The sequence below is a fragment of the Ammospiza caudacuta genome, chromosome 27 (assembly GCF_027887145.1).
Source record: "Ammospiza caudacuta isolate bAmmCau1 chromosome 27, bAmmCau1.pri, whole genome shotgun sequence".
NCBI classification, from domain to species: domain Eukaryota; kingdom Metazoa; phylum Chordata; class Aves; order Passeriformes; family Passerellidae; genus Ammospiza; species Ammospiza caudacuta.
Genome location: NC_080619.1, coordinates 2,569,382 through 2,631,110, shown reverse-complemented (window position 1 = coordinate 2,631,110; position 61,729 = coordinate 2,569,382). Strand labels below are relative to the sequence as shown.

Here is a 61,729-nt window from a genome sequence, read left to right as displayed (position 1 = left end):
GTACTTCCTTGTGCTCCAAGGTGGCTCCGGCGCGTCCCAAAGTGCCGCTGCTGCACCCTCAAAGCATTGTCTTGCCCCCCAAAGTATCCCCTTGTGCCCCCAAATTCCCCCCTACATTCCACACCGTCCCTTCCCTGTCCCCAGTTGTGGCCCCTTGTGTCCCAGTTGCATTCCAAGTTGTCCCCATTGTGTCCCAAACCACTGTCCCTGCACTCCTGAGCCAGTTTTTCTTTGTGTCCTGAAAATCCTTGTGCCCCAAAATGACCCCACTGCACACCAAAATGTCTCTGTCTTGTCCCAAAGTGTCCCCACTGCCATCCAGCTTGGCCCCATTACATCCCCACCACACCCCAAAGAGCCCTTTGTTATGTCCCCAAGTGTTCCCTCTGCACCCCAGCCACCCCTGGGTCCCCAACTGCTGCCATGTGCTGTCCTTGCTGTGTGTCAAAGCACAGGACATGTGTCCCATGTCCCCACACCTCCTCCTCGTGTCCCTGCCATGCCCTTTATTGTCCCCATGATGTCCCAAAGAACTTTCAGTCATGTCCCTTGCCATCCTTGTTGTGTCCCATCCAGTCCTGGTTGTGTCCCAGCTTGTCACCATCATGACCCAAAGTGCCCCCACCCCAGGAGGTGGCTCTGTGTGAAGGGGACTCATGTCCCATGACTGCGTGGCTCTCATCATGTTTCGCTGTCTGTGGTGACACTGGTGGTGACACAGTGCTTGGTGACACCAGCCAGGAATGTTGTCCCAGGTCCCCTCATCCTCATGGGGTATGAAGGCCATATGGTGTCCCTGAGGGTCACCAGCAACCAAGGAGCACCGAGCCCTTGTGCCACCCATGTCCCTGGGATGTCCCCTTGTTCTGCCAGCAACACCTGACCCCTGGGATGTCCCCTTGTCCTGCCAGCAACACCTGACCCCTGTGTCTGCATGGGCTCTTTTATTTGGGATGGGGCAGGGGCTGCAGCCACGGCCCTGCCCGGCCCCTCCCTGCCCGCCCGCTGGTGCCGCCGGTGCCCAGCAGGCCCTGCCCGCCAGACCCTCCCTGCTCCACCCAGCTCCAGGGGGGCACTGCAGGGCTCCACTGACCATGGGGACCCCCTGAGCCCCCCTCACATCCAGCCCCAGTGGGATGGGGTGGCCAAGGATGATCCCCCAGGAGCCCCTCCCTTGAGCCAGGTCACCGCGCTGCCCTCCATGGAGCCACCAGCGAGGTGACACATGGCCAAGTCCTTCCTGGAGACGCTGCTCCATCAAGTCCTCACTGCCAGGCTCGTGCCCGCACGTGTCCCCAGGGTTTATCCATCAGGGAAGATGTATCCATAGTGGTTGAGGATGTGCTCCACCACCTGGTTCTGGAAGACCATGTGCATGGCCATGTTGCTCTCCTCGCTGGCCGGCCGCAGCAGCGTGGGGCCGAAGACGATGGCGACGCTCTGCACTGACATGCGGTTCTCCTCCTTGTGCTCCACCACCCTGTGGGACAGGGGACGTGTCACCAGCATGGCCCTGACCCTGGGGCTGTCCCCAGAGTCGTGTTCTGCCTTCCTGCACCGGGTTGGGTTTGGGGGAACAAGGGGGTATCACCTGCAGAGGTGGCGGAAAAGGACCTTCATGGTGTCATGGTGGGCGGGTGGCAGGGACAGCACCAGGTCCCGGATGCATTGGCCCCTCAGGGACAGGTCCTGGATCTCTGCCAGGGAGGGAGGGCACGGTGGGGCGCTGGCTCCAGCAGTCACAGCATCCCTGCCCCCACCCCCATTCCCATCCTCATCCCATCCTAATCCCCATCATCTCCCCTGTCCCAGTTCCTGTCTCCATTCCCATCCCTTTTCTATCTCATTCCTGTCCCCAACCCCATCATTTTACCCTTCTCCATCCCATCTCTATTCAATCCCAGTTCCCATCCATGTCTCCATCTCATCCCATTTCAACTCCATCCTTGTCCCCATCCTATACCTATCTCCACCCCCTCCCCATCTCATCATCTCAGCCCATCCCATCCCATCCCATCCCATCCCATCCCACCCCATCTCACCCCATCCCATCCCATCCCATCCCATCCCATCCCATCCCATCCCATCCCATCCCATCCCATCCCATCCCATCCCATCCCATCCCATCCCATCCCATCCCATCCCCTGTCCCTGTCCCTCACTGATGGCAGCGATGAACTTGTCGAAGTGGCTGAAGGGGACGAGTGGCTCTGGCAGCTCCCGCAGGAAGAGCTTCAGTGCCCCGGTGACAACGTGGATGTCCTCCCAGCGCCCGTCATCCAGGTCCAGCTGCTCATCTGGGGGTGGAGCAGCATCTCAGCTGTGCCCAGAGCCCCAGGGATGGGTGGGTGGTCCCTGGATGCCCCCTCCCCTGTCCCTCTGCCCCATTGTCCCCCACTGTCACCGCGGGTGACCGTACCGTGCTCCACCTTGTAGCGCAGCTTCTGGATGGTGGCCAGGTTGCCACTGACCCGGTACAGCCCATCAATGTCCAGACCTGGGCAGATGGAGATGGGGGAAAACTTCCAGTTAAACAATCCACACTGGGATGGGACATGAGGGACTCCTGAGGGAACTCTGGGTCCCCATGTGTCCCTGCTGTCTCCTGGAGGATGCCCACAGCCAGATGGCACATGGTGACAGTGACCAGTACAGCTGTGTTGCTGCCCACAGCAGCCGCACCAGGCTTCCAAGGAAAACCCAAACATCCCACGTAGGCTGTCCCTGGATCTGTCCCCATGCCGGTGTCCCAGGCTGTCCCTGTCCCCTGTACCTCTCCTCTCCACGGTCCAGATGCACTGCAGGACAAAGCGTGGCACCGTCCCTCGCTCCCGCTCACACAGCGCCAGCAGCGAGCAGCCAAAAACCTGGTCTGGGAACACAGCAGGGACATGAGCATGGCCAGGGGACACCAGGAGGGTGGCTAGTGGGGGACAGGGTTGGGGACAGAGGGACTTGTTCCCACCAGGGTGGCTGGAGGTGATGGGACATCATCAAGATGTTGGGTCAGGCTTGGGCTTGGTCACTCAACCCAGTGTCCCAGCTCCATCCCTGCCTGTCCCCTCCCACCCTCCATCCTGCAGACATCCCGAGGGACTCAGCCCCATTCCAGCACCCACCCGTGACAGGTCCTATCCCTACACCCCATCCCACTCTGGATTTGCCCTCATCCCAGCCCCGTGCCAGCACCCCCCGATCCCGCCCCGCACACCCACCCTTGATGTAGCCCCTCTCCCGCAGGGACTGCATCGTCGGCCGCCTCTGCAGGAACTTGCGGAGTTTGTTCCGGACCCGGTTGGTGTCACTCTCGGCACTGCCCGTCGCCTGTCCTGCCGCTGCCGGGGACATGGGACATGGGACACATCAGCTCCGTCCCCAGGGTCCCCGCAGGGTGGGTGGCACTGCCAGGCCCCCCGTGCCCATCCCGGGTGCTCACCTGCCCTCCGCTCCTCGCCGCCCCCCAGCTTCTCCCGGGAGCCGAACTCAGCCCGAATTTCGGCCTCGTCCTCTGCGGAGATGTCGGAGCCCTACGGAAGCGGCGCCGTGAGACGCCGGGCCCGGCCCCAGCCCCAGGGCGGCCATGGGGGATCGGGGGCCCCGCTCACCCTGCGGCCGATGCTGTCGGCGATGGCCTTGTGCCAGGCGGTGATGATCTGCTCCGAGTCGTGCTGGATGAGGAATTCCGAGCCCTCCCGCGTCCTCAGCTGCCGGAGCGATAGGCAGAGGTCAGGGAAAGGGCACGGGGCTGCCGCAACCGGGCGGATTTAGGAACCAGGATGTGGCTGAGCCCGGCGCCAGCTGCGATGGCACCAAACGGTGCCGTGTGCGGGGAGCTGGAGCGGCTGGAGCGGCTCCTCCCCGTGCAAAGCCCCTCCGGGAGCCAGGATGTCCCTTGGAGGCCTCTCTGTCCCCATCAGAACAGGACAGCGATGGGCAGAACGGGACATCCTGGCAGTGCCCCTCTGGGAGCCAGAATGTCCCTTGGTGGCCTCTCTGTCCCCATCAGAACGGGACAGTGACCAGCAGTGCCACTCCCTGCACGTCCCCAGTGTCTGCACTGCCATCCCCTGAACTGGGCAGGGGTGGCATTGCCCTGTGGGCCACCTGTGGACCCTGGGGTGTGAGCAGTGTCCCTCCTGCTGTCACCTGCTCACCTCCAGGACATTCTTCTTGCTGGACTTGTCCCTGCTGGCCCAGGCGAGGGTGGCCCCGCGCAGCTTCACTGTGTGCTCGGGGGTGGTCAGGGTGCTGGGGTGCCTCTGTGGGGATAAGGGGATGAGGGTGGCACCTGCCCACAGGGGACAGGGACACCGGGATGCTGCTGGGGGGTGTGGGCTGCCCTCCTCCAGAACAGGCAAGGTTGCCAGATGTCCTTTGTGGGACCCCTCTGTCCCCGCCTGTGCTCTCTGCAGGACTAGGACATGGGTGGGGCGAGGGTCATGGCCACCAGCTTGGGGACAGCCAGTCCTAGGGCTGCCATCACCTCGAGGGACATTCCCAGCCCTCTCCAGGGACCCTGGGGGGGCTCCAGCTTTGGGGTCCCTCTCAGTGACACTGCAGGAATGGAGAGGGTGGCTGCTCCCAAGGAGGAGGATTTTGCAGGGGGTGAGCATCAGGCTCACTGCTTCTCCCCACGCCCTGGGTTTTGGGGTGCTTTGGCCACCAAGAGCCTCTGCACCCCCAGCCAGAGCCCCGAACCCCCGAGGTGGGGCCAGCACTGTCTCCCCAGCTGTGGGTGCCCTGACTTCCCCCCCCTTCGCTGTCACCACAGGGTGTTGCAAGAGCCACGGCAACTTCTGCACTTCTGCATCCGGAGCTGGGCACTGCGGGGGGAGGAGCTGGACCCGGGGGCCGGCTCTGCTTCCTCCTGCTGGCTCCCACCAGCTCCAGGTGCTCCGACACTGCCACCCCTGCAGGGTGTGCTGGGGGGTGAGCTGGGGTCGCTGTGCTGGGGTCCCTGTGCAGGGCACCTGCCCTGTCCTGTGGGTCCTGGTCCCATCCTTCAAGTGCTGACATCCCCCACAGTGCTGGGGTCTTATTTTTTGGATGCTGGTCCTGTCCCCTGCATGTTGGCCTCAACCTATGGGTGCTGATCCCATCCCGCAGCTTCGACCCCATCCTGTGGATCCTTGCCCTGTCCTAAGGGTGCTGGTCCTATCCTGCTGATGCTGACCCCATTCTGTGGGTGCTGATCCTATCCTGCTGATGCTGACCCCATTCTGTGGGTGCTGGTCCTATCCTGCTGATGCTGACCCCATTCTGTGGGTGCTGGCCATGGTCCCCCTGCTCCAAGAGCCTCTGCACTCCCTAGACAGAGCCCTGAACCCCCACCCCAGAGGTGAGGCCAGCGCTGTGTTCCCTGTGGGTGCTGCCCCTATCCTGCACACATTGGCCACATCCTGCGAGTTCTTGTCGTGTCCCATGGGTGCTGACCCTGTCCCATGGGTGCTGGCTCTGTCCCATGGGTGCTGGCCCTGTCCCATGGACACTGCTCCCATCCCATGGGAGCTGCCCTGCCCCAAGGCACTGGGGCTCTTACCAAGGCACTGGCAGCTGAGTGCTTGGAGTCCTTGAAGAAGGTGAGGATTCCCCCTTCCAGCACTGTCCAGGAGGAGCTCCAGTTCTTCCTGGGGAGGGGAGCAGGGGTCACGCAGGGATAGCACAGCCCCTTTTCCCTGCTGGACTCGTGTCTCCAGAGGCAGGGGACACCGGGATGTCCTTACCGGAGCCGCTTCCCTCTGTCCACTGTCTTGGTCCTGTTGAGCACCCCGGCTTTTTCGAGGCTTTTAAACTGGAAAGTGAAGATGGGGGTGTCAAATTTGGCCCTTGCTCTGCCTGGTGCTGGGGTGAGGGCAGGCTGGGTGTTCCTTCCTGGGTGCTCACCTTCTCCTCCCTGCTGCCTGGGGCTGGTGACACGGGGCTGTGCCAGGCGGAGAGCCCGCTGTCCTGGCTGGAGCCACTGCTGGCCCGCTCGTGGTGGGATGGCACCTGGGCAGGGAGGGGTCAGGTGAAGCCTGAGGTGCCCCTGGAAGGAGGGGCTGGGCTGTGCACCCACAGCACCCCAGAGCTCCCACAGCCCCTGCTCTGTGGGCTTGTGAGGATGTTTATCCCTGGCAGTCACCCCTGCCTGCATCTGTCCCTCATCTCACCCCCATCCCCAGTGCTGTCCCTGTCCTTGTCCATAACCCATCCCTGTCCCCATCCCAGTTCCTATCCCTGTGTTCATCCCTCTTCCATTTCCTGTCCCTTTCCCTGTCCCCATCCCCATCCCTGTCCCAGTCCCTGTTCCCATCCCTGTCCCGTACCGTGTCAGGGGCGAAGTGCTCGGGGTAGAACACGAGTCCCTCGGGGTGGCCGTGCCCGTACCAGCCTGGGGACGAGCCCAGCTCCTCGGGGCGCCTCGGGGACAGGCACAGAGAGGCCCTCTGGTCATAGGAGCCCACAGGTGAATAGTCCTCCTCAGGATAACACTCCAGCTCATCTGGAGACAGGTCTGGATAATCCGTTTCTGGAGTGGGTGGCTGGAGAGAAGAGGAAGTTCAAGATCTTGTGCCCAACCAAGAGATCTGCATCTCTGCGTGTCGCCCAGGTGGGCGCTGCCCCATCTCCATCATCTCCATTCCTATATCTGTCTCCATTCCCATCTCTATCTCAACCCCTGTCTCCATCTCCATTCCTATTCCTGTTTCTATCTCCAACTCAATCCCGGTACCATTCTGTTCTCCATCTTCATCTTCATCTTCATTCCCATCTCTGTCTCCCATCTCCAACTTCCTCCCCATCTCCATCCCATCCCATCCCAGTCTCCATCTCCATTCCCTCTCTTTCTACATCCCTGTATCTGTTCCCATCTCCATCTTTGTTTCCATATTCATCTCCATTTCATCTCCCATCCTTTCTCAGTCTTCAGCTCTGCCTCCATTTTCATCCCATCGCTGTTTCCATCTGCAGTCTCATCCTTTCCTATACCCCTGTATCCATACCCATGCCCATCTTCACCTGTCTCCATTCCCATCTGTCTCAGTTTCCATCTCCATCTCAATTTCCATCTCCATTGCATCTCCCACACCTTTCTCAATCCCAGTCTCCGTCGTGTCTCCTTTTTCATCTCATCCCTGCCAGGATGCTAGGATTTCCATCTCCATTCCTATTCATGTCTCCAATCCCATCCCTGTCTTCAATCCCATCCTTTTTCCATCTCCAATCCCATCCCTGTCTCCATTCCCATCCCTGTGTCCATTCCCATCTCATTTCCATCTCCATTCCCATCCCATTTCCATCTCCTATCCCATCCCTGTCTCCTAACCCATCCCTTTTTCATGTCTCCAATCCTATCCCTGTCTCCAAACCCATCCCTTTTCCATCTCCAATCCCATCCTGGTCTCCATTCCCATCCCTGTCTCCAATCCCATTTCCATCTCCATTCCCATCCCTATCTCCAATCCTATCCCTGTCTCCAATCCCATTCCATTTCCATTTCCAATCCCATCCCTGTCTCCATTCCTGTCCCATTTCCATCTCCATTCCTATCCCTGACTCCAATCCCATCCTGGTCTCCAATCCCATCCCTGTCTCCAATCCCATCCTTCTCCAGTCCCATCCCTGTCTCCAATCCCATTCCATCTCCATCTCCATCTCCATCTCCATCTCCATCTCCATCTCCATCTCCATCTCCATCTCCATCTCCATCTCCATCTCATCTCCATCTCCATCTCCATTCTCATCCCTGTCTTATTCCCATCCCTGTCTCCAATCCCATCCCATCCCCGTCTCCAATCCCATCCCATTTCCATCTCCACTCCCATCCCTGTCCCCACTCCCACCCCTGTCTCCGCCCCACCCCAAGCCCTCCCCGCGCCTCGCCGGGTGCTCACCCTCTGCTCCATGGGACCGTACCGCGTCCCCCCAGGGAGCCTCTCCCGGGGGCTGCCCGTGTCTCCTGCACTGGGGGGGTCCCACGACGTCTCACCTGTCACCGAATTATAGAAAAAAGTCTGTCCGCTTCCTTGGTCCACGTGCTGTTCCCACGCGGGAAGCTCCGGGCTGTGTGCGAGCGAGGAGGCGGGAGAGGCGCCGGCACTCACTCCGTCGGCCGCCTGCCCGAAGGGACAATCCCACGTGGTCTCGCCCGTCACGGGGTTGTAATAAAACAAATGTCCACTGTCCGTGTCCGTGTGGGTTTCCCAGTCCGACACAGAGCCGCCGGGCTCCTCTGGGGCCGAGCTGGCGGCGGCCTCTGCCCGCAGCTCCTGGATGTTGAGGTAGATGGGATCCGGTGTCTCCTCTGATTCCTTGCGTGCCTGGGGGAACACGGATGTGTCACTGTTGAGCTGGGATGGCACTCCTGGGATGGCATTCCTGGGATGGCATTCCTGTGGTGTCCCCACTGTGGTGTCCGGGTGGCCGATGGGTGAGGCACTGAGGGGTTGGATCCTGTCCTGGCTGCTGGGTCACCAAAAGTGACCTGGGCCCCCAAAAAGTGTGGGGCAGGAGGTGCCAGTGATGGGAGGCCAGGAGGTGGAGAGGGGCACCCAGAGTGGGGCAGGGAGCACCCACTGGCACATTGAGGTCCAGCACTTGTGTCACCTGCTGCTGGCAGCACCCTCACAACCAGCACCATGTCACTGGTACCTGCACGACCCACTGTGTGCAGCACTGCAGCAGCACTGCAGCACTGGCACCGGTGTCACTGCATCATCAGTACCTGCATCATCAGCACCCACATCATCAGCACCCACATCACTGGCACCCATGTCACCCACATCATCAACAACTGTGTCCCTGGTACCTACTCATGCAGCACCTGTGTCACTTGTACCTGCATCATCCACACTTGCATCACTGGTACCTGCATCACCCCCTGGATTCAGCACCCCCATCACTGGTACCTGCTCTCCACAGCACCCCCATCACTGGTACCTGCATCACCTGCTCTCCGCAGCAGCCGCAGCACTGACACCCACACCATGAACACCCACAATCTCTGCACTGACACCTGCGGTCCCAACACCTCCAACCTGCTCATCCTCTGCAGCCCCAGCATCTGTGCCCACCCCTCTGGTGGGCACCCCAACACTCACACCCATCTCACCCACGCTTGCACCCCAGCACTCATCACCTGCACCCTGGGACATTTCCAGCACCCACAGCCCCGGCCTCCCGCCCAGAGCCGGATGCTGAACCAGACAGTCCCATCACCACATCCCAAAATAGCACCCCCAGCACCAGCCGGGCTGATCCCTCCTGTGGGGACCCCGGGGTAGGGGGATGTGTCCCCTGGGACCAGGAGGGTGCTGCCAGCAGGGAACCCCCTCCTGTCACCCTTTGATCTCCCCAGCTTTACAGCCTGAGTCTGTCACCAATGCCTGTGGGGACAAAGGTCCCGACTGCAGCCCTGCCCATCACCCCGAGGGAGGTGACAGTCGGTGCACTGTCCTTGGGGACACCCTGGATCAGAGCGGGACAGCAGCTCCATGACACCTCTCATCATCCCCCTATCATCCCACAACCCCCCCACCCTGGTGAGCAGGGCCAGAAACTACTGGGGGTCTGCCCTCGTCCTGGGGACAAGGGACATGGGGGTGGCAATGGGGCATCCCTGGCACCGAGCCCCCCCAGCACCTCTCTGTCCCCTGTGGGTGCATCCCTGGGGGTTTCTCACCCCGGGGGGGTACTGTGTGCCCCCTCCCCACTTTGGGATGAGCATTGTGGCACCCTCCAGCACCCGCAAACCCCCAGGGAAAGCCGAGGGGGAGCCTGGCAAGGGGTGACCCCAAAACACCCCCCTGTCCCCTGGTTGGGAGCACCCTTGGGTGCTGCCTACCTTCCCCAGGTGCAGCATCTGCCGTGCCCTGCTCCAGGCCTGCCGGGACCCCCCCGGCACCTGGTCACCCATGGTGGTGACACCGGGGTGGGGACCCCGTGGGGACAGCGCGAGGCCCCGGTCCCGCCGCTGGCGCCCTGAGCAGGGCCCTGCACCCACCGCGCTTCCTGCCGGGGCTCGAGGAGCGGAAGAGACGCCCAGGGCGGAACCGGCTCCTCTCGGGGCTGTTGTCACCCGGCACCCACAACCTGCCACTCGTCACCCGCTCCAGCAAAGCCCAGGCCACCCAGGAGCTGCTCCAGGGTGATGCTGAGCAGGAATTGCACTGGGGGGATTTTGGGTGCCCTATCTGGTGTCACACTGCTCAAATGGAAGCTGATCTGGAGCTGCTGTGTCCCCACAACACTGGGACCATCCCATCCCATCCCCTCCCATCCCATCCCATCCCATCCCATCCCATCCCATCCCATCCCATCCCATCCCATCCCATCCCATCCCATCCCATCCCATCCCATCCCATCCGCTGCAGATGGTGGCAGGACCGATGGCACCATGGTCCTGCCATGCCCGATGGTTTTGGCACTGGTTGGATTTGGGCAGGAAGGGGAATGTTCCTGTGTTGGCACTGGGGTTGGGGACTATGCTGGGTCACCCCCAGAGGGGCACAGTGGCTTTGTGCAAAGGGCACAGCTGGGGGCACAAGGTATAATATGGGGTGAAAATGAGGTGAAAATGGGGTGGACAATGGGGTGTAAACCACAGCCCCCCACCATCAATACCCCATTTCCTCCAGCAACTCCCCCAGGTGCACAATCCCTCCAGCCCCCCTGGAAGTGGGGGACACCCAGGCTGGGGGTGCTGCAGGTGCCCGGGGTCACTCCGAAGTGAGGGGCTGGAGACAAGTGAGGAGTGGACAAGGTCGGGGGTGGCCCCACCCCTGTGCCGGCGCTGCCTCACCCTGTGCACCCCAGCCCGCCTTGGTGGCCGGCGGGGACCCCCACCCTTGGGTGCCCCCTCGGGAGGTGCAGCCCAGGGGGCGCTGGGCAGAGCCTTTTGCTACTTACAGGTGTGGGGTGAGCGTGGCTTTGGGGTGTCGGGGCGCCGGCCTGTGCCGGGGAGCACCCAGCACACACCTCGGTCAATGGGTGCTGCGCCCAGGTGAGGCTCCCGCCCCGGCAGGGAGGAGCTGCCGCGCTTCCCTGTTAACCCTTTCTGCCTCCTCTCACCCCGGAACGCTCAGGGAGCCTGAGGGATCACTGCAAAACACCCCAGAGACCACGGGGTTCTACGGAGTAGGGGGCTGAGAGAGGCCAGGGGTGCCCATGAGGGTGGGGAAACTGAGGCACGGGCCTGGGCCTGAGGGTGGACGGTGTGCGGGGGTGTCCCTGTGTGAGGGGTCTCTCACACCTTCAAAATGATTAATTTTGTCAAGCCCCAATGGTGGGGTCACCTGCAGATTTGTCCCATGGGGTCAGTTCGGTGGGGAGACTTTGGGGATCCCAGCAGTGGCTGTGGGGCCGGAGTGTCACCCCACTCTGTGCCGGGGGTCACAGGCCATGCTGGGGGGACACGGCCACTGAATCAGCCGAGAGGGCAACGCTCAACACCCCCACCCGCTAACCCCCCCCTCAACGCAGCCTCTGGGGACAGCAGCGGGGATGTCACCGTACCTGAGCCGCGGGGCCGGCGCCCGGCCACCTCCTGGCCGCGTCCCTGTCCTTGCCGGGGGCGCAGAGGGTCTCGGAGCGGCTCTTCCCGAGCGGCCGAGCGTGTCCTGGGGGGTCCCCGCATGTCCCCTTGGCAGCAGTGGCACCGCGAGGTGTCGGTGTCACCCGCGCCAGGTCATCCAGGGAGTGCGAGGGTCTCACGGGCTCGGCCGGGTGTGGGGTCAGCCCCGGGAGGACCCGAAAAGAGCTGAGTGATGGTGGTGAGTCCCTTTGGGGCACCGAGTCTCTCCTGGGCACCGAGACATTCCTGGGCACCGAATCCTGGAGCACCGAGTCCTTCCTGGGCACCGATTCCCTCTGGAGCACTGAATCCCTCTGGAGCACCGAGTCCTTCCTGGGCACCGAGACATTCTTGGACACCGAATCCTTCTGGAGCATCGAGTCCCTCCTGGGCACCGAGTCCTTCCTGGGCACCGAATCCTGGAGCACCGAGTTCCTCCTGGGCACCGGGCATCCTCCTGCCGGCTCCCCCGGCTCGGCGGCGCCGATGAACCGATACTCGTAGGCTGGCGGGGGCTGAGGGACGAGCACGGCCGGCTCTGTCGCAGCGTGTCCCGATGGCGGGGGGTCAAGCGGGGCTGGGGCAGCGATGGGCGGCAGCTCCTTCACGTACTGGGCCGGGATGTAGAAGGGCCGGGCGTCCCCGCTCCTGCGGACGTGCCACCAGTGCGGGTTGGTGCGTTTGAGCAGCACATAGCGCTCGTTGGGTTTGATGGAGACCAAGGTGCCGTCCTTGGCGCGGTACTCGAAGCCGTACTCCACCAGCACCAGCGCCTCCTCCGCCGGCCCCGCCGCCTCCATGGCCTCCCCGCGCCTCCGCCTGCGGGACACGGGGCAGGGGAAGGTGACGGCAGCGCCCAACCCCTCCTGGGCCGAGCACCCCCTAACTCAGTTCCCTCGGGGTCCCCGCTGAGCCGCCGCCCTACGCGGCGGGCTCGCAACCCGCCCGAACCTGCTGGAACACCCTGGGGTCACCGCCACCATCGCTGCCACCGTGCCCCAGACCCCAAAGGCACCGAGCCCCAAAGCACCGAATCCCCGGTCCCCGCTCTCACCTGCGGCCGGCGCTGGGGCGGGGGCGCGCCCGCGGTGCCGCTCGTGCCCGCGCCGGGCCGGTCCCGACTCGCCCGGTTTCCGCCGCCGCCTCGACGAGAGACGGGGCCGGGCTGCGCGGCGGGTGCGTGCCCGGCCCCCGCTGCTGCTCGGGGTGCTGGGCGCGCCCTGTCCCCTCGGCGGGCGGGACGGGACGGTGGCGGAGGGGACCCGAGGAAACGGCTCCTCGGGAGGTTCCTGCCGCAGGAAGGGCCCAGCCCCGCTGCTGCCGGATCCGGCACGGCCTCCCTGGGCAGTGGGATGGGGACCCCATTAGGGGGGCCCCGTGGGAGCTGCCCTGCCCTGGATTTTGTCCCCGTGCACCCCAGAGAGTTCTGCTGTAGGTGGGCACATCCCAAGTCCTCCAAGCACAGGAGTGGTGGGGAAACCGACAATGGGAGAAGCTGACACTAGTGGGGAGCAGCTGGAAAGGAAAATGGGGAAGGGACCCCCAACCACTTGTCCAAGTGAAACCCTGGAGGATGGGCAAGAAGGATGGGGGTTGGGAAGGGAGGATGGAGGATTGGCAGCATCCCCATTCCCAATCCTCTTCCCATGGACACCGTGTCAGGTTCAAACTGTGATGAGGTCCCACTGCGGAGAAGCAAACTCAGAAATGGTTTCACTTGTTGTTAAATAGACTTTAATTATCTTTTTGTGGAGAGGGGTTAAAGGAAAATAAAATTTCTCCCGAGGATGAGCAGCAGCAGGCCAGGAGGAGCGGCCCGGCTCTCCCCAGCTCTCCCCAGAGGCCACGGCCCTGGCTGGGCTGTCTGAGCAGGAGGTGCTCAGGGCACCCACGGTCCCCCTGGGGCAGGCAGGTCCCTAAAGGCACAAGTGTCACTTTGTCCCCTCCCTGCGTGGGTCCACCACCCAGAGCAGCCCAGTTGTGCAAAACCCCCATGTAAAAAAATACCAGTTTTCAGTATCCTAAAAAACTAGAGCTTTGATCAATGTCAGTTCTCCACACCCTTGACTGGAATTCTGGGCTGACACCCTGAAGAGCCGCTGGGTTCCACTGGGAGGGGACATTGGCACCAGGAGGGTGACAGGACAGCACCCGGTTAGTCTGAAGGGGGATGGATTTTTCCAGCCCTTCTTTAGCCCTGGGTGGGCAGAAGGTCCCTCCGCAGGGCAGGAGCACCCACCCCACACTGTCCCTGTCCCCAGGGCAGGGCCAGGCGCAGGATGGGGTCTCAGGCAGGGGGGCTCTGCTCTGTCCCTGCCGCCGTCCCTGCTCCCAGGGCAGTGTCGAGGTAAGCGCCGGGCTCCGGGCCGGGCTCTGTGCTGGCCTCCAGCTGCCGCTGGTAGCGCTGCCGCCGCTCGCAGCGCGGGCACGCCGGGGCCCGGGCGTGGCAGTCCCGGTGGAAGACGGTTTTGCATTCACTGCACCTGGGAAAAGAAGGAAAAAACGAAACCCGCTGTGTTGGGAACGGCAGAACAAAGAGCAAACTTCCCCCACTGAACCAGGGAACACTTCCCTGTCCTGGTGTGTTTTGAGCACTCACTGAGCAGAGCCCCAGCCACAGCTCAGGAGGAGCCTCGAGTGCAGGAGCAGCAGCTGCTCAAGTGTAACATCCACCCCAGCAGCTCCTCATCCACCCCAGCAGCTCCTCATCCATCCAGCAGCTCCTCATCCATCCAGCAACTCTTCATCCACCCCACAGCAGCTCATCAGCTCCAGCAACCCCTCATCCTCCCCAGCAGCTCCTCATCCACGCCAGCAGCTCCCCATCCTTCCCAGCAGCTCTTGATCCACCCAGCAGCTCCCCATCCTCCCCAGAGCCCCTCATCCTCCCCAGAGCCCCTCATCCACCCAGCAGCTCCCCATCCTCCCCAGAGCTCCCCATCCTCCCCACCAGCTCCTCATCCCCCCCACAGCTCCTCATCCACCCCAGCAGCTGCGAGCAGGGCCGGAAGGAGCGTGGTGGGTGCTGCCAATGTGTCAGAGAGACGGGAGTGAGGTTTGAGCTGAGGTTTGTGCCCTGCTCTCCCAGCACCGAGCACAGTTTGAGGGTGTGACAACACCCCCTGCACAACAAACCCTGTGATAAACCCCAGACATTCACCCTCGTTTCACTGATCCCCTGACACCAATCTTGTGACACCACCCCTGACACTGATCCCTCATCACCAACCCTTGTGACAGCATTGTTGTTGGGGACCCTCTGCTTGCCATGGCTGGGGTGGGAGAGCCCACCCTGAGAGCAGGACCAGCATGTAGGGACAGCAGAGCTGCAGGGAGGGGGCAGACAGCCAGGAGGGAGCTGTCCTTGAGCAGGTGGCTCTGTGGAGGTGTCAGAGCTCCCTGATCTGGCTCAGCAGCAGCAGGAATGTGACACCCTGCAAAGGACCCCAGCTCAGGCAGGGGTTTCACTGCTCAGTCACCAGCAGAAACGTCCCTGCTATGAGAGCTGAGGTCAATTTTTGGGGTGTGATCCCCAGCTCATCAGTGACAGTAAAATGTGGCTCAGCCACATGCCAGCGGGGCAGCCGGATTTACCTTCACTGTGCAAATACCTGGTGTACAATCCATGTGTGAGCAGCACGAAACACCTTAACTCCCCAAAAGATGTGTGGGAGAGAGGCAGAGAAACACCCAGCAGTGCCAGGAAAGGGACCACAGCATCTCAGCTGGGGTGAAATCCTGCTCTGGAGAGGAGCTACAAACCCTAAGGAGGAAAAGGCTGGTGCACGGGCAGGCAGGATTTGGGATGGAAAATACCCATTCCCCAGGTGGAACAAAATTCCATGTGGCCTCTCTGGATCAGCAGTGGTGGGAGCTGCTCCCCAGGCACGGGGGATTTGGGAAGCCAGGTTTTACCCAGAGTGGTTCTGAGCAAGAACCAGCATCTCCTGCCTCCAGCTCCCCCCGAGCTGCCGGAGCAGGAGAGGCTCCTGCGCTGGCAGGGTCATTGTTTGAGGCGCTGCAGGCACATCCTGCAGCAGGGCCGGTGTGACCCGGCGGGCAGGGGCGGGCACAGGGGCAGGAAGCCGCGTTCAGCTCCCGAGGATGTCGGCTCAGCCGCTTTCCTGCTGCACAGCCTCCTCCGTCAGGGTGAGAAAGAAAGACGTCAACAAACTTCAGAGCTCGGCTCCGCAGGACACGAGAGCTCCGGGTGGCCTTGAGCCAGCTCAGCCCTGCGTCCCAGCGCTTCCCAGAGCACGGCTGCTCTTTTTCCAGGGAAAATCGGTCCCCTGGGGATGTTGTTGTCCTCGATAATGAGCTCAGTGCTGTCCCTGTGGCGGGGAGGGGAGCAAGCAGCGTTGCTCCTCCTCCACGGAAATAAATACTCACAGCCCTGAACACACGGAGCACCCACGGATCCCGGCATCCGTGGTGGTTTTCTGCAGGTTCTGGGTGTTGCTGCTCACTTTTAGGGAGTGCCAGGCAAAGTGAGACCACGCAGCCTGTGAAATCTCTCTGCCAGGATTGTGCTCAATGCCAAATAGGCCAAGACAGCACAAGAGGAAATTGGCCTCAAGCTGCCTCAGGGGAGGTTTAGGTTGGATATTATGGAAAATTTCTTCACTGCAATAGTTGTCCAACTCTGGCAGAGGCTGCCCAGGCAAACAGTGGAGTCACCAGCCCTGCAGGGATTTCAAAGCCCTGTGGATGTGACACCTGAGGACATGGGTCAGTGGTGGCCTTGGCAGTGCTGGGTGAACTGTACTCGATGATCTTACAGAGCTTTTCCAGCCTGAATGATTCCACAATTCTACGGCATAACCATGGAGATGTGGATCTCTCCAGCTCCAGTGGAGCAGCCTCCTGGCCTGGAAGGGTTTGACTTCTTCAGCAAACCCTGATGGTGGTGGGGATAAGAATTCCCCTCTAGCACCATCCCCATCCTGATTCCAACTCCTGTCCAGCTGCTGCACCCTGACCCACAGCTGACCCCTCTGCAGGACAGGTTCCTCTGCCTGTGGGGAATGGGAGCTCTGTGGGCAGGGGAAAACCAACCCCAGTGAGAGCCAGTATCACCCCTCTCCTGCTGGGAACATCCTCAGCCTGTCCCAGCACATCCCACAGTGCTGCTCCCCATCTACCTCTGCTGTGGCTGCCCCACCCCTGGAAGTGTCCAAGGCAGCTTGGACAGGACTTGGAAGGAGTCCCTGTCCATGGCAGGGGGTGGCACTGGGTGGCTTGAAGGTCCCTCCAACCCAAACCATCTTGGCATTCTATGAAATCTGTGTCCATGTGTCCTTCATTCCTTCCATGGCTGCAGAGGGATGTAGGACAGTCCCACTGCTGCTTCCCCTCCCTCCTGCAGCCCCTGCAAGGGCTCAGACTGACCCTGAGTGTGAGAGGCACTGGCCAGGTGAGCAAGAGAGGGACATGCAGAACCTTCCTCCTCCTCCTCCTCCCTCCAGCCCCTTGGCTGCCCTAGCACCCAGCACCCAGCAAGGCCTTTGCAGGCTGACAGCAGGTGCTGATGGCTGCATCTTCAATCTGCAAAGTCACCTCTCTTGGTGACATCTTGGCTCTGTGAGGACAGCCTGCTCCTGCCCCAGACAGCCCAGATTTGGTTTGGAGCACCCTGGAGCTGATGGGTTCCATGAGGACATGGGCATGAAGATGTGGGCATGTGAGGATGAGTCCCACAAAGATGTGGACACCACGAGGACGTGGCTCCCACAAGAATGTGGCACATGAAGACAGGGCTTTCATGAGGACATGGACACCAAGGAGATGTGGCTCCCACAAGAATGTGGGACATGAAGACAGCTCTCATGGGGACACGGGCACCATGAGAATGTGGCTCTCACAAGAATGTGGGACATGAAGACAGGGCTTCCATGGGGACATGGGCACCATGAGGATGTGGCTCCCACAAGAGTGTGGGACATGAAGATAGGTTCTCATGAGGACATGGGCACCATGAGGATGCAAATCCCACAAGGATATGCGCACACGTGCTGCCACGAGGACATGGGCACCACATGGGAACCACAAGGTTTCAGGCATCACGAGGATGCAGAACCACCTCAGAGCCATTTCCAGTTCCCCCCGTGCCTTGCAAGTGGGGTGTGTGACCAGAACTCAGGGGCTGGCAGGGGCTCCTGGCCTGAGGCAGGCTGTGCCCCTGGGTGCCCTGGCTGCAGCAGGACGGGCAGGGTGCTGAGCAGCTCACTCACCTGGTGGTAGTGTCGAACTCGAAGGGGAAGATGATGTCACTGCTGTTGCAGATCTGGCAGATGAAGCCTCTCTGGGTACACAGGTCACAGCTGTACACGTGGTGGGATGCAAACTGCAGCAGCGACTGCAGGAAGCTCTCGAAGCTGCCCTCAGCGATCTGGGGGACACAGGGGTCAGTGTTTGCTTTGGGCTCCACCTGAAGGCAGGGCTGTCCTCTAAAACAACCCCCAGCCCACAAGTCTGGAATGCAGTGGGACCCCGGAGTGCTGAGAGCAGCACCCACAGCCTGCCAGGATGGGGCTCCTGGCTTGGGGATCACTGGAAAACCCAACTGCTGGGAGCCTCCTGCTGAAGGAGCAGCACGTGGCATTCCCACAGACACTGGGGTGTTTTCAGCTGGAAAACCCCAACATCTGGGCCAGGGGGCTAGGAGCAGTCTGGTCTAGCGGGAGGTGGAACTGGATGGCAGGGGGTGGGTCTGGGTGGTCTTTAAGGTCCCTTCCAACCCAAAGCATTCTGTGATTCCATGACCATACACAGCTCTCACCTGTCTCAGATCAGCCACGCTGTATTTGTGGGGACACTCCAGGAGGTAATGCCTGTGATCAAGCCTGCAAAGAAGCACAGAGAGGAAGGGGGTAGATGATCTCCACCACACCTCCAAGAGCTTTGGAGCAAGGAGCAAGCTGGATGAAGCAGCCTTTTGAAGTGAATCACTGCAGAGCCCATTTTCACGTCCCAAATCCTGCCACTGGAAATCATGTGAAAGCATTTCAAAGGGGGGGAAAAAATAAAATAAATATCTCATCTATTTTGCCAGGTGTTTCCTGTCCAGCCAGAAGCTCCTCAGCCAGGAAGGTGTTTCCTGAGTCCCAGCTCATTGTGCTGACCCAGCCAACAGATGGATAACTCCTTAGAGCAGATGACATGGAGGTAAAACCAGCCTGAGCCTTGGCAGCACAGCTCCCTGCTGCCATGGTGAGTGAGGAGGGGGACCAGGAGCCCACTGGGGTGCCAGGAGACGGGAATACCACCCCAGGAGGGAGCTCACCGTTTGCTGAGCTCCTTCAGGGCGCCGCTGCGGCACATGATGAGATAATCCCCCAGGAGCTTCAGCTGCTCCCGGCTGCGCAGGATCCGCCCCATCCTCTCCACGTGCTCGTAGAGGCTCTCATTGACCAGCCTCAGGTCGATCAGAGGCTGGTTTCGGATCTGGGTCAGAAACTTCAGGGCCTGCTTGCACACCTGGGGCACAGAGAGAGGGCACAGCTGGACACGGAGCATGGAGCAGCCCCAGAGCTCAGAGGGAGGTTTGGGCTGGGCACTGCCAGCGCAGGGAATGCCCAGATGGACCCTTGGGAAGCAGATGCTGCACTCACCCCCCGTTTGGTGAGGTCCCAGTTGTGGATGAGGCGCGAGGGGATGATGCTCTCCTCGTCCCTGTGGCAGCTGTCGCAGTAGTAGAGCCCCGAGAAGGCGCAGAGCTTGGGCCTGGCGAAGGAGAAGCCGATCTGGCGGGAGCAGCCTGCGGGAGCAGGGGGTGACAGGGGACTGCTGTCCACAGCCCTGCCACCACTGCCACATGGGGGGGAACCTTGGGCAGCGTGGAACTGAGCAATGAAGTTTTGGGAAAGGGCAGAGAGCAACTAAAGCACCTGTAGGATGTTCAGTGCGAGGCCTCCAGCCCCCTCCTCATGGATTTAAGCCTATGAGGGTTCAACTTTTTCTCTCTAAAAAGGAGGCTGAACTATCTGTGAACCCACTTTTATCCATCAGGTGTTTCAATTGTTTGGGTTTTTTTTTAGGAAAAGTGAATTCTGGCAACATCCCAGTGGTTTAGGGAAGAACCTAAATCCCACTTGCTGTACCATCACCTCCACCAGTAGCTTTGCACTATTTTGCCTTCACTAAGCCTTTTTCTTTTCTCCTGATGTCACAGGGTACCTAAACCTCATCTGCAAGGGATGAGATCAGGATGGATTAACCCAAAAAAACCTTTACTATAGCACTGTGGAACCCATCTTGGCTCTCCTACCCCCATTCATTGCACTGTGGAATAGCTGGAGCTCATCCCTCCAAAATATTCATGGAGATCACGTGTTGCTTTCTGAATTAATAAGAAAAACCAGACTTTATTGCTGATTACTCTGAGATGGAAGGGAACACATCAGGTGTCAGGCTGGGAGGGGGGTGAAAGCAGGGCAGGCAGATCCCTAAAGTAAACCTACACAGAAAAACTGGGATTTTGTCTTTTTGGCTTGTGGCTTCCAGCTGTGGGGAGGTGGAAGATACAGGAAAGAGCTTGGAAGGGAAGGCAGAGACCAAATAGACCAGAAAAAAAAATTATATAATAAAAAGGAGACAGATTAAAAGAAAAATCCCAACCTCCTGGAGGGTATAAGAAATATAATTGAAGCAGGAGAGAAATCTGAAATTTAATTAACTTAGCAAGGTAAAGAGCAAATTACAGCTCCTGTGGAGGTCAGTGAAGGTGCCACCAGAATCTCCCTGTGTGCTGAGAGGCGTCAGGTGAAGGGTAAATGATTGTTTTGCAAAATCAGCCCATCACACCCATGGCAATCCCTGCTCCCGTGCTGCCTTACTGGAAAAACTGCTCCAGATTGCACCTTCCCCACAGGCTGGGGCCTCAAAATGCCCAGGAAGAAAGTCCTGAGCTTCCTGATCTACCTAAGGTTGCTTCAACCCCAGTTTCCCACTCTCTATGCCAAAAGCATCTTAAATGGGAGCCCAGTAACATCCCAGTTGGACTGGGCTGGGGTGGGATGGGGGGCTCAGCATGGTGGGGGGGGCTCACCCTGTGCGCCCAGGACACCAAAGGTGCCCCTGACAGGGACATGAAGCCCCACCAAGGAGATCTTGTGCTGCTGGGTCACTGGGAAAACACAGAAGCTGCAGCTGCCCTATCCCTGGGGATGCCCAAGACCAGCTTGGACAGAACTTGGAGCACCCTGAGACAGTGGAAGGTCCCTGTCCATGGCAGGGGGTGGGATTGGGGGGGGGCTTTAGGGTGCTTCCAACCCAAACCATTCCATGAATTGTACCTGCACAGATGAAGCTCTGCGCGTCCAGACCCTTCTCCATGGGGATGGCCACCAGGTACTGCAGCAAGAAGCCATTTTCCTTCACGATGTTCTTCAGGACCACCTGGGAGTGCCCATCCAAGCTGCCCCCCAGAGTCAGTGCCTCCTCAGCACCCTCCAGGTAGGACATGAGCACCTCTCGGACCAGCTCCCGCCACGAGGCTGCCTCCTCCGCGCTCTCAGCCTGCAGCTTCAGCACAGCCTTGGAGGTGATCACCTTGAAGAAGGAGGGTCCCCCCAGGCTGGTGTCTGGAAGGATGTCCTGGATGGTCTCTATGCCATAACTGTTGCTTAAAATTTTGTCACTGTTTCTGATTTTAAAGCACTTCAGAGTTTCTAGAGACAGGGAAAAAATGAACGGGATCCAGGTTTTGTCCACGTCCATGTACAGAACAGTCTCTTTGATGGCATCCAGCTCTGCTTCTGGAGCTGCACTCCAGTCCAAGCTGCTCCCAGGCACATCACTGTGCTGGAGAGCACTGGAATCCCCCTGGACAGGCTGGGCTTCACCTCCATCCTCAGAACACTCCAGAGTCTCCCAGTCCTCCTCCTCCAGCTGCGGCCGGCACTTGCGCAGCGCCTCGCGGATCCTGTCCAGCCAGTCCTCGGCCTCGTCCTGGGAGGGGGCTCTGAGGAAGAGCTTTTTGCCCAGGAACACCAGCTCAAAACGGCCATCCTGGCTCAGAGCCAGGGACTCACAGCGCAGCAGGGAGAAGGTCTCCACGCAGATCCTCTCCTCGTGGTCCTGGAAGAGGCGCAGCTCCAGCGGGGACAGCTCGCAGGAGAACTCCTTCCAAATGCCCATGGCGCCGCGGCGCTCCAGGCTGCCCAGCTTCAGCAGCCCGCGGAAAGGGTTGGAAATACCTGGGGCAAGAGAGGGCTCAGTTTGAGTGACAGAGGGGAAGATAGTGGGGAGAGGAAAGCCAAGAGGGCCTCAAAGCAAGCACCCAGAGGTGTGGCAGGGGTGAGAGCCAGTGCTGTACATGGTGGGCTGGGGCAGGAGCGGACGGGACCTTGGTCTCCATCACTGTCCACCCACACTTGGGTTTCTGTCCTCTGCATTTGGGTTTTGAGGCTGGGAACAAGTTGGATAAAGGAAAGGTGTCCCACAGGATGGACAGACTTTCCCCCACCCATCAGAGCTTCCCTGGGCTCAGCAATGCCTTGGGAAGCTGCTCCACTGCCTCCTGCAGCTCCCAGCGCTGCCATCAGCTCCCACCTCCCCAGCCAGCCCATCCCCACCTGGAGCAGCCCCCGAGGGCAGCAGGAGGTGGCACGTACCCATCTGCCTGCGGTGCACCACGCTGAAGCCCTTCTGCTCCCTCTCTGGGGACATTTTGGGCTTCCCAGCGTCCGAGGATGGCACTGAGAGCCTCTCCAAGTCCAGAGCACTGATGAGCCCTGGGGCTGGCCCCTCGCTGTCCCCCTCTGGCCCGAAGCCGTTGGTGTCAGCTGTGCTCCTGCTGCTCTCTCCCGGGGGAGGTCTGTAGAAATCATCTTCTGAGATCCAGCTCTTCTGTTAAAAATGGAAATATTATGAATTTTTAAGCTCATGCAACACCCTGTGCCCCTCAAACACACACATCCACACCAACCCCTCCTTGGAGGATGCTCCTGTGCAGCCCAAATCCAGGCACTGATGTGTGAATTTAACAGAAGGTGTCCCTGCTCATGGCAGGAGGTTGGGAATGAGTTTTAAAGTCCCTTCCTCCCCAAACCATTCCATGACTGCCTGATTTTCTGCTAGACATTCCCAGGTGGGTAATTCCCCTGCTCCCTCCAGTCAAAGAATGATTCATGGAACTGTCCCAACAGCTGGAAAATACTGAGACTGTATTCTGGTGGGATAATGAAGTCCAAAATTAATCAGTTCTCTCTCCCTAAAATCACTGTGGAAGGAGAGCACATTCCCTGCAGTGACCACAGGTCCATGGGGTTTTACTGATGGGGGTGAAATTCCACCCCTGACATGGAAGGGCATGAGCTGGAACAGCAGCACCAGGAAGAACAGAGATGGGGAGAGGCAGAGGTGTCCAGGGTGAAACTGAGACCTACTGCTCACAAGAGGATGCTACAGGGGCCTGGGCTGTGCAGGGGAAAAATAAAGCAGGGAAAGCAGAAGAAGCCTCTGTCTGCATGTGCCAGGAGAGGATGAGGTCCATGAGTTGAAAAAAATAAGGCTGTAGCTTCTCCAGGAGCTTTTCTGGCTACAAGAATCTCAGAATTATTAAGGGAGAAAAGCTCCTTGAGTCCCACCTGTGCCAAATCATCACTGTGGCAGCCAGACCAGGGCACTGGGTGCCATGTTCAGGCATTCCTTGGACACCTCCAGGGATGGGGACTGCATCACTTCCCTGGGCAGCCCCTTCCAATGGCTGACCACCCTTTCAGTGAAGAAATTCCTCCTGAAAGGAGCAAGGTTCTGGGACAAGGCCCCTGAGCAAACACCAGGAGAAAAAAACAACCCAGCTCAGTGCCTTGGCACAAGGGAGCAGCACTCCTAGATCCTTCCTGGGCTGCATCCCAACAGGAATGCCCTTTCAACTCCCCTCTGCAGCCTCCCAAGAGCCTTTTATTTTGAATAACAACCAAAGTGACAGCAGAAGAGCTGTCACCACCCTTTGGGGAGGATCACGGGTGGCAGCTCCTGGATTACTCCTGGGGCAGGAATGCAGGTTGCTCCATGAGTCATGGAGAGCAGGGGGAATTTCCTGTTGACACAGTATGTTATACATAGATTAGGTCAAACTGGCTCTGGGCCACGAGGAAGCAGCGGAAACGGGATAAGCGGGAGGGAACTGAGAGGAGCAGAGAGCAAAAGGAGAAATGGTCTTCGGGGTGTGAGGTACATCCTACCCTCAGCAGCACGGAAAGGATGGGAACCAGCATGGAAACAATGGGAACCAGGACGGAACAGTCAGTGAGGAATTAGGACAGGGCTGTTCAAAGGGGCCAGTGGATGTAGATCAGCTCCCGGTGGCAGCAGGGGAAATCCGCCGCTGCTCAGGACCAACACCCGGGAATGCCATCCCACTCTGGGAACAGATGCGCTGCAGCAGGCTTTTCCCACTGGGAAACTAGTTTGTTTCCTGTCCAGTCAACCCTCCTCCCTCCTCTTACGTGGCCCAGAAATGAAGAAAAGTCCCCATGAGAACCTCAACTCTGGGGCTGTTTTATCGCTTGCACACAGCCCACAGCCAGATTTGTGCAAGAGCTCACCCCTCTCCAGATATCCCTAACAAAACCAAAACTTCCTGCAGCAGCTGCTCCTGGAGAGGGATGACTGACAGGCCAGGCAGGGCTTCAAAAGCTTTGGTGCCTCTTTCATTAGGGAACACAGACTTTGATCCAGTTTCTCCTGAGGCAGCTGCATGGCCACAGCTCCATGGGGTGGGAATCATCACTGATAACCAAGTGGGAGCAGCATGAAAGATGGGAGTTTGGAGAAATCCAAGTGGGTTGGAAGTGGACTTTGAAGTGTCCAAGGCCAGGCTGGACGGGGCTTGAAGCACCCTGGTCTAGCAGAAGGTGTCCCTGCCCATGGCAGGGGTGGAACTGGATGAACTTTAAGTCCCTTCCAACCCAAACCATTCTGGGATTTCCTGATCCTAGAAAAGCAGTACCTATTGGTGCTGTCCCCAGTTTTTTTCCCTTTACCACAGGATACAAACCGAAGGAGGTGGGAAGGGAGGGAGCTGCAGCACATACCGGACACCCAGGCAGGGGAGAGAGCAGCTGCTGGGCCGTGGGGCTGCGCACAGCCTGGCTCCCCTCGCTGCCACTGCTGCTGGCTCTGCCCAGACCCTCCCGAGGGGCCGGAGCTCTGGAGGTGCAGCTGCCATCTCTGTCCCCGTGCTCAGGGGCTGCTGTCCCAGCAGAGGTGACCCTGCTGGGGGGAGGCTCCTGCTGTGCTCTGTTGGACGGTGCTGGGGGGCCTGGGGGTGGCTGGGGGGAGCAGCCCAGCACGCTGGGGAGCAGCCGTCCCTCCGGGGCGTCGGGGCTGGGCCTGGCCTTGCTGAACTCGGACAGCACCCTGGAAATGGAAAAGTGATTGGTTTGAAAGCAGCTCAAAAACAAAAGCTATAAACCCCCACCCCATTATTGCAAGTTGTAATCATGTAAAAAGGGTTCAGCGTCACTGCTGGCCTCTGTGGGATGGCAGCACGGTGTGGCTGGAAAATCCCAGTGATGCCAACAGAAAAATGTGAGATTTGTGCCCCATAGAGCAGCACCAGCCCCATGGCATGGAGCCTGTGAAGGGAGCATTTCCCAATTACATCCATCAATTTGGTTTAATTTGGTGGATGGAGGGACAGCACTGGGTGCTCCCCACAGCCCCAGCCCCATGTACAGCTCCTGGATACGATTCCAGCCTTGGACCACATGCCAAATTCCAATTGTTTTCATTAATGAGCAATTAACAGTGGAGCCTGGCCAGAGGATTGGCTGTTCCCGTGGTCCCACTCTGCTGCCAGCCCCAGAATTAAATCAGCCCAAGATTAAAACTCAAAGGAGCGTCTCCATCACGAGTTTAATCCAATCAAGGCAGGCTCTTCCAGGACCATTGGAAGATGCAAAATCTGGAAGTAGGGAATGATGATGTTATAGATGGGGAAGCAGAGTCTGCAGCTCCAACTCTTCCTGGAGACTGGGAAGAGGCATCACCCCAAGGCTCGCCTCCCTCAGAGTCACACTCTAAAGGTGACAGGCAAAATATTTACAGATTACTCAGAGATTATATAATCCTGGAAATCTTTGTGCTGGATGCTTGGCAGGGATAAATCACAAGGATGACAAATCAACAACCTCCCTCTCTGAGTGATTTGCCAAAGCTGCAAATTACAACCCTTCCCTGTGACCAAATTAATTTCTTTCCCCCTGTGGAAAGCCCTGGAGCATCCCCCAGTGTACTCCAGGAAGATGTGACATTCCTGAAACCAGGGAGCAGCATTTTTCTGACATTTCTGCCCTGCTAAAGAGGACACACACACACTTCAGTGGCTATGAGCTCATCTGCACTGGCAGCAGAGTCTCAACAAGCCGTGCTGATCGTGCAAAGAACAAAAGCTCCTTCCAGAAGGGAAAAAGGGCTTGTCAACGACAAACAGGGAGAAAGACTTCCTGCCTACAGGAGAGCCCAGAGAGGGTCAAAACCCCTTTGGAGAGGAGATGTGGGGAGAGACTCACTCCTGCAGGGACCTGTCCAGGTCCTCGGCGGTGGCCGTGCCCAGGTCGGAGTCGCAGGACAGCGGCTCCTCGGCGCGCTCGGGGCTGCGGGCGCACGGCGCCGGGGGGAGGCTGTCGGAGCCCAGGCTGGATGAGAGCTGTGATGAGCTCGTGGTGTTCAGGCTCAGCGAGGATGATGTGAGCTTGATCTTGCTGCTGGCTTTGCTGATGGGCAGCACAGGGGCTTGGATCTCGATCTCATCCGACCCTGAGGACTGGGAGATGGAGCCCAGCGATGCTTTCCTGCGGGGTTCAGAGGATGTGAGGGGCTCCAGCAGCTCGGACATGGGACACAAACCCGACAGGGACAGCGGGGTGATGGTCCACTCGTTCAGAACTGCTGACTTGTAGGAGAGCTCAAAGGTTAAGGAGGATAAACCCTGCAAGTAGCAGAGGAGGAACTCGCACTCCTCAACATCCAGGAGCAGGGCTGGGGCTTGGTAGTAGTCGTGCAGGCGGGCACGGTCCCGCAGCAGCAGCTTCAGGTAACACTCCATGAGGCCGTCGTTCAGCGCCAGCCGCAGCCAGGCCCGGCAGCGCCCCACGTCCGTGTTGATAAACATCAGCTGCTCCAGCTCCGAGACAATATTCCTGGCAAAAGAGGAAAAGGAACAGAGCAGGAGTGAGTGGTTCTGTTTTGGTCCATAGTGGGGTGCTGGAGGGCCAGAGCCTTCATCAGACACTGCCCAACCTGCTCTGCTACAGGAGTTCAGGAGTTGGGATAAAACAGGCTGTGGGAAATCTCTCTCCTTCATGGAAAGTGTGGTTTTCCATGGAGGGAGATGGCTCCTGAATGGTCCAAACTAAATATGCTGGTAAGGACCCCAGGCAGCCCTGCAGTGCCTCTGGCTGACCATGCTCTCTGACTGGAGGCATCTCCCACACATTGCTTGTACTGAATGATGCAGAGAATTCCTGCTGTCCTTGTGTATTTATGGGGTTTATACTGGCTGGATCCTTCCTTGGTGACAACCACGTGTCTAAATTCTCACTTCAAATTTAAAAACAGTCAAAACACAGTGAAAAGTGTTGTGGCAGCCCCAAAAAAAACAACCTGACTGGGGCTGAGCTCAAGTAGTCCCAAACTCCTGAATTCAGCTGCTCTTCCCTAAAATCCAACAGCGACACTACGCTGCCTGATCCTCCCTGCTCCCAGCTCACTCATACACCTCAAAAACCAGAACAAAGGTTTTGTAAGACTTCTTTCCTAATCTGTCTCTCAAGACAGAAGAAAAAACCTTCAAAGGGCACAAAAATATCCCCCCTAGCATGTGAAAGAGTTATTTTCATCCACTCTTTCATAATTCAGGAGTTGGTGATGGAACTGGATGAGTCTTTCAGAACAATTTGTGTGTGGGCTGTTATTTACTGTGTGTGAACTTGACTTAGGGAGTGGCTAGAAAAACCCAGTAAACAGTGATCACTCAGGAGAGACCTCCTTAAAGGCTGGCTGGGACATGAGGGAACGGGGCCAACCATTTCCAGCAGATCCAGGCCAGGAGAGAGCCCAGATCCCTGTGTTGTGCATGAGCAGCCACTGCTGGACACCAGTGTGGCCACTGGGCCCAGAAATCCAGCCTGGCACCCAGGAATAAATAAGAAAGGGATGTGCCTTCAGTTTCAATCCTCAACTTTTTGGGGACATCAGCTCATCCCCAGCAGACACTGAGCAGGGATGTTGGGGCTGAGCCCCTCTTGGCACTGCAGGGGTTTCACTGCTACTTCCATCTCCCAGGGTCCTGGGCAGCCCCCCAAAGCCCTGTGAGAGCATGCTTCCCTGCAGCTGAGGGGACTGAGCACACAGATGGGGAGAGACCTATCTGTCCATCGAGCCATCATCCTCATTCCCTGAATGTGACAGCACCAAAAGAAGGGATAAAACTGAGCCCGTGAATCCCTGCTCACCGATGTGTGATGCTCTTCAGCAGGCCCCAAAAAACTGGCTGGGGAAGGGGGCCTCGACCCCCTGATTTCCTCCCTTTCCCCCCACTCTCTGCCTTGATGTGCTTTGCCTTCAGGCCATGCACAAACACAGCTTCCAGGGCACTGCAGAGCGTGTTGGCGTTGCTGTCATCGCTGGTGACCACGGTGTCCGAGCTCACGTACTGCTTCTGCAGAGCCTTGATGGCATTTACCAGCTGCTTCTTGACCAGCTGCAAGACAGGAGGAGCAGGTTTGGATTATAAAAGTAAAACTATTAGGAAGGATTTAATGTATAAGAGCTCAAAAAACAGTAAGGCTTATCCACAGTGAAGCACCACACGACTCCTGCCTCGTCCTCACTCTTTGCAGCAGCTGAACCGGTCAAGCTGGGGACTCACACTCCTGTCATCTGGCTTATTTTGTTATAAAAATAATAATTTATGCAATTTTGGCTGGTGTTTCAGAACTGGGGCTGCCTTTAGAGTGTGTGGTGCTTCCTCTGCAGACAGGAACGGGCTTAAGGGGACGGGGAAAAAGGAATTGGTTCTTTCCAGGCAGTCTCTCGGGGGAAACACGAGGATTCAGTGTGGGTGAGAAAGGAGAAACTCAGAGGAGGGAATGGATCCCCTGAGCTCATGCAGGTCAGCCCAAGCAGCATGTGACATGTGACACAGGGCTGCCAGCAGAAATCAAAGCCATCGACCTCACTGGCTGTGCTGGGTAAACACCCAGGGGACGGGCCCCAAAACATCAGGGTTCGGAGAACATTGGGGTTCAGCTGCTGCCCTCAGAGACATTCAGTGGGTTCTGGGATGTGGGAATTTTGCCTTCCAGCAGCTTTACTTCCTCTTCCACCAGTCAAAAGCAGCCAGTTTGGTGAATTTAGCAATTTCATGCCAGTGGAAAATATTTTTCCTAAAGCAACTGAGCCTGGATATGTCAACCAATCGTTATTTTATCTTTATTTTAAATCAAGGTTGTGTTTCCCAGCAGGCACTTGGAAAACACCACAAATCCCTCCTCAAATTCCAACCAAACAATCCATGTTTCAGCACCACACAGCATTTCCAGCAAAGGCTGAATGCTCCCTGAGCAGGGCTCTGCACATTTTAACTCCAGCCTGGGTTGGCTTGCACAAACCCATATTAAATTTCCAGCCTGGGATATTTTTTTCAGCATCTAAATAAGATTCCCAGCAGGTGTAGCTCAAGGACATCAGCCAGGGGAATGTGTCCCTTATTTGGGGTGCTGTTTTCCAGCTTTTTCAGCTGCCCCCCAGGTCTGCTGCTCCATGGAAGGAGCACTGAGGGCTGAGAAGAATAAAGAGTGCAGATGATTTTATCAGTCACGCATGGATTCATCCATGGGAGGAGTAAAACACTTGGGTTTAACCGTTGATGTTGGATTTTGCTTGTTGAATGTGTTTAGACTCCCAAAGTTGGGTGAAGAGACCCCAAACTGGGGGGGACAACATTCCTTCATCCAGGTACCAGAGCTGAGCACCTTCCCTGCCCCACATGAGGTCTTGCAAAGGCCAAGGTGTGATTTAAGCCCTTATTTCCTTTAATCCCCCAACCCAGACAAATCATCAAGGATCTGTTTCCAATCCCAGTATAAAGCATCCTAATCCCAGCTGGCAGCACCCACAAATCCTACCTGTCCCCAGCAGTGCCTGGAGCTGCACTGGGAGCTGTCTGGGGAGCACTGAGGGCTCTGGCTCACCTGGATGGCTTCCTTGGGGTCCTCGGGGTGGCTGGAATGCATCTCTGCTGCTGCTGCTCCCCACGCTGCCTTCACATGTCACCTGTGGGACAAGGAGGGCATGGCTGAGCACCCAGGGGTCTCACCCCACTCACCTGCCAGGGGAAGGGCTCCTGGTGCCACCCACAAGGGATGGATCCTGCCCTGAGGCATTCTGCAGGTGCTCATGGCCAGGACACTGTGGGATCTGAGCTGGGAGTGACTGACATGGAAAGGTGCTGTGATTCCAGGGACAATGCCTGGGGACACTTCCCAGGCACCAGGAGAGTTTCAGGCAAAACAGAGCATGACCAGGAGACAGGAGGGAGGAATGAACCCCAGTGAGGGCCTCAGGCAGGTGTGGCCAGCAGTGCCACAGGTACACCAGGGACTGCTCCCCTTGTCCCTGTGTCCCCTGGAATGCCTAAGCCTGGAAAAGGCACCCAAAATCCAAGTGAGGGTGGCATTAGGTGGCCTGGACAAGGGGTGTCACCCTCAGCAGAGCCTGGGGAGAGGTGACAGCAGTTCAGCTCTGTCACATGCCAGAGGGTGACACTGCTTCAGCTGCGACAGACCCTATCAGCACAGAGCTGTCTGGGGAGATGGGAAAGAATCTTGGAATGGTTTGGGTTGGAAAGGACCTCAAAGCCCACCCAGTTTCACCCCCTGCCATGGGCAGGGACACCTTCCACTATCCCAGGCTGCTCCAAGCCCTGTCCAACCCGGCCTTGGGCACTGCCAGGGATCCAGGGGCTGCCCCAGCTGCTCTGGGCACCCTGTGCCGGGGCCTGCCCACCCTCACAGGAAGAATTTCTTGCCAATATCCAGTCTCCATTTCTAGTTTAAATCCATTCTCCCTTGTTCTGTCACTGTCTGCCCATGTAAAGTCCCTCTCCACATTTTTTAAAAGCCCCTCTAGGGTACTGGAAGGCTTTGGGTTCTCCACAAGGCAGATGAACCTCAGCATCTCCCCATGCTGGGGGGTGCCAGGGCTGCTCTGCTGCTTTGGAGGGAGACAGAGAAAAAAACCAGTGTCCTCCTGATATGGAAAACCCTGCAAAGACCTGAACAGTCTGGGCAGCCTGGCCAGGTCAGCTGCCACTGCAGGGACAACAAGGGACCTTTGACTTCTGACTCTTGGCTTCCTGCCCTGCTCCTCCCTTGGGGTTGTCTGTGAAACCCAGCTGTGCCTGGAGCCTCTGAGCAGAACACATGGTGTCAGCAGGACACCCATGGCACAGCTGGATCCCTCTGCAAACACAGCTGGATCCCTCTCCAGGCACAGCTGGATCCCTCTGCAAACACAGCTGGATCCCTCTCCAAACACAGCTGGATCCCTCACCAGTCACAGCTGGATCTCCTGCAAACACAGCTGGATCCCTCTGCAAACAGCTGGATTCCTCTGCAAACAGCTGGATCCCTCTCCAGGCACAGCTGGATCCCACTGCAAACACAGCTGGATCCCACTGCAAACACAGCTGGATCCCACTGCAAACACAGCTGGATCCCCCACCAGGCACAGCTGGGCCTGGCATGAAGAGGGGTCTGAGGGCTGCTCCAGCCCTTGTGACTCCTAAGGACAGGAGAGGCTGGAGAAGGAATTTATTTATAGAATTCTAGAATGGTTTGGGCTGGAAGGGACCCTAAGGAGCAGCAAGTCCCACCCAGTGCCATGGCAGGACACCTTCCACTGGCCCAGGGTGCTCCAAGTCCTGTCCAGCCTGGCCTTGGACACTGCCAGGGATCCAGGGGCAGCCCCAGCTGCTCTGGGCACCCTGTGCCAGGGCCTGCCCACCCTCTCAGGGAAGGATTTCTTCCTGATATCCCATCTAACCCTCTCCTCTGTCAGTGTGAAAGCCTTCCACCTTGTCCTATCAAACTGTTCCATTAAGCTGGAATCACTTGCCATCCAAATGGAGAGGGAGAGCCCAGCTGTTTGCCACAGGGCTGGATCTGCCTCTGGCAGACAACAGGCTTGCAATAGCACTGATGTGTCAGATTTTATTTTCAAGCCAACACAAAATCCCCAGAGCTTTCTCTGGGCAGAGCTGACAGCATCAACCTGCCCCTCTCCTGCCAGGCCTGGGCAGAGTCATGGTTTGCTGAGCAGCTCCTCCATGGCCACAGCCAGTCCTGAAGGCAGCACTGTCCAAATCAGGAGCAGCTCAAACCCAGAGTGGCCCAAATCTGCAGTGGCCCAAACCCAGAGTAGCTCAAGCCTGGAGCAGCCCAAATCCAGACATTCCAGATCTAGAATATCCCAGACCCAGAGCATTCTGTGCAGGTACCACAGCAGCTGGCCCTGCTGAGAGCAGTAGGGCAAAAACTCCTTGGGGCCAAATCCAGGACAGATCCTCAATGTTTTCAGAGTTCACAGATGATTTCAGAGAAAATGAAACTGGTTTTGCTGTGGCTTGTCATAAGATTTCCTCTCCCTGTGTTGCAACATAGAAATGGGGGAGGACAGGAAAGTTCACCACTGGCTCAGGGGCTGCTGGGGGGCTGGGGAAGTGAGGGGCTCCAAGGACTGCAGGGAGCCACCCCCATCTCTGCTCCCACCTGGGAGGCTCCAGCTCCTCAAGGCTCCTCAGGGCTGGGCAGCCTCTGCCCCTTTCCCCACCACCTCCTGCTACACCCTGAGGACAATGAAGGTGGGAGACTCAAGGATGGGAAATCCAAATCCAAAAGTGAGAGGAGACCCAGGTGTGGGAGACAACTCAAGAGTGAGAGACATGAGGGAGCTCTAAGGGTGAGACCTGAGGGTGGGAGACTCGAGGAGGGGCACAGGGTGGCATTTCTCATGCCCAGGGAGGCAGCACAGGTGTTCCAGCTCCAGGACCACCCTGGAGTCCTGAGCTGGTCACAGGGAAAAGGGTGACAGCAGAGGTTTTTCAAAGACTTCACCTAAGTTTTACAAAGTGAGAGTTATTCCCCCAAAACACTCTCCTTTGCCAGCATCACTTCTCTCAGAAGGAGATGAGAGGCTGCAGGAGGAGAGAGCTGAGGAGGACAACCCACCACCTTCACCACGGGACTTTTCCACTCCCACCGCGACCAGTCCAACCAGTTTATTCCAGCACCACAAATCCACATGGCACCACTTCTGTGGGACAGAATTTTCCTGAATAACGAGTGCAAGGAAGCAGCTTTGAGGAGGATTTCACCAAATAAAATCTTAGGTGAAACACAGGGAAACTGGAACAGGACACTGGGTCTAGAAAGACCTAGAGGGCTCTGGAGCACTTCCAGGCAGATCCTGGAAAGCCACAGCTGTTCTTTGTGATCTTGGAAGATAAGAGATGGGATGGATGTGCAAAGACAGAGACAAGCACAGCTAGAGCAGAGAAAACCCACCAGGTTTCCCAGCAGTCACCACCCCAGGGGCTCCCTGGGTGAAGCAGGGAAAGGCAAAGAGGTGAGGAACAACCCCAGGCACAGTCTGACCTACCCAGGAGAAGAGTCCCGGTGCAAGGGCAGAGCTGCTGATCTCCCAAACTGCAAACCAGCCAGATTCTTTGGGAACAGCTGGAATCAAGGTTCATAGCAGCAGAGCAGAGCCTCTGTCCCAGAGCTTGGCTCCTCAGTCTCCCAAGAAGGGACGCTCTGTGAGTTATAAATAAAAACAGCAGGTCACTGCCTGTGCTCTGGGATGGAAAACAACAGCCCACAACGGCAGCGTGAGGGTGACTCAAGGCCTGGACACAGAGCCAGTCATTTTCCAAGCACGAGTGCTGTGCCAGTCACCCTCTGCCCTGGGGACATGGGGGCTCTGATGGCACAGAGGGTCCAAGGGCTGCTGTGGGGACAGTCCTCTCCTCTGACACAGCTCCTGTTTTCCACCCAGAGCTGAGTGCAAGCTGGGCCCAGAGACAGCCCAGGAGCAGGAAAGCCAGTGGCATGGCATGGGGATTGGCTGGTTGGAGGACAAAAGCCCTGGAAACAGCTTGGCAAGGGTTAGGACAGGACCCTTATGGTCTGACTTTGGCTCCCTCCCTGTGCCCAGCCTGATGCAGCAGTGCTGTGATTCTCACAGCAGGAACACAGGTAAGGAGTGAGGAACAGGATCACCACACCACCCTCGTCCCTATTTGTCACAGCTGACAAACCTGGTGGTGGCTGGAGAAGTGTCACCTCCGATGCACCCGTCCAGCTTCTGCCCTGCAGGGCCCAGGAGCACTGCGGGAGGAAGAGCAGCCACTGAGCTCCCAGGCTGGGTGGTGACACTGTGCTTCCCAAACACTCCAAACTGGGAATTTCCTTCAGCCTAATACCTGCTCCTGCACCAGGCTACAATTTGCTGGAGCCGCAGGGAGAGCTGGGCTTGGTTTTCCACAGCACTGGAGCCACCGTGCACGGGCCAAGCAGGTTGTGAAAGCCCCAGTGTGTCGAGGCAAGATGTTCCCAGGTTTCTATTCCCAGTTTTTGTGTTGCTTTGGATTGCCAGCGCTGGAGTTTCCCTGTGGATGTTCCTGGTGCCATCCGGCTGGGTGGGTGGCTTGCATCCCTCAGCAGGGGACAGCGGTGGCTGCAAGGAAGGAAAGGAGGAAAGGGCTTTTTAATCTCTGTGTTATACACAAGAATTACCCAGACCCTGTTTGCAACTGCTCATTTGATGTGAGAAAACATGATTTATTGAGAATGAACACCTGATAAATCAGGGACAGCTGTAAGGATCCCACAGGTGCTGGGATCTCTGGCTGGTGGGAGGAACAGGCTGAGAGATCTGGGGTGTCAGCTCTCGTGGGGGTGAACTGAGGACCAGACACCAACCCCCAGTGGGGCCCTTGGAAAAGCACATCTGACCCGCTGTGCCCCCATGGGGGGGACACGGAGAGGAGGAATGAGAGGCCGAGGCTGCTGGCTGGGCAGCACAGCCCAGGCGTGCGGGGCCTGCCACGGGCGGGCTGGGGGCTGCGAGGGGGGCTGAGGAGGGATCGGGGCCTGAGCAGCCGTGGGGAGCTGGGGGAGCAGCGCTCGCAGGCAGCCCTGCGCCCCCTGCCAGACCCCGACCACGGCGGCTGAACCCGGCACCGCGCAGCCCTCCACAAACCCCGTCACTCTGCACCCGCAGCGCCCCGCACCTCACGGCCCTCATCCGGCACCCCCCCAAGCGCCCCGCACCTCACGGCCCTCATCCGGCACACCCCTGGCAGCCCCGCACCTCACGGCCCTCATCCCGCACACCCCTGGCAGCCCCGCACCTCACGGCCCTCATCCCGCACACCCCTGGCAGCCCCGCACCTCACGGCCCTCATCCCGCGCACCCCTGGCAGCCCCGCAGCGCACCGGCCACGCTCACCCCGCAGCTCCTGTCAGGCCCCACCGCCCCCGGTGCCCCCGGTAACCCCAGGCCCCCCCCGCTCACCGGCTCCGCGGCTCCGGCCGGAAAACCCGGAAGTGCCGGGAACGCGCACGTCCCGCCCATCATGACGTCATCGCGCGGAGGGGCGGGATCTATAGCGCCAGGCCACGCCCCGCGGGCACGGCGCGGGGCCGCGCGCGGGAACCCGGACCCGGCTGGACACACGGACACACAGCTGGACACACAGCTGGACACACGGACACACAGCTGGACACACGGACACACCGGGACACACACCTGGACACACAGCTGGACATACGGACACACAGCTGGACACATGGACACATACCTGGACACACAATGGGACACACAGCTGGATACACACATGGACACAGCTGGACACATGGACACACAGCTGGACACACAGCTGGACACACAGCTGGACACCTGGACACACAGCTGGACACACAGCTGGACACATGGACACACAGCTGGACACATGGACAACCGGGACACACAGCTGGACACACATGTGGACACGGCTGGACACAGACGTGGACAGACCTGGACAGACATTTGGACACACCTGGACCCTGTCACATGTGCAGGGTGTCCCCAGGACGCCATGGCCCTGGGAAGGCTGTGGCTCCAGAGGCTGAGCTGTGGTGACTGCCTGGGACACCTGGGGCTTCCTGGATCCCTCCTGTCCCATTCACAGGGGACTTTGGCGTGTCCTAAGCATGGCAGCCACCAGCAGCATCCTCCTCTGCAGTGAGTGGTCATGGAGTCAGCAGCTGAGATCGTGGGGTGCTGGATGCAGAGCAGGGCCCAGGCAGGAGCATCTTGTCTCTGGGTAACACCGTTTTCTTAGGCTTCTTCCATCTGGAATGACAACAAGGAAACAACATCTGAGGAAATAAAGGCAAGGAAATAAGTGTGAAGGAAATTCGAGAAAATAGTCACGGAAGCAGTAATAAGGAGAAAACCAAGAATATTGCCTCCAAGGAAGTGTTATCCAAGGAAATAAGGGCAAGTAAATGACAAGGAAACAACAGCTAAAGAATTGGGGTCCAAGGAAGTATGCTGGGATGTAGCCACCAAAGCAGCAGCAGCCAAGGAAAGCCTCAGCAGTTCCTGCATCAGAACAAGAGCTGAAGAAGAAGTGCAGGCATTGCCTGTACTAAAAGTATCTGCCAGACTCTCGATTCCCAGGAAATGAATCCCAGGCTGAGCTGTGCACTGCAGGGTACTGTGATGTGGAGGGAGAGATTTTCCTACTCCCTTCAACTGGCTGGGAAAATGCTGGGTGTGAATTAAGGGGCTGTAAATGGGCAGAGCCTGGAAAGTACAGTTGAAGGGAAGGATTTGGAGAGGTGAGGAAGAGTGGGAAGCACACATGGTACGTGACCTCACCTGCTCTACATCCTCGGGCTCGAACTTCTTCCTCTCCATCACAGATGTTCAAAGAACCCCAGAAAACAAAGCTTGTGTTCCCAGGGCCATCAAGGGAACCTCTCTGCCACCACTCAGTTCAGCTCCAAAGGGTGCATAGGGACATCAGGAATGGAAACCATGGAAAACATCAGCCTGGGATCCAGGCGGGTGTGAGGGAGGGCAAAGGGAAGGAGGACAAGGCAAAAACCTCAGGAGTGCAGAGGGGACAATGCTGTTTGTGCAGCACTAAGCCAGCAACACGGGGACACCAGTGCCAAGGCCTCTGCAGGAGGACACGGCCATTCCCCTTCCCACCCACCACCCAGAGCTCTTGTGCTCACAGGAGACATCTGGAACACAAAAGTGCTGACCCTGGAAAGCTTCAGGGGCCTTGGGATGTTTTAGAAGCACCATTGCAAAGCCTCTTAGTTTGATATACATTGAGCTATCCCCGAAGGCCTCGTTGGAATGGGAAAACTCTACAGGGAGTGCTGGAGCCAGGCACTGGCACTGGGGCTGGCAGAAATAACACCTGGGTGAGGTAGGACCAGGTGCATGCTCTGCTCAGCCCAGTGGCAGAGCTGAAGGGGGAAGTGGAAAGATAAGGAGTGTCAGGGTTTAGGAGAGGAAGAGGGACTGCTGGAGCCACTCTGAAGCACCCATTGGACAAATGTCCCAGACAGACACCTGCCAAGAAGCTGAGGATCACCAAGGGTGTGACCAGCAGGCAGAAGGAGGGGACCCAAAAAGCAGGGGGAATGGAAACAGGTCCCTGCTGGGGGTACAGCAGGGGAATCCCCTCCTGGCCCATCTCACCTTCCCAGCTCCCTCTACACAACAGGTGGTGGCTCTGGGTCTCTGGGGCCGGGACAATCACGGTGTGGACTAGCTGCATCCAGGCTGCAGGGGCTGCCCAGGGGAGTCAGTCCAGCCACGCTGTTTGAGAGGCTCCCTGGGGACGCTGTGCTGAGGGGCAGAGGAGTCCAGGGAGGCTGCACATTGTGCAGGGAGAAATCCTTGAAGGCACAGGCAGGAACAGGCCATGCTCGTGTGCCCAAAGATGAGCTGGTGGGGAAGCAGAGCGGCTGAGCAGGGAGCTCTGCCTGGGACTCCAGGAAAACACGGAATTGACAGCTGTGGAAGAAGGGCAGCACCACAGGAAGATGGCGAGAATATTGTTGGGGCATGCAGGGAGAAAGGTAGAAAAGCAAAGGCTAAGCTGGAACTGTATTTGGCCAATTCCATGTGGGAGAACAGAAACTGCTTTTACAAACACATCAGCAACACCAGAAGGAACAAGAACAAACTTTATTTATACTGAATGCAGGGGGAAACATTGCCACAAGGGCTGAGGAAAGCCCAGAGATGCCTCCTCTGGGTGTCCAGAGCTTGTGCTTGCCTGCAGCACCCTCTGGCCTTCCCTCAGCAGGGGCAGCAAGAAAATATCAAAGAAAAAGCATCCAAGGAAATAACAGCAACCAATGAAACAGCATCCATGGAAATAACAGCAACCAACGAAGCAGCATAAAAGGAGAGCCTCTGTAGTTCCTATTGCGGAAAAGGAGGTGAAGAGTTGTTGGCTTCCCATTAACCTCTTCAGCCTCTTGAAAATCTTCGAGTCCCTAGCGTCCTTCACACTATGTCTCTTCCTGAAATGTTTTTCTGTCACTTTCATATGAATCTGTGATGCATCGAAGCAATGGCTTTTCACATTTGCTGAACGGAGAAAAGCTCCAGAAAGTGCCGAAAAAGGGAAGGCCTTTTAAAAGGAAGGATGCCCAGGAAATCAGGAAAAATGAGGGGTGCTGGGAGGAGCGCCCTGCTCTATTCTGCTCTATATTCTGTGCCTCGTCATCCTTCCTCCTTCTCTGCTGCAGCATTACACAGAGCCTGAAAAAATCAGAAAGGGAAAATAGGGTTAAAAAGAAAAGGCAGCTTGTGATGGAGGCTGTGGGCAACGGGGCTGCCTGTGCTCTGCCCTGTGTGGGCAGCAGCCGCTGGAGGAGTTGGGAAGGGGCATTTCCAACGCTGCAAAGCAATGGAGTGAGCGAGGTGAATGGGGACAAAAAGGCTTCTGGCCATCCCATGCCCAGAGCTCCCAGCTCCCGCTCCGTGAGCAGGGAGGGAGGTCTGGCCAGGGAGGGCTGCAGCAGGTGCCAGCACCTCTCCCTGCTCGGGGCTGTGCCAGCCGGGCCCAAGGAAGATGGGGAGCCCCAGCAGGGATGGCAATGGCTGGCAATGCAGAGAATGAGCCCTGCATGCAAAAGGCAAGTGGAGAGGATGGGAGTGAGTTCTTCAGCAGCCACCGTGGGGAGGGAGCGGGGAGAAATAGGGCAGAGCCATCAGCAGAGGAGACTGTTCTGGGAACACAGAGGCATTGCTGGTGCTCACAGAAACTCGGGAGCACACCAGGGCCCAGGACATCCATCCCAGCGCCGGTGTGGCAAGGGCTGGTTGGGCTGGGAGCCCCCGGTCGTGCCCAGCGCTGCCGCTCAGGAGCCGCTCGCCCGGGGCTGCCCCAAACGCGACGTGTTGGAAAAACATCCGGGAGAGTCCTGGGCAGCGGCTCCTGCATGGCTGCGGGGCCCCAGGAGGAGCTGCTCTGCACGGCAAAGACTCTTGGTGGCACAGCAGTGGCAGGGGCAGGGAGCAGTTACCTTCTCAGACACAAATTTCTGTTGTTGCAGGAGTGGGAATCATCTTCACGGCAAAGGAAACGCACCTAGGGACGGAAAATAGGAGATTTGCAAAATCAGTTTTCCTGTAATATTCTGCCAAACAGGAGAGGGCAAAAGCTCTCATGGCTGTGTGGCTGAAGGCAGGAGAGCAAAGCAAAGCTGGGGAGAGCTGGGACAGGAGGCAGGACAAGCTTCCCTCAGGCAGGCTGGACCCTGCTGAGCTGGCTGCTGGGGATGCTGCCACAAGCTCCAGGCTTGGAACAACATCTCCTGTGGTAGCCAGCACATGCAGGGCCATCTGCAGTGGCACATGGGGCTTGTCACCTGAGCACTCCAGCTACAAGGCAGACAGCTCTGTGTCAAACAAGAAATTGGCTTACGTGGAAGAAGATTTTCAGGAACACAGCAATGACAACGATGACAGATAAGAAAGTCACAAACATGATCATTTCATGAGTGTGATGTGATTTCTGTTCAGAGAAGAGGAAAGAAGGTCACGGGGGGCAAGTGGTTTGCTCCTTGCATTCTCCCTTGCCCAGAAGGACACACGCAGCAGTGCCTGCAGCTCTCCTACCTCCTCTGTGGGCTCCTGATCCTCCTCCAAAGCTGTGCGTCTGGAGATGTTCTGTTGCAGAGGACACCGGCCCATTTGATCGTAGGCACCCTTCTTCTCTTGCCTCTCACTGAGCACATTTAGAAGCTGCCCCATCTGTGAGACCATCTTGGCACACACCACCTTGAGCTGGGGCAGGCTGCAGTCCATCCTCAGGGCTCGCTCCACGTGGGCCATGAACATCTGCAGGCTTTTGTCCGGCACCAGCAAGCGCAGGTGACGATCAACCACGGATTCCAAGAGCTCTCCTGGAACTGGATCAAGGTCTGGACCTTGGGGTCGCCAAGGTTTATTGAGGAACGTGGAGTCTTCTTCCTGCTGCTTCCAGTGTTTGCCTGTGGTGTCCGGCATGATCAGGAGGTGTCCACCTAGAGAGGATTGCTCCTCCTCAACTGTGGCTCCTCTCCTGCTGCTCCCAGCGAGACCTCTCTGAACCAACGGGTCAGAGAGAAAATCCAGATTTCTGTTTAGACGCAGCTCATCTTTGGTGACGGTGGCTCTGGGCTCTCCCTCTGCTTTCACAGGGCTCAAACCCTGGTAGAAAAGATGATTATGTCCAACCCAGGAACGGGTGTCCTCCTTCTCTGGCTGTTTCTCAGAATTGACATAGTTCTGCCATGGAGCTGGATCTTCCAAGTCATCTATGAGGTATCTGCCAACCAACTTGTCATGAATGGGGTTCAGCCCACCAGCTACATCCCAGGGGTTCAGTGCTTGCCAATTCAAAAATGGTTCCATCTGCTTGTGATCCCAGCTTGAGCGTGTCTTTTTCACCACATTCCTGAGCTTGATCGGCTGCGGGTGGTGTGGGAAAATGCTTTGTGCAGTCTTGATGCTTTCAGCCTTGTGCAGCTTCTTCTTGATCTTCGCCCTCAAGTCATCAGCGCTTGTTTTGCCTTCATGCCCCAAGAGATTCTGAGGGAGATGTGAATTTGTTCTGGAACTGTCCAGGCTGCTGACATCACCCTCAGTGCTCAGGGTCAGGGCAACCACAAGCGTTACACTTTCACCATCTCCCACTGAAGGCTCCTTGGGCTCGACGCTCAGCACTGGGATGCTGTTCAGCTCTCTGCCTTGTTCCATGTCCATTATTTCTCCTCGACTCTGTAGAAGAGTTGTGTGAGCTGGAGAACAGCAAGAGAACAGATCAGCAGCTGGGCACAAACACAGGCTCAGAGGTTACCCCAAGCAGCAGGAGCTCATCTCAAGGCCAGGGAGTACAAGAGAAGGGTGGAGGATGTGCTGCTGTGAGGAGAAGAGCCCTTCAGTCCATGCCATTATCCCCTTGGGGCAGAGCAGAGAGCTGGCTCTTTCCTGGTGTCTCCTGGGGCTCTCTTTGGATGGGACGGAAACATCGCAGGGGAATGGGATTGCTGTCAGAGACGTTCCCACAGCTCCAGATGAGCAGGCTTGGCTTGCTCTGCAGGAGCCAGTGAAGAGGCAGAGACCCCAGAGGAAAGATCAGCACTGCAAGGGGGGCACACACTGGCAGGGGTGGAATGCCCAGGGACTCCTTTGCTTCAGGGCCATTGCCAAGAGCAGCAGCTGAAGCTGTCAGAGCATGAAAAACTTCCTCAAGGGCACCAGAGCTGTGGGACTGTGCTGTGGGAAACCTGGGGCTGAGGCAGTGAGAGAAGCGAGCTCCCTGGGGCCCTTGCAAACCTGGCTGTCTCTGTTTGCAGAAGGGCAGCCTGGCCCTGCTGTGCACAGCATGTGCTGTGCCCTGTGCCCAGCTAGAGCAGGACGGGGCTTTGCTGCCCCCGCACAGGCCAACCGGGGCATGACGGTGCTTGGTGTTCACCCTGCAGAGCACATCAGGGGCCCTGCCCTTTGCCCTGCAGTGGGCACTGGGGTGGCACAGAAACCAGGCTGTTAGGGCAATTTGGGGCCTTTATGGGCAGACCTTGCCTTCCAGCACCAGGGAAGGGCACGGGGCATTCCTGCTTTCCTTGCCTGGGGCCATGGTGTGGGCAGGAAATGGGTAGGTTTGGTGGGCCCAGTGAGCTGTTCCTTCTCCAGACAGTATGTGACACACAAGATATGTACAATCACCAGGAACTTTCCATCCCAATGTGTTGTGTCCAAGGCCTGCACTGCAAGGGCAGGTCAGCACGCCCCAGCACGGGGCAGTGCTGCAGCATCTGCCCAGGCTCAGGAGAAGGGGCAGATTGGAGCTCCCCCAGCCGCTCCGCACACTCACCGCACTGCGGGGCGCTGGTGCTGCACAGCTTCTGGCACAGGAACTGGATGGTCCTGCAGGGGCTCTCGGGCAGGGGACGCTCCTGGCACAGGCAGCAGGCCGCCTCCTTGGGCACTTGGCTGCAGACAAGAGGGGATTCTTGGAGAAACACCTGGCCACCCAGTGCATGGCTCAGAGCCCAACTCAGGGAACACACCCATACCACGCCTGGGGCTTGTGCCTCATTGTGTGCCACAGCTCTGGGAAAGGGCCCTGACTCCCAAGGCAAAACATTAAAAAGGGGGTTTTATCCTGGAAAGTAGAATTGCTCCCCAAATACCACGTGACACAGAAATGCACCTGCCTGGAGTTCAAATTCCCCTTGCAGAAGCCTGCAGCAGAGCCCCTGTCCCACCACTCTGGCCCTGCTGGTGGCTGTGGCCCAGTCCCACACACTCACAGGGTTTCCAAGCTCACTGTGGTCTGCAGCAGCTGCAGCAGCGTCTGCGAGTTCACTTGGGTGGCACTCAGATCTCTGCAAACATTGGAAAGAGCTCATGAAACTCTGTGGTGACATTGCCACAACTCTGCTCTCAGAGCAAGCCCAGGGCCCTGATGATGGTGGTGCTGTTGGCAGAGGCATCCACTTCTGCCTGCTCCATAGAAGCCAGGCAAGTTGTGTCTCCAGCAGACTCAGGCTGGCCAAGAGAGATATTTGCTCCTGCACCACTTGTGCTGCTTTCCTGAGAACAGGGCACTCCAGAGAGACACAGCTCTCTGTGCATCTGCTCCAAATGAGCCAATACTTACAGAGAGCTCACTGAGGGCAGCTTGAAGAAGGCAGCATCATCAATGACAGCCAGCGGGTTGTGGCTGAGGATCCTGAGAAACAACGGAGTTCTGTCAGGGCTGATGGCAAGGATGTGAGCTGGCTGTGCCGGGTATGAGGGCAAGGCCTGGCCGCACTCAAGGAAGCCTTTCTGGGGAGGAGCAGGGCAGGGGAAAGGGCCTTTGCAGCTGCACACTCCTGGTGCTCCCTGGCTGACATCCACAGTTGGAATCAGGACTTTGCCAAGAGCAAATCTGCTCTTGCCCACTGACCCTGCAGAGACCCTGCAGAGACTCGCCCTGCCGTGCCTTTAGCCCCGGTGCCACTTACAGCTCCTGGAGGAACTGCATCCCATGCCAGGCCTGGAAAGTGTCGCTGCCGATCTGTGTGAGGCCATTCCAGGAGAGATTTCTGGGGAAAGAGGAGGTCACACAAAGCAATCAGGCCTGCCCTACAGAGAGAGGGGGCAAAGAAGGAGCCCTTTGCAGGAATGGTGCCAATCCAAGGTGGAAGAGGGAGGAAACTGCTACTTTCTCAGCGTTTGTAGCCTGCCCAGGAGGGCAAGAGAAGGGCACACGTGCTGACTCTATTTCTGTTCTAGGATGCAGCCAAGGCTGCAAGAAGTGGCTGCGCTGATGGCTGTGTGTGGACAACCCCGCTGGGCTCTGTCCCCTGGCGTGGCCGCCCAGCCATCGGCATTGACCTCTGCAGCTCAGCTGGGCTCTGGGCAGGGCAGATTTAGGGACTGTGGGGAAAACCACAGCAGCATTTGCCTACACAGGCAGGGTGCTCATGCAAAGACTGAGCTAAAACCACCAGAGAGAAACTTGATCACTCACAGAAACTTCAGGAAAGGCAATGGCTCAAATGCCCGTTCCTCAATGGACAGGATCTCATTGCAGGACAAATCCCTGTTCCAGGTACAACAACAAATGTCACTTCCATTTGCCCTGTTGCTTTTACCTGCCTCTGCAGCCTGGATCCCAGGAGGGACAAAGGCCACGTGCCCGTGCCTGGGCTGAGCAGCAGGGCCCCAGGCAGGGGCAGGCAAGAGCCCCCCGCCGTGGGCAGGGCACGGTGCTTACAGGTGCTTCAGCAGGAACAGCCCCTCCAGGGAATGCCTCTTCACTGCCCGAAGCTCATTGTCCCTGAGCACTCTGCAAGGGGACACAGGGACATTGTGACAGCGCCCACAGCCCAGCAGCAATTGGGATTCTCATGGGAAAATCTCCTGCAGCAGCTTGACTGAAGCATCTCTTTGGGGCACCGCTGCAGGGACCGTCCCCACTCCTGGCCAGAGCAGGCCCTTGCTCCTGGCCGGCTGACGCTGACCACAGCTTGATCCCTGGGCAGACAGACATGGGGATGGTGCCCTGGCTGCAAGAGATTCAAGGCAATTCTTGCCATGCTGGGAAGCTGTGGTGATTCACACCCCTCCTGGCAGAGCAGCCAAGCTTGGAATTACAATGGAAGCGGGTGGTGTAGGGGCTCCTGCTCCAACCCCAGACCAAAGGATGCAAACTCCCCACACTCCTGACATTTGAAATGCTTCAGGGCACTTACAAGGTCTCAGTCCATGGGTAGTCCTGCCAGGTTTGTTTTCCAACATCTGCAATGGAGTTGCCAGTGAAATCTCTGCAAAGAAACAAAAGCCCCGGTCACCCATCAGGAAAGCCCATTTACCTGCATTTCGGCTGCAGAGCTGGAATTGGGCTTTGCATGGAGAAGGCACAGTGTGCCCAGCCTGGCTTCACCTGGCTCATGCTGAGCTCAGGCCCCCAAACCCCCCCTGTCTCCGGCCAGGGAGTGCCCCGGGTGTCCCAGGTGGGGTTTGCAGAGCCAGGGAGCCGGGGAGGGGCAGCTGCAGGGCTCTGAGGGGCCGCGGCACTCACAGGAAGGTCAGGGCTCGGCGGCGGCTGCCCGGGGGCACGGTGGCCAGGCCGGCGTGGCCGCAGTTCAGCCGCCCACGGCCTGGGCAGTGGCAGGGCTCTGGGCAGAACTCCTTGCCCACTGCTGGCGAGGGGGCCACTGCCAGCAGCAGGGCCAGCAGGAGCAGAGCGCGCACCAGACGCATCACCATGTCCATGGCGAGGCAGGACTGGCTGCAGTCACCTGGGACGCTGACCTGAGCTGCAGCTGTGGCAGCTCCTGTGTCACAGTGCTGCTGCCAATGTCACAATGGTCCTTGTGATGACACTCTAGCAATGCTCTTGTCACCGGGATGGTGCTTGGCATCAGAGCTTGCAGCAAAGCGCAGTTCAGGCCATGCTGTCACCAAATGACTCTGTCTCAGAGCCATCAATCTGCAGAGTCATGGAATGGATGGGCTAGGAAGGGGCCTTAAAGCCTGTCCGGTTTCACCCCTGCCATGGCAGCAGGGACACCTTCCACTATGCCAGGCTGCTCCAAGCTCCGTCCAACCCGGCCTTGGACACTGCCAGGGATCCAGGGGCTGCCCCAGCTGCTCTGGGCACCCTGTGACAGGGCCTGCCCACCGTCCCAGGGAATAGATTTCTCCTGAACAGGTGATCTAAGCCTGCTCGGTGTCACTGTGAAGCCATTCCCATCTGTATTGGGTTGGTGTGGCCTGGCTTTGCATGGCTTTGGGGCCACAGGTGCTGTTGAAATTTCCTTTCCCTATCAATATCCTGCTCTGATTTTATGGGTAATAAATGTAATGAATATCTCCAAGTTCCCACTGTTGTGTCCATGACCGTGACCGGGGCGGGATCTCTCCCTCCCTTTCTGTAAACTCATGAGCCTTTCGCTGTCCTTTTTCTCCTCTCCACTTGTGCGGAGCGCTGAGAGCGCCTTTGGCGGGCAGGCGGCAGGCAGGCAGGGCCAAAGGCCGCCTGGCGCTGGGAGGGCGCGGGGAGCTTGCCGAAAGGCGGGCAGTGTCGGCACGGCCGCCGGCAGAGGCTGAGGGAGCCCCAGCGGCAACGGCGGGAAGCGCCGGGAGCCTGAGGGGCGGCAGCTCCGCCTGAGCGCGCCGGCCCCGGCAGCGAGCGCCGTGCAAAGGGAGCCGCGGGCAGCTCGGGCAAGGCCGGCACGGCGCCGCAAGCAGCGGCCAGAGAGGCGGCCCGGCCCGGCCGGGAAGCGCGGCCGCTCCGCCGCACGGGCAGCTCCGGCTCCGGGCAGCGGCACCGGCAGGGGCCGCCCGGGCCTGAGGGGAAACGCGCGGGACAACAGCTCGGGCCGGGGCGGCTGCGGGAGCGCTTGGGCCAGGGCGGCCTCCAGTCCTTGGCACGGAGTTACGAAGATTCTTTCTGTTAGAAGCTGCTGGAAGCTTCCAGCTTCCGCAAAATGTCCGCCAGAACTAATCCTTGATGGCTCCCTAAGGTGGATGTCTACCCTGGAGCCCACTGGCATTGGCTCTGCCGGAGATGACGGAAGGTTCTTGCACCTTCTCAAGGCGGGCCCAAATAGAAATGGCCATTACACCTCTGTGGTAACAGATTTCAGAAGAAAGCAAAATCAAGTTGTGACACAATTTTTAATTTGGACTAGAGAAAAGCAGGAGTGAGCACATCTGAAGAGAACCACCTGCAGGCTCCACGGGCAGTGCAGACTGAGGCTGAGGAGATGCTCCAGGCTCCAGAGCCGAGATTCCTCTGCAGCAGTGGGGAGACCATGGTGGGGCAGCAGTGCTGCTGCAGCCCGCAGGGATGCACGGGGAAGCAGAGATTCGCCTGCATGCTGTGGAGGAGCCCTGCACCAGAGCAGCTGGATGCCTGCAGGAGGCTGTGATGCTGTGGGAGACCTGTGGAGAGAGCGGCTCGGTTTTGTACTTGATGCTATTTGATGAGTGTTTTCTCCTCGTCCTTAACTCATGATCCTTCGTTAAATTTCCTCCCCTCTGTCCAGCCGCAGAGAGGACTAAGTGAGCAGCTTTGGGAGTGACCGGCATCTGGCTGGGGTCAACCCACAACAATCTCAAACTGAATTTGGCCAAATCCATAAGGGGCATCAGAAACTGCTTTTACAAATACAACAGGAACACCAGGGGGAACAAGAACAAACTTTATTTCTACTGAATGCAGGGGGAAATTTTGCCACAAGGGATGAGAAAAACCCTGAGATGCCTCCTCTGGGTGTCCAGAGCTTGTGCTTGCCTGCAGCACCCTCTGGCCTTCCCTCAGCAGGGGCAGCAAGAAAATAACAGCCAAGTAAAAAGCATCCAAGGAAAAAAGAACAAGGAAACAGCATCCATGGAAATAACAGCAACCAATGAAACGGCATCCAAGGAGAGCCTCAGCTAAAATGGGAAGTGAAGAATTGCGGGCATCCCAGCAACTTTTTGGGACTCTTCCACCTTAGTTCTTCACACTATGCCTCTTCCTAGGATGCTTATCTATGGGATTGATAGGCATCCCTGAGGCACTGAAGCCATGGCAATTCCGACTTCCTGAACAGAGGACAGCACAGGGAAGAACTTTGAACGGACTGGGAACAGAGGATACTCAGAGAGGCGCTATTTGGCCTTTTCTGTTCTACATTGTATGCCTCGTCGTTATCCTTCCTCCATCTCTGTCGCAGTTTTACACAGAACCTGAAAAAAACAGAAAGGGAAAATAGGGTTAAAGAGAGAAGGCAGCTGGTGATGGAGGCTGTGGGCAACCGGGCTGCCTGTGCTCTGCCCTGTGTGGGCAGCAGCCGCTGGAGGAGTTGGGAAGGGGCATTTCCAACGCTGCAAAGCAATGGAGTGAGCGAGGTGAATGGGGACAAAAAGGCTTCTGGCCATCCCATGCCCAGAGCTCCCAGCTCCCGCTCCGTGAGCAGGGAGGGAGGTCTGGCCAGGGAGGGCTGCAACAGGTGCCAGCACCTCTCCCTGCTCGGGGCTGTGCCAGCCGGGCCCAAGGAAGATGGGGAGCCCCAGCAGGGATGGCAATGGCTGGCAATGCAGAGAATGAGCCCTGCATGCAAAAGGCAAGTGGAGAGGATGGGAGTGAGTTCTTCAGCAGCCACCGTGGGGAGGGAGCGGGGAGAAATAGGGCAGAGCCATCAGCAGAGGAGACTGTTCTGGGAACACAGAGGCATTGCTGGTGCTCACAGAAACTCGGGAGCACACCAGGGCCCAGGACATCCATCCCAGCGCCGGCGTGGCAAGGGCTGGTTGGGCTGGGAGTCCCCGGCCGTGCCCAGCGCTGCCGCTCAGGAGCCACTCGCCTGGGGCTGCCCCAAACGCAACGTGTTGGAAAAACATCCGGGAGAGTCCTGGGCAGCGGCTCCTGCATGGCTGCGGGGCCCCAGGAGGAGCTGCTCTGCACGGCAAAGACTCTTGGTGGCACAGCAGTGGCAGGGGCAGGGAGCAGTTACCTTGTCAGACACAAATTCCTGGTGTCGCGGGGTTGGGAGTCAAGTTCACAACGTCGAGAGCGCTTCTGGGGAAGGAAAATGGGAGATTTGCAACATCAGTTTTCCTGTAATATTCGCCAAACAGGAGAGGGCAAAAGCTCTCATTGCTGTGTGGCTGAAGGCAGGAGAGCAAAGCAAAGCTGGGGAGAGCTGGGACAGGAGGCAGGACAAGCTTCCCTCAGGCAGGCTGGACCCTGCTGAGCTGGCTGCTGGGGATGCTGCCACAAGCTCCAGGCTTGGAACAACATCTCCTGTGGTAGCCAGCACATGCAGGGCCATCTGCAGTGGCACATGGGGCTTGTCACCTGGGCACTCCAGCCACAAGGCAGACAGCTCTGTGTCAAACAAGAAATTGGCTTACGTGGAAGATGCACTTTAGTATCAGGAAAGCGAAGATGAAGAAAATCAGCAAAACCGCAAACGTGACCACGTACATCACAACTTCCAGTTTGCGCTGTGAGCAAAGGAAGATCACGGGGGTATGAGGATTGATCCTTCCATTCTCCTTTGCCCAGAAGGACACGTGCAGCAGTGCCTGCAGCTCTCCTACCTTCCGTGTGAGTCCCTTGCCATTCCCTGAGTCCATATGAATGATCATGTTCTCTTGCAGACGACACTGGCCCATGGGATCATAGGCTCCCTGGTTCTCTTGCCTCTCAATGAGCAGCTTTAGAAGCAGCCTGGTCTTCATGACCATCCTGGCACAGGCGTGCTTGAGCTGGGGCAGGCTGCATTCCCTGTTCAGGGCTTGCTCCACGTGGGCCATGAATGCTCGCAGGCCTTTGTGTGCCTCCTGCAGCGGCCGGTGATGATCAACGTTGGTTTCCCGTCCTTTTGGAACTGGCGCAAGGTGTGGATTTTGGGGGCTCAGAGGTTTGTTGAGGAACATGGAGTCTTCCTCCTGTGTGGTGTCAGGCATCATCAGGAGGTGCCTGCCTATAGAGGAATGCTTCTCTTCAGCAGTGGCTGTTCCTCTCCTGCTCGCAGCGGGGCGGTTCCCAATCAAAAGGTCAGAGAGGAAATCCAGATTCTTGTTTAGACCCTGGTCAGATCTGGACCTTTGCTCCACTTTCACAGGTTGTGAAACCTGGTAGAAAAGATGATTATATCCAACCCCATACTGGCTGTCCTGCTTCTTGTGCCATTTGTGTGTCTTGATGTAGTACTTGCTGGCAGCTGGATCTTCCTTCTCCTTATCTCTGAGCTGCGCGGACATGGAGGTATCGTCGCCACTTTCTAATTCACCAGCTACCGCTGAACGCTTTGATCCTTGCCGGAATAAATGTGGCTCCATTTTCTCCTGCTGCCAGTTTGAATGTGTCTTTTTCACCACATTGCTTTTGGCAGTCTTGATGCTTTCAGCCTTGTGCAGCTTCTTCTTGACCTTGGCCCTCAGGTCATGAGTGCTTCTTTTGCCTTCATGCCCCAAGAGATTCTGAGGGAGATGTGAATTTGTTCTGGAACTGTCCAGGCTGCTGACATCACCCTCAGTGCTCAGGGTCAGGGCAACCACAAGCGTTACACTTTCACCATCTCCCACTGAAGGCTCCTTGGGCTCGACGCTCAGCACTGGGATGCTGTTCAGCTCTCTGCCTTGTTCCATGTCCATTATTTCTCCTCGACTCTGTAGAAGAGTTGTGTGAGCTGGAGAACAGCAAGAGAACAGATCAGCAGCTGGGCACAAACACAGGCTCAGAGGTTACCCCAAGCAGCAGGAGCTCATCTCAAGGCCAGGGAGTACAAGAGAAGAGTGGAGGATATGTCGTGGTGAGGAGGAGAGCCCTTCAATCCATGCCATTATCCCCTTGGGGCAGAGCAGAGAGCTGGCTCTTTCCTGGTGTCTCCTGGGGCTCTCTTTGGATGGGACGGAAACATCGCAGGGGAATGGGATTGCTGTCAGAGACGTTCCCACAGCTCCAGATGAGCAGGCTTGGCTTGCTCTGCAGGAGCCAGTGAAGAGGCAGAGACCCCAGAGGAAAGATCAGCACTGCAAGGGGGGCACACACTGGCAGGGGAGGAATGCCCAGGGACTCCTTTGCTCAGGGGCCATTGCCAAGAGCAGCAGCTGAAGCTGTCAGAGCATGAAAAACTTCCTCAAGGGCACCAGAGCTGTGGGACTGTGCTGTGGGAAACCTGGGGCTGAGGCAGTGAGAGAAGCGAGCTCCCTGGGGCCCTTGCAAACCTGGCTGTCTCTGTTTGCAGAAGGGCAGCCTGGCCCTGCTGTGCACAGCATGTGCTGTGCCCTGTGCCCAGCTAGAGCAGGACGGGGCTTTGCTGCCCCCGCACAGGCCAACCGGGGCATGACGGTGCTTGGTGTTCACCCTGCAGAGCACATCAGGGGCCCTGCCCTTTGCCCTGCAGTGGGCACTGGGGTGGCACAGAAACCAGGCTGTTAGGGCAATTTGGGGCCTTTATGGGCAGACCTTGCCTTCCAGCACCAGGGAAGGGCACGGGGCATTCCTGCTTTCCTTGCCTGGGGCCATGGTGTGGGCAGGAAATGGGTAGGTTTGGTGGGCCCAGTGTGCTGTTCCTTCTCCAGACAGTATGTGACACACAAGATATGTACAATCACCAGGAACTTTCCATCCCAAGGTGTTGTGTCCAAGGCCTGTACTGCAAGGGCAGGTCAGCACGCCCCAGCACGGGGCAGTGCTGCAGCATCTGCCCAGGCTCAGGAGAAGGGGCAGATTGGAGCTCCCCCAGCCGCTCCGCACACTCACCGCACTGCGGGGCGCTGGTGCTGCACAGCTTCTGGCACAGGAACTGGATGGTCCTGCAGGGGCTCTCGGGCAGGGGACGCTCCTGGCACAGGCAGCAGGCCGCCTCCTTGGGCACTTGGCTGCAGACAAGAGGGGATTCTTGGAGAAACACCTGGCCACCCAGTGCATGGCTCAGAGCCCAACTCAGGGAACACACCCATACCACGCCTGGGGCTTGTGCCTCACTGTGTGCCACAGCTCTGGGAAAGGGCCCTGACTCCCAAGGCAAAACATTAAAAAGCGGATTTTATCCTGGAAAGTAGAACTGCTCCCAAAACACCAAGTGACATAGAAATGCACCCGCCTGGATTTGAAACTCCCTTTGAGAAGCCTGCAGCAAGTCACCCCCAAGGTGAGATTCTGCCTCTGAGCTGGTGAGCTTTGGCACTTTGCCCAGGTGGAAACAGCAGCTCTTGAGCTTACTGGGCTTGTTCTGGTTTTGTGGCACACGGATTTGTTTCCCAAGCAGAGCCCCTGTCCCAGCACTCTGGCCCTGCTGGTGGCTGGGGCCCAGTCCCACACACTCACAGGGTTTCCAAGCTCACTGTGGTCTGCAGCAGCTGCAGCAGCGTCTGCGAGTTCACTTGGGTGGCACTCAGGTCTCTGCAAACATTGGAAAGAGCTCATGAAACTCTGTGGTGACATTGCCACAACTCTGCTCTCAGAGCAAGCCCAGGGCCCTGATGATGGTGGTGCTGTTGGCAGAGGCATCCACTTCTGCCTGCTCCATAGAAGCCAGGCAAGTTGTGTCTCCAGCAGACCCAGGCTGGCCAAGAGGGAGATTTGCTCCTGCACCACTTGTGCTGCTTTCCTGAGAACAGGGCACTCCAGAGAGACACAGCTCTCTGTGCATCTGCTCCAAATGAGCCAATACTTACAGAGAGCTCACTGAGGGCAGCTTGAAGAAGGCAGCATCATCAATGACAGCCAGCGGGTTGTGGCTGAGGATCCTGAGAAACAACAGAGCTCTGTCAGGGCTGATGGCAAGGATGTGAGCTGGCTGTGCCGGGTACATGGGCAAGGCCTGGCCCCATTGAAGGAAGCCTTTCTGGGGAGGAGCAGGGCAGGGGAAAGGGCCTTTGCAGCTGCACACTCCTGGTGCTCCCTGGCTGACATCCACAGTTGGAATCAGGACTTTGCCAAGGGCAAATCTGCTCTTGCCCACTGACCCTGCAGAGACCCCTCAGAGACTCGCCCTGCCGTGCCTTTAGCCCTGGTGCCACTTACAGCTCCTGGAGGAACTGCATCCCATGCCAGGCCTGGAAAGTGTCGCTGCGGATCTGTGTGAGGCCATTCCAGGAGAGATTTCTGGGGAAAGAGGAGGTCACACAAAGCAATCAGGCCTGTACGACAGAGAGAGGGGGCAAAGAAGGAGCCCTTTGCAGGAATGGTGCCAATCCACGGTGGAAGAGGGAGGAAACTGCTGCTTTCCCAGCATTTGTAGCCTGCCCAGGGGAGCAAGAGAAGGGCACACGTGCTGACTCTATTTCTGTTCTAGGATGCAGCCAAGGCTGCAAGAAGTGGCTGTTCTGATGGCTGTGTGTGGACAACCCCGCTGGGCTCTGTCCCCTGGCGTGGCCGCCCAGCCATCGGCATTGACCTCTGCAGCTCAGCTGGGCTCTGGGCAGGGCAGATTTAGGGACTGTGGGGAAAACCACAGCAGCATTTGCCTACACAGGCAGGGTGCCCATGCAAAGACTGAGCTAAAACCACCAGAGAGAAACTTGATCACTCACAGAAACTTCAGGAAAGGCAATGGCTCAAATGCCCGTTCCTCAATGGACAGGATCTCATTGCAGGACAAATCCCTGTTCCAGGTACAACAACAAATGTCACTTCCATTTGCCCTGTTGCTTTTACCTGCCTCTGCAGCCTGGATCCCAGGAGGGACAAAGGCCACGTGCCCGTGCCTGGGCTGAGCAGCAGGGCCCCAGGCAGGGGCAGGCAGGAGCCCCCCCGCCGTGGGCAGGGCAAGGTGCTTACAGGTGCTTCAGCAGGAACAGCCCCTCCAGGGAATGCCTCTTCACTGCCCGCAGCTCATTGTCCCTGAGCGCTCTGCAAGGGGACACAGGGACATTGTGACAGCGCCCACAGCCCAGCAGCAATTGGGATTCTCATGGGAAAATCTCCTGCAGCAGCTTGACTGAAGCATCTCTTTGGGGCACCGCTGCAGGGACCGTCCCCACTCCTGGCCAGAGCAGGCCCTTGCTCCTGGCCGGCTGACGCTGACCACAGCTTGATCCCTGGGCAGACAGACACGGGGATGGTGCCCTGGCTGCAAGAGATTCAAGGCAATTCTTGCCATGCTGGGAAGCTGTGGTGATTCACACCCCTCCTGGCAGAGCAGCCAAGCTTGGAATTCCAATGGAAGCAGAGGGTGTGGGGGCTGCTGCTCCAACCCCAGACCAAAGGATGCAAACTCTCCACACTCCTGACATTTGAAATGCTTCAGGGCACTTACAAGGTCTCAGTCCATGGGTAGTGCTTCCAGGTTTGTTTTCCAACATCCGCAATGGAGTTGCCAGTGAAATCTCTGCAAAGAAACAAAAGCCCCGGTCCCCCCTCAGGAAAGCTGGAATTGGGCTTTGCATGGAGAAGGCACAGTGTGCCCAGCCTGGCTTCACCTGGCTCATGCTGAGCTCAGGCCCCCAAACCCCCCCTGTCTCCGGCCAGGGAGTGCCCCGGGTGTCCCAGGTGGGGTTTGCAGAGCCAGGGAGCCGGGGAGGGGCAGCTGCAGGGCTCTGAGGGGCCGCGGCACTCACAGGAAGGTCAGGGCTCGGCGGCGGCTGCCCGGGGGCACGGTGGCCAGGCCGGCGTGGCCGCAGTTCAGCCGCCCACGGCCTGGGCAGTGGCAGGGCTCTGGGCAGAACTCCTTGCCCACTGCTGGCGAGGGGGCCACTGCCAGCAGCAGGGCCAGCAGGAGCAGAGCGCGCACCAGACGCATCACCATGTCCATGGCGAGGCAGGACTGGCTGCAGTCACCTGGGACGCTGACCTGAGCTGCAGCTGTGGCAGCTCCTGTGTCACAGTGCTGCTGCCAATGTCACAGTGGTCCTTCTGATGACACTCTAGCAATGCTCTTGTCACCGGGATGGTGCTTGGCATCAGAGCTTGCAGCAAAGCGCAGTTCAGGCCATGCTGTCACCAAATGACTCTGTCTCAGAGCCATCAATCTGCAGAGTCATGGAATGGATGGGCCAGGAAGGGGCCTTAAAGCCCGTCCAGTTTCACCCCTGTCATGGCAGCAGGGACACCTTCCACTATGCCAGGCTGCTCCAAGCTCCGTCCAACCCGGCCTTGGACACTGCCAGGGATCCTCCGGCTGCCCCAGCTGCTCTGGGCACCCTGTGACAGGGCCTGCCTACCCTCCCAGGGAAGGATTTCTCCTGAACACAGGATCTAAGCCGGCCCTGTGTCACAGTGGTGCCATTCCCATCTGTATTGGGTTGGTGTGGACACTTTTTGGCACAGCTTTGGGGTTACATTTGCTGTTCAAATTTGTTTTTCTTCTCATTATCCTGCTCTGATTTTGTTGGTAATAAATGTAATGAATGTTATAGGTTAGTTGCAGTGGGGAATTAATCACCGACTAATAAGTCCAAATAAAATGAAATTTTTTAATTGATAGAGCAAGTGATTATAGGCAAAGTCAGCGCCCCGGGTGCGCTGGGCGACAGGAGAGTCCCCACTCTACCACTGCCACACTCTTCTGATATTTCGTGGAGTTCTTATACAGTCCTGCTTCCGCGTTGATGTGTAGTACTCTGTGTATTCTTCTTTTGTGTCTAGGTCGTCATAGTCCACCTCCCGGAGGTCTGAAAATGAAGGCCGGTATTTTCCTTATTTGCTAGGTCTATCTGATTCCTGGAATTTTAGGTTCAATCTGCTGAGTTCCTGGAATCTTATGTTTACTGAGCGGAGAAGCTGATACTGTGCTATCAATCAATCATAGCAAACCCCCCACCCATATTAACAGTTTACTAAACAGATAAACAAATGTTTGTGAAACCCATTGTCTTTGGTTTCACCATCCTTATCTTTTTAAGTCTGGAAATTTACTTAAGCAAACAAATAGAGGTGGTGCAACAGCCTTACTGGAATAACTTTGTCAGCTTTGATGAACAAACCTAAAGTTTTACCCCATTACAATTCCCCCCTTTTTCTTTTTAACCATTTTGTTCACCAAATCATTTCAGTTCTTGTTTTGCTAGCTCCTTAACAACATCAAATGTGCAGCTTCTAAGCGTCTTTTTACTATGGCAATTAATCTATAAAATTGTCCTGGTTTAGGGCAAATTTGTTAAAGAATCTGCAAAGGAGGGCCCTTCCAGAAAGCAAAACCCACACGGCCCCTCCCCCCCAACCAGTTCGGGAAAAAATTCCTTGGAGAGAGGTGGAAAGAACCTGTTTATTTCAGACACAGCACCTCCCAGCATACAAAATGAACAATACCCAATGACACCGCTCTGAGAAAGATGACAAAATCAGAAAGTCTCTTTCGGGGGTGGTTGCTCTGCTCTCAGTCCCTCCGGCACTGGGCAGCTGCTGCAGCCAAACCTTCGGTGTTCCCGGGTCCCAGTCCGGAGCAGGTTCGAGATGGTCACAGAAACAGGAGAGGAGAAACAGTCCAGGAAGGGATGTGGACTGTTTAGCTAGACCTAGCTAGCTAATAAGCAGAGGCCAAAGCAGAGCAGAAGCGAGAGCAGAAAAGGGAGCAAGCAAAGCAGCAAGCTGAAAGCAAGAAGTGAAATACAGCCCTATGTACTGCTCGTCTCTGTGTCCCTGATAAGAGAAACCCAAACAAAACTTCTACTCTTCAGAGTCGGTCTTAAAGGCACAGAACAGATGAATGGGGATACAAGCATCATAACGTCACCCCAGGACAAAAATGCATGGCCCAAAAGTGAGCCCAAGTAGTGTATCTACTGCTCCCTCTTCCTCTGGGAGTCAAGGTTCTTCTGTCATTTGACTGTCCCTGTTCTAAATACAATTAAAACGCAAGGCAAAATAAACAAAAGCAGTAAAAATCACATCCACTATTCTTATAATATATGTTACAAAAGTACAGGCTAGCCCATCAAGCATGTCTAAAAAGGGCTAATAACTCTTCTGAAACTCAGGCAAAACGATGATTGTTTAGTTTGATTAGCAAACATTACCCATATGTTTTCTTTTTGGCTGGTTAAAGCGTGTTATTTCTGTTATACCAGCTGTTACAATAAAAAAAAGTTTTATTTTTCTTTTCCCTTTTTCTTTTCCCTTTTTCTTTTCCTCCCTTTTTTAAAGATCTAATGCCGAAGCTGTATCCATCCCCGTCTGCCTCCTCACGTCCCTTTGCTAGCTATCGAATATGTGCCTGTGCTGGCATGTGTTGCATCATAGGTGCCAGATCAAAGACTGCTCTACTTAAAAGGTTTTACTACAACTCTCACAATACAGTTCTACCCAAGCGGCATAATACAGGCTCTAGCACTCAAGGCAGTTTTTCCCCACTGGCCCCCTTATGTAAAAAGGCGATAATGATTCAACGGTGTCAATCAATTCCTTAGCAGTCTGGCGGCGTGTCACGGCCCTGTTGACCGCTTTCGAGTGTCCCTTCAGTTGTATCAGTAGTGGCCGCAGGATCAGGGGCAGCTTCTCCCTCTAGTTGCTTTTTGTCTTCTTCTGTCAGATTGTCCACCAGCCGTTGCATTGAAAGCAGGCTTGGTCCACTTCGCAGGTAGTTATACAGCTCCTGTAGGGGTAGAGACACAGGGATATCCCCTTCCCCAATATAAAACTCTGGCAGAACCTATCCACTCAAGTTACAACATTTAGAAGAGAAAAACCAGAACCTGCCAGGTCAGACGGTAGATATTGCCTCTGAATTGAAATATTTGCCAATTTATTCCCCAATTTAGTGACTGTTCCCCTTTTCTTTTTGGGAGTTCATGCTCCGCCTGTTCCGTAATATTTCTCTTTGTTAGGTTAGACTCTATTCCTCCACGGGTACTTACCACTCTGCTTTTGCTCGTCAACTCGGTGGCCTCGAGCTACGAGAGAGGTATAGTCTTCTCGTCAGCAGAGGTATTTCTTCAGGAGGGTCTAACCTATCACTGTTATGCTGTTTCAGAGAGAAAGAGCTCAGTACCAAAGGGTACGAGGGATCGGATTACAGGGGCACCGTCTATGATTTTGCCAAGAACTTGACTCCCCCCTTTTTCTCTTGTGGCTGATTCCACCGTCTATCCTGACAAATTTTACATCTACACCCTCTACTGCGGGGTTAATGAAGTCTTTTTCCATGATTTGATTAATATCCAATCACCCGGTTTACATGTGATAGTCCATTTTTTCAGGTTTCTTCACTAGTCTTTTGATTCTGCTGGCATGAGATTCACCTTCTTTCTGTGGTGGTCTTTGGGCTATCATGCTCTTTTCCACAGTTCTCCCCTATATCGCATTAGGGTGGTCAAGTATGTGTTAATCTGCTGATCCCTGAGGCTGGGGTGGTCTTGGGGTGTATCCCGTACAGCATTTCGAAGGGGGAAACCAACACATCAGCCCTAGGCTGGGTTCTAATATTTAATAGTACCAATGGCAAACACCTGATTCATAACGACTTTGTTTCTATTATCAATTTAGTGAGTTGTTTCTTTATTTCCCCATTCATCCTCTCAACTGTTCCTGAGCTTTGAGGGTGCCATGGAGTGTGATGGTCCCATTGTATCCCATTATTTTCATTACTTCCTGAATAACTTTAGACACAACTTCAAAGGCATACAAAATGATTATCCACTCTTTGCATACCACTTAACAAAATAAGAATAAGGCACAAAAACATTTTGGCATGCTCAAAAATAATTATGAGTGATTTTTTACAATAAACCAAAAGAATAATATATGTACAAATTTCATCAGTATTAACTGCCTGCTAAGCCTGTTCTCCATTCTCAAACAATTAGTATATGTTTTGAACAGGGCTAGGCTCCAATGGGAATTTCTCTGATTTTCATGTTAACATTTTACTCACAAATTATGAAATAAGCATTTAGCATAAATTTATCTAACGTCACTTAAACCTAATAACACTTAAACTTAAAACAGTTGAGCTTAACAGAACTTAACAGCACTAAAACTTATCTTTACTTAAACTTAACAGAAATTAAACTCAATAGAATTTGAACTTAGTAGAACTTAGTTTAACAGACCTTAACTTTAACAAAACTTAAACTTAACAGAACTTAAAAGATTTTCAAATCAACAGAACTTACATGTAAAATCACTTAAATTTAACAGAACTTAAATTTAACACAACCGAACTGACTTTAAATTCTGCATGACTTAAACTTAAGAACACTTTAACTTAACAGGAATGAAACTTTAAACATTTAACTTTAACAGTATTTAACCTTTAATGACACTCAATAGACAATTTAACTTTCCACCAGCGGAGTTATCTGGGCTTCTGATGCACTTGGACAAACAAAACACACATATCAAACACTCACACGCTTAGTTTGGCCAAACTACATAAAACATACATTCCTTACTATAAAAATTTTACCCCAAATTATTTGCTTTTATCACTTCAAATTGTAATCCTAAAAAGCAGATTTATGTACTATGGTAGACAAAATGCTAAAAATCTAAAAGCATATTTTTATCCTTAGTATGAGCCCTCTCTGAAAGGCTCTAACACATTTTGGTTCGCAGCATCGTAAGGAGCAATGAAATGTTTGAGTTCTTCAACCATTGCTCACCTCTTTCATGCAAGTTCCGCCTCGGCGAACTGAATGGGCTTCTCTAATGATAGATCTTTTTCTACTAACATCTTAACTACCATGCTAAAGGTTTCACAGTCTTGCCTGTAGGCCTGTTCAATTTCCTTTGTTTTAGTTGTAATTGTTTTTAACCGATCTAGAGGCTGCCTGTCTGTTAGATTTGCCTCTATCATTTTTGTTTCGCTGTGGAGGCCAAATTCATTGTCCGTACTCTGCAGTTGAGTCAATAATTTCTGATCAACTGGAGCATTTGTGACATCGACATTTCCCTGATTATTAGTTGTATTTACCACAGGGAAAGCTTGTATCTCACTCATAGTTTTCAGGAAGTCATAATCCTGACGATCTATTGCCTCCCTTGCAATTGCTTGCCAATTTACTCATGAAACTCTATTTTCAGACCCTCCATCTTCATCCTGCACCCATTCCTTTTCCTCATCCTCCTTCCTCTTACGGCATTCTCTCCTAAAATGTCCTTTATTCCCACAATAAAAGCAAACAATCTTCTCACTTCTTTTAGTCCTCGGAACTCCAGCTCCTTCCCTTTTCCCTCCTTGCAACATTCGTCCCTTTTTATCATCCCTTCTTGCATACACCTTCTGAGCTTCCCTTAGGAGCTCATCCTAAGGGAATATTTTTCTTCATCCTAAGTAAATATTTTTCTTCTATTTCTTATTAATTACTTTGTCGATATTTTGTCCCTTAAGGGGAACTGAAATAAACTCAATCCCGGCTTGAGCACCCGCATCAGCATTTCCCTCAGGCGATAGAGGTGTAGCATTTTCAGTTTTACTTTGAGTCAGTGGTCCCCAATTGTCTAGATAACCATCTGGGAAGGGGAGGGGATCCCCCTCCTGACTCCCAGTTTGAACAGGGGGTGCATTTGGTGGGGGAGGAGTGGTGATACCAAGGGAACCTCCACCTTCTTCTTAGTTTCATAATTTATGCGTGGAAGTGAAGGGAGATGACCCATCCTCTGATCAGCATTGAACTCCGATTTATTGATCCACCAGGCACATTTTATAACAGTGTTAATTAAGTTCATACATATTGCAAAACCCGAGCTTATCATTGGTTACAGATTAAACATTAATCCCTCCTTTTGTTTTCAATACCTGTGGTTTGGTATTGAAACCAAGATTTGTTTTCTCACCCTGATATGAGTGGTTCTCAAGGCCTCCATGTTTGTCACTTTTGCTTTCCCATAACTTATCCAAGGACAAGATATTTACTTGTTATTAAAAACAACCTGAGAACTTCTGATGTTTACATAAATGTGCCTGAGAACCTTGTTGTTTACAGAAACAGGCTTTGAGAATTTGCTCCTCACAGCTGCCTTTTACTTTTCCATCAGCTGTATATGATTATGGCATGTCTGAACAAAACTCTATAAGCCATTTCTGAGCAAAATTCTCCAACATTTATGCAGTCATCCCTCTCCCTTAGAGGGTATATTTGCTCATTGTTAATTCCTGAAGGACATAATTTTACGCTTAATTTGCCTTTAGATAACTCTATTCCTATTCCGAATTCAATCATAAGGTCCCGCCCAAAAAGATTACAATCGGCTTCTGGGACCAGCAATAGAGACCCTATTCCCATTTTGGAGGGTCTTTGAATTATTACATCTTTTATTATAGGTACCCTGAAGGGTTCCCCTGTAGCTCCCTTTAGCTGCACCATTTCTGTGGGCTGGGTGCATCCTTGGGAAGGGTTTGGATTGTAGATAGTTCGGTCCCTGAGTCTACAAGGAACTCATATATCTGTTGCTGGGGACCTATCATAAGTTTTATCAGGGGCTTCTCTTTTTCTCCCAGCAAACAGAACTCCTGGTCTTGAAATCGTTTCCCATCCTTTTCCCTCTTTTGACATGTTCATTTCAGGTGTCCTCTCTCCCCGCAATAATAGCAAACAACCACTAGAGGTCGTTCCATGCTAAATGATTCCCTTAAATTAACGTAATATATCTCGTCTGGAGTGTCCTCTCTCGACACTCCGGTACTGATGGAGTGTTCCCGGAGGGCTTGGCTTGCTCTTCCCCCTCCTGGAGTGTCTCCACACACACACACACACACACACACACTCGCCCCCTCCGTTCGTGGCCCAGTCCCTCTCGGGTACGTGGGAACCACACTATAGGAGGTCCGCAATTGCCTCGTCCATGGGACGTCTAATACACCACACTCCGGGACCACTCACTCCAACATCCCAACCGGACCGCCCCTTGTTGCCCCTTGTTCATACTCACGCATACGCTCGCCTGCGTCTTGGTCCTGACTTTGTTCACAAAGATTATGGGTGGTTTTGTTGCCAGCTTTCCTTTGCCTATTACCTGAATTTGGGTTCGTCGGGTCGGGGACCCTGAAGAATAGCAACCCTGGGGCCACTGGGAAGTGGGGCGCCTCCCCAACAAGTTCTCTTCTCCAGGAATTAGCCCGAATCCGAGTCATGCCACCAGTTTGTTACAGGTTAGTTGCGGTGGGGAATTAATCACCGAATAATAAGTCCAAAAAAAATGAAATTTATTCATTTATAGAGCAAGCGATAATAGGCAAAGTCAGTGCCCCGGGCGCGCTGGGCGACAGGAGAGACCCCGCTCTACCACTGCCACACTCTTCTGATATTTTGTGGAGTTCTTATACAGTCCTGCTTCCGCGTTGATGTGTAGTACTCTGCGTATTCTTTTGTGTCTAGGTGGTCATAGTCCACCTCCCGGAGGTCTGAAAATGAAGGCCGGTATTTTATTTGCTAGGTCTATCTGATTCCTGGAATTTTAGGCTCAATCTGCTGAGTTCCTGGAATCTTAGGTTTACTGAGTGGATAAGCTGATACTGTGTTATCAATCATAGCAAACCCCCCACCCATATTAACAGTTTACTAAACAGATAAACAAATGTTTGTGAAACCCATTGTCTTTGGTTTTACCTTCCTTATCTTTTTAAATTTGGAAATTTACTTAAGCAAACAAATGGAGGTGGTGCAACTTTGTCAGCTTTGATGAACAAACTTAAAGTTTTAACCCATTACACCATGAGCTCTGTTCCC

At 56.1% G+C, this 61,729-nt stretch overlaps 2 protein-coding genes across 2 annotated transcripts; both read right to left on the bottom strand.

The window, feature by feature from the left end:
• Positions 1-1,120: 1,120 nt before the first annotated feature.
• Positions 1,121-12,351, bottom strand: ARHGAP27 (Rho GTPase activating protein 27). Its single transcript, XM_058820468.1, has 15 exons — positions 11,494-12,351; positions 7,875-8,300; positions 6,306-6,521; positions 5,884-5,988; positions 5,724-5,791; positions 5,540-5,627; positions 4,155-4,259; positions 3,606-3,704; positions 3,437-3,527; positions 3,216-3,335; positions 2,774-2,872; positions 2,420-2,497; positions 2,163-2,297; positions 1,592-1,697; positions 1,121-1,480 (listed from the first exon to the last, which is right to left on the bottom strand). The coding sequence occupies exons 1-15, from the start codon at positions 12,349-12,351 to the stop codon at positions 1,303-1,305; spliced, it is 2,772 nt and encodes a 923-aa protein (XP_058676451.1). The 3' UTR covers positions 1,121-1,302.
• Positions 12,352-13,262: 911 nt separating this feature from the next.
• On the bottom strand, positions 13,263-34,262 carry PLEKHM1 (pleckstrin homology and RUN domain containing M1). The gene is made up of 13 exons (XM_058820467.1): positions 33,879-34,262; positions 33,221-33,375; positions 29,755-29,836; positions 28,015-28,262; positions 26,071-26,700; positions 24,592-24,916; positions 22,165-22,399; positions 20,845-21,747; positions 19,162-19,307; positions 18,834-19,027; positions 18,330-18,393; positions 17,782-17,939; positions 13,263-14,034 (listed from the first exon to the last, which is right to left on the bottom strand). Exons 3-13 carry the CDS (start codon positions 29,794-29,796, stop codon positions 13,839-13,841), a joined length of 3,141 nt encoding a protein of 1,046 aa, XP_058676450.1. The 5' UTR covers positions 29,797-29,836; positions 33,221-33,375; positions 33,879-34,262; the 3' UTR covers positions 13,263-13,838.
• Positions 34,263-61,729: the final 27,467 nt, after the last annotated feature.

What these genes read in the sequence shown, in the direction of transcription:
- ARHGAP27 (XM_058820468.1), bottom strand. Translation starts at nt 12,351, where the DNA reads ATGGAGGCGGCGGGGCCGGCGGAGGAGGCGCTGGTGCTGGTGGAGTAC. An exon ending in ACTCAGCTGCCAGTGCCTTG is followed by an intron (nt 4,260 to 5,539) that starts GTAAGAGCCCCA and finishes TTATCCCCACAG; the next exon opens with AGGCACCCCAGCACCCTGAC. An exon ending in CTGGACCGTGGAGAGGAGAG is followed by an intron (nt 2,498 to 2,773) that starts GTACAGGGGACA and finishes CCATCTGCCCAG; the next exon opens with GTCTGGACATTGATGGGCTG.
- PLEKHM1 (XM_058820467.1), bottom strand. Translation starts at nt 29,796, where the DNA reads ATGCATTCCAGCCACCCCGAGGACCCCAAGGAAGCCATCCAG. An exon ending in GGTGCACCGCAGGCAGATGG is followed by an intron (nt 21,748 to 22,164) that starts GTACGTGCCACC and finishes CTCTTGCCCCAG; the next exon opens with GTATTTCCAACCCTTTCCGC. An exon ending in GCGTGGCTGATCTGAGACAG is followed by an intron (nt 17,940 to 18,329) that starts GTGAGAGCTGTG and finishes TGTGTCCCCCAG; the next exon opens with ATCGCTGAGGGCAGCTTCGA.